The 72,089-nt window shown below is 49.5% G+C and overlaps 1 protein-coding gene across 1 annotated transcript; it reads right to left on the bottom strand.

The window, feature by feature from the left end:
* Window positions 1-34,324: 34,324 nt before the first annotated feature.
* On the bottom strand, window positions 34,325-48,226 carry LOC133345188 (homeobox protein MOX-2-like). The gene is made up of 3 exons (XM_061555732.1): window positions 47,150-48,226; window positions 40,800-40,987; window positions 34,325-37,876 (listed from the first exon to the last, which is right to left on the bottom strand). Exons 1-3 carry the CDS (start codon window positions 47,889-47,891, stop codon window positions 37,661-37,663), a joined length of 1,146 nt encoding a protein of 381 aa, XP_061411716.1. The 5' UTR covers window positions 47,892-48,226; the 3' UTR covers window positions 34,325-37,660.
* Between the last annotated feature and the right edge of the window lie 23,863 nt (window positions 48,227-72,089).

Here is a 72,089-nt window from a genome sequence, read left to right on the forward strand (position 1 = left end):
TGACTCGTAAATACAGGCAAAGCGAGTGGTATACTGGATGTGGCGTGCCGGTTACGGGAATAAATGATGGGTCGCAGACTGGGCTGAAATTCATCCCTGTACGCCGTTGAAGATGAAGAGATGTCATCAGCAGAGTGGAAAGTTATTATATAATGAGCTGTAATTATTATGATTTCACACTAAAATAAGTTTCGCGGAGGCGTGCTGTATTTTTTTCACGCTAGAATCTCCAGTCCCGGGAACATTTACGTCCTCTTTCATTTGAAAACGAGTGTTCAATTATTCATATTCACATACCCGGCTTCTGAAATTAGCACTGGCATTTCATTGTTTCACTTCAATACAGCCACAAAGCGGGTTATACACGACGGACGCAATTCCACTGGCCGCTCATTCATCATTCAACACACACTTACTTCGACGCTTTAACCTTGGGACTCGCTAGATTTCAAAAAAATATATTTCTCTCTCTCTCTCTCTTTGCTTGAAAGTGCTTGTTTCTCTTCAGCGCTCATTAAGCATTATAAAGTGCAGCACCCTGGGCTGCCTGTTTTTAAGACCGAGCCGAAATCCGATCTCACCCTCTCAGTCGCGCCAGAACTTGGCCAATCTCGCGCCCGTGGACGCGTACGTTCCTGGGGGTTCGCGTGCAACGGGGGATGTGCGTGCGTAGGTGGCGGGGGCGTGGGGTGCGCGTGCGTGGGCCAGCGTCGTGGCCCAGTCAGAGTCCTCTGGACCCGCAGCTGGGTTTCCACGCTGGCCTTTCCGTCCGTTCCTTTGGCACCCCCCTTAACGGCTTCCTACTTCCACTCCTAACTGCCAAATGGCCTTAATTCACCGCTCCAGAGAATTCCCAAACCTACATCTCTTCTTCGGGCCAAAAACTTTCTCGCTGACCCCCCTCTCCCTACCCGCAATCCCCTCCCCCCAAAATAAAATTCTTCTCACCAGGCCTCCACCACCAGTTTCCACCCCCCCCCTCTTCCCCAAAAATACTCTACCCTCTTAGAATCCCCATCTATAACCCAACACCCCCCGCCAGCCAGCATCCTCCACCCCACTCCATGTCCTTTCTCTGTTTTGCTGGACACTACTGACCATATGTTTTGCACCGAATGCTTTCTCAATGTCAGCCTCTGATAGGCAGCAGCAGTAACTCTAATCCAGTCACGCATGAGACCACGCAAAGACATGCGAAACTTCAGCGCGGCAGGGAGCAGTGGTGGACTGTTGTTGTCACAGGCTGATGCTTTGGCAGCGATTTTGACTCGCAAACAAGATCTCTGATTGATGAGGGTAGGGCGGCCACCAACGTGCCGTTATTGACTTGTGTGAAATTGAGTTGAAGTAACAAACTCGTCGGTGGTATATATACCACAAATATAGTCAGACACTGGTCGTGTCTTAAATCCTTAAACGGTAGTCTACACCAACTGTAGAATCGGAGCAAGCCAGGAGCAGGGATTCATTTTTTGTTCGATATCTTCAGGAATACTGCGAGGCTGGCTCGGAGTCGTGATTATGCCTATCCATAATAATTGTGTCAATTCATCCAATCACGCACAGGGTGAGTTGTTACACTTGAAAGATGTCAATGCGATATCCTGTTTTTCACAGAAAGCCAATTCACGTTAACAGACTTCAGAATTATTGTTTTCATATTCCACAGTTTCAACAGCAAATGAACAAATATACGCTTCCTTTGTTCATCCGTATTAGACTTGCCATTAGCGAGCACCTGTTAAGGGCAGTATTGTCATCATACTATGCTCCAACGTCTATGCTTCCTGCCTGCACCAACCCGCACTGACCAACGTGGTGAACTCTGGTCAAAAATTCCCCACGACCCGCACAGCGTTGGGAGGCCTTCATCCAGCAGTGGATTGACACAATGGCTATAGATGCCACACGATAGGATGGTGTGGCCAGCGCTACCACGCCCGGCCACCTTTTTATCTCCAGTGCTGATGATTACACACCGTACAAGGCACTCCGTTAAAGTTAGTGCAGAGCACAAGAGAGCACACACACAAACACGATTAAATAACGTAGTAGATACCTCATTTGTATCAATACACTGGTGGATGAAAGCCTGGCATGCCTTGCGACTATGGGGGTTATTTGTCCATACTTCACCACGCTGGTCAGTTCGGGTCGATGAATGGAAAAAAAACCCGTTGCTGTTTCAGATATCACTCGCCACGGGTGTTATAGCCGTCACCGAGATTCTAACTCGGGATGCAAGATTCATAGCACGAGGCGCTCACCATTGCGCCACCGCTCCAGTCCAAACACTCAAGGTCACACACACACACAATAACCTCGTGGCAGAGTACATTGCATAGCTGACTGTGGATCATCAATCAGATTAAATGCTTAGTAGATTCCCTTACAGCCGCCATTCGCAACGAATTAACCGCCGCATTAACCCGTTCACGAAGGGTCCCCGTAAAGGTTCCATCTGGAGTTGCTCATTTGCATTCCTCTCCAGGTTACGGGGAAACTGCGGTTGCCAATTATGTAACAAGTTTGTGTGACCTATCCGCCACTCCAACAACATTAACCCGCGGCTCCCCGTGTGTTTTTTTTAATCGGTAGCAATTACCGTCACGACCCTACGCTTTTTTACGAGCGGCGTCCAATTTAATGTTTTGCGAATTAAGAGCGAGCGTGTAGGATTCCAGCGTGAGGGTTCATTCCCGCAGGTATGGAGGGGCGGAGAGTGGTGGGGGGGGGGGGCAGGTTACTGGGACCTGAAGCCATTGAACGATTTGCGTAACAACGGCATGACCTGAAGCCAGGAGGTGACGGCGGTGACGAGACGGCAGGCCTGCACCTTGGAGAGCTTTGTCAGTTTGTGTTACAAGGTGAAGGTAGACAGTCATATGGTCATGACGATGGTGAGACTGTGAGAGGGGTTCCTTGCAGAGGGGTCCTTGAAGGACGTGTCAACTGTGTTCCAAGGTGAAGATATGATAAATGCACACGGTGGTAGTCGTGGTGGTAGTGGTGTTGGTAATGAGACTGCAAGAGCGGTCCTTGGAGGTCGTGGTGTGAACTTTGCAACAACTGCAGGGTCTAAACACAGGGATCAGCGACCAAAATAGCAAGAAGAGACATTCAAAAAATCTAATTCGGTATAAAACTCAATCTTTCAAGAGACGTGATGCATGTGAATATCTACACACGTACACACATTACTTCACGAAGCAGTCCGTACGGAGCCGCGTGCGTTTCCGGAGCCGCAGGTTGCCGACCCCCTGGTCTGGCAGAAGGATGTGGTGGCAACGCGTGGTTGCATCCACATCAGCCTGCACGATGACCTCTTGCACTTGACGGAAACTATCAGCTGCACACGTGAATGATGTTCCCGATTGCATTATTGAACGACGACTCCAATAGAATGTAGGATTTGCGTAGAGGCTCCACGTGACCGCATTTCGAGACGCTGCAGACACCGAGCGCTGGGTCGTGTTGATTTCGGCCATAGGTAGAGGAGGAGAAGAGGTAAGGGCTCTTGAGCTTGGACGCGAACGGGGCGATTCGACAGCATGGACGGTTGCGGGAAGCGAGTTCCAGTCTGTCGGGCAGCAGATAATTGTTGATTACTATTAGTGGACCCATGGCTGCATTTTCAGTCTATGCTTGGTATATTTATGGGGGGGGGGGGGGGTGCCCGAAGAGAGTTGGCACTTTGAGAACACTCTCTGTGCCTGCTCCTCCTGGTGGTCCTGTCGCTGAGGCCACTATCTCGCCGTGGTGGCGATATGTTTAACTCCTTCGCCTGGTACACAGGAGGTCGTGGATTCGATCCCGACCCTGACGCCTGTATATTTGGAGTTTCCATGTTCTCTCTCTCTCTCCCCGTGGTGGGGTGGATTTTCTCCGGGTCCTCCGGCTTTTCCCTCCGCAAATAGAATCAACATGTGTTTAGAGTATTTGGCTGCTAGAAATTTACACATGATAACAAGCCACTTCGTTGAGCTATCATTTTTGGCCAGGGCTGCTGAACAAGAGCTACATCGCTCAATGGGCCTTGCCTGGAAAAATAAAATACATTTACGCAATCTAACCCAAAAAAAACGTAGTATGGATGCTATCGGTCGCAAAAGCCTAAACTTAAACGGTTTAGTTTTAGTAAAAAAAAAAGTTTTCGTTTTTAGTTTATCTTCTTGCCACAGTCCACGGGGGCGCGTGGAGTTGGAGGGAGACTGGGAGACACCATTCTCTCGGTTAGCTAGCCAGGGTTGGTGGGTCAAGCGAGATTGCCTCGCCTGTCTAAAGACTCCGACCATCCATACGGTCGCCGAGCCGAAGCAGAACGTTCTACCTACATACAGGATAAGGTACACAGGCTTATGCCTCAGCCCATAATCATCATCATCATCTCTCCTTGGTACACAAATTGAGTACCACATAGTACCAAGTCAACAGTGGTTGTTTTAAGGATAGCCTTCGCCACGCCATATTAATGTGGAATTTCCACCACTGGCCCAGAGCTTCCACAGGAGACGAGCACCGCCCCGCCATTCGTGTGGGCAAACGAGACTCGCTCGCAAGTCATCCTCGCAGCCGCCTTGGCAAATGCGTGACAATAAAATGAAATACTCGAGTTCTTGAGCTCGCCTGTAGCCAAAAAAAAAAACATCTTTTATTAAAAAGGGAACAATCGCACAGACGGGTGATTGTTCCAGAATTGGCTCAGACGCGAATTTATTCCACATCATCGAGGGGCTCCGCTCCCCCCACTCCCGACCACCACCAAGTATAATCAAACAACCCCCATGACAACACAGCGTGGTGAAGTATGATCAAACCCACAGCCTTGCATTTGCATATTACTCCAGTGCAGGGGGAGTGGGGGGAAAACCCCACGACCTGCGAATTTAGTTTCCTGCGACCCGCGGCTGCACGAGGTCTACCACATGGACACGAATACATTTAGTCGCACGAATCTGGTGCTAGAGAGAGGTTATAAGCCAGGGATCCAGCAATCTATGTCCCTGCCCCAGAGCCTCCTGCGGTGAAGCCAGTGGCTGAGGTTGGTGTATGCGCTATGTGGGGAGCGGTAGCGTAGTGGTTAGCGCGCTGCACTATGAGCAGAGTTCGATTCCCGCTCGCGGCCCACACCAGTGACAATTATCTGATCGGGTCCTGGGACTCCGCTAGGTCGACTCAGCCTTGAATGGAGTACCCGATGCGATGTGTAAACATCGCCCACCAGAGAGAAAAAGGCGGCCGGGGGTGGTGCCGGCCCCTTCGTGTGCCATGCTCACTAATAGCACCTGCCGCAAAAACATGGTAAGGCTATACGGGAGATCTTTCTCTTTGTGTTAATATGTGGCTGCACACAAACATTTTGGATGAAAAAATCACTTGCATTCAGCAAGTTTAACTGCAGGGGAACTTTGCCGTCACCTCCCTAAGTATTCGAATAGGAGCACTCGGAAATACCGGGACTGTAACAAAAATATCACAATAGTAATACTCACAATAATGATGATAACAAATGTCATAAAATTCAAATTGTGGGACCATGGCACCGGGCTCCATCGTCCCCGTGTTGCCAAGGAACGTGCTGTCATCACACACCAGAGCTGGGCAAGCAGGGAGCTCACTAAGCAGAACACACGATGGCTTCAGTGCTTAGTGGTGGCGGTGAATGGGTGGGTGGTGTAGTTAGTGTTGGTGGTGGCGGTGAATGGGTGGGTGGTGTAGAATGGAGAGTGCAGTGGAAGCTGGTGATGGGCGTCAGTGATTGATGTTGTCAGTAATCGTGTGGGTTTTGACGATGGTGGTGGCAGGGTGGTTTGAGCGAATGCAGTGGTGGTGGTGGTATTGGTACTTATGGTGTGGTGGTGGTTGTTGTTGTTGGTAGTAGAAGGTAGTTGGAGCGAGGGCATCCGTGGGTGGGGGGTGGGTGCCTCAGGATCAGCGAGAGCGGTAGGGAGAGAGGAGCTTTAAGAGTGGACCCTCTATTCCAAAACAAGCAGCTCCCGAAACCCAGGAGAACGCTTCTCATTTCCTGTGCACAGTGATGGAGAGGGTTTCGCTGGGCCACGGTTATATTTGGGGCTGTCAGTGCACGAAACAAATTGCGTGCGTGCACCCTTCCTGGCCATGATGAGCTTCACAGGGCGACGACTCACCTTCGGTGCAGACGAAGCGGATGCTGTCTCTTTCCCCCTTTCCACTCTTCCCCATTCCCCCTGCTGCTGCCGCTGCCGCCGCTCTGCAGAGCCAAACTAGTCTGAACAAAGACGAAAAACCACGTAGATGCATGGATTCTTAAAACGATTAATTTACAACATGTGTTTGCCTTCCCAAATAGTTACTTAGCGCTGTGGAAGTCGACGGGTTACTGTCGGAGCAAAAGGCATTGGGATATTTGTACCGTTTTGGGTCTTCAAGTTCTGGGCAATGGTTCGATATATTTTGCCAGTTATTTATAGTGTAACTCGCTAATAGCTACACAACTGTTTGAAAAAGCGGTATCAATAATTGGATCATCTTTCCAAATGCATTGTGACAACCTCCTTTACAGGCAGATGGACAGAGACAGATGGACGGCGCAAATGTATTAATGCTTCCAACCTTGCTTGGAAAGCAAGTACAGGAAGCTTCCCGATTGCATTGCACGTTTGGCTGTGGATGTGTTTCCATTGACATGTAGCGGTCCTCTATAACGGTCCACACAACATCACCATTCTCTACCCCCTGCATACTGACATCAATCCCTCCACCTACTTGGCGGAAAATGAGGAGACATGATCTGAGATGTGACGAGATGTAATTGGTGCAGGAGAATGAGGTGACAGGGATGAGGGGTAGGGAGGACGGAATGGGAGAGGGGACCGTGGGGATACGAGGGGACGTCGGAGGAGTGATGGGGGGAGGATAGAGCCGTGGATTAAGCAGGGAGATGTGTGTGGAAAGAGTTGTGGATGAAGGAGGCAGCTATATGTGGAGAGAGCTGTGGATGAAGAAGGGAGCTGTGTGTGGAGAGAGCTGTGGATGAAGGAGGGAGCTGTGTGTGATGGAGATGGAGTAAACGAACTGACACCCTTATCTGTCTCTGCGTGTTGGTTCGGAGAATGTTCGCTACAGAAATGTCAGTGGCCGTTGCAAATTGGCGGCTGTTGTGCGCAAAAATCTGAAAAAATTTGAACGCGGTTGCATTTGTGAGCAGAAACCTGAAGTGTCCCATTAAACGTGTCCACTGCAAACATGGTCTCAACTCCGAATCCACGCAGTCTCGCCGTATTTGCAGGGTAAGCATAATTGAGCTGGGCTTATACTTGTGTAATGTAGCTCTCAGAGACACCGTCTTGTTCAGTTATATGTATATTTATTATAAATGAAGTACGCTGACTCACTGATAATAACTTAATGAGCAACCGCGAGTGACTATATTCACTTGGGTAACTTAGGTAACTCTATTCTGAGACAACATAACTCTAGCCTTCCAAGACTACAAGGTGCCCACTCCAGGACGATGAAGACATCCCACTCCCAGGTGACGACGGCGATGGCAGTTCCCCCACAACAGCAGCCCAGCGCCCCGGTTCACGCCGGCTTTTATCTCCCTCACGACCCGGCCACGCCCCTATTCCCAACCCTCTCTCACCGCACCTGGCCCTGTCTGTCTCTGCCCTTATTACAATTTACGACCGTTAGGTCCCGTGCTTTCCCTCACGCGACCCTGTCAAAGCTTGTCGCATCAATCATTATTAGCGACCACTTAGGTCCCACATTACCCTAACGTGACCCCTGTCTGTTCCCGTCACGTTAATTAGTAACCATGGCCACGGGGAGCCGTACTGTCCCTACATCACCCCGTACTGTCCTTACACTTGGATGGGAGAATGTTGCCAAGGCAAGGAGTTGTAGGCGTGGGTTGCGAGGTGCCCTGGACATTGCAGTGCAGCGATGATGTCGGCAGGGTAGTGCAGTGGTAATATGTGTGCCTCACGGCAAAAAGGATCTGAGTTTGAGTCATGACCCAGGCATCTTATCTGTGTGGAGTTTATATGTTCTCGTCCTGTTCTGCATGGGTTTCCTCCGGGTTCTCTGGTTTTATCGCATCGATAAACATATACTATATCAAACATAATAAGTAACTGGTGTCGTTCGAACATCCCAATCCAGAAAAATTGCCTGAAAATTACACATCAAAATAATCGCCCCCTATTGGCAGACTAATGCCCCACGTCACTCGCAAACGAGACCCATCCTGGCCTCTGGTGTTGTCATCTGAAACTTAGGGTTACTTACTGATACTAATTGATTTTGCATGAGGCACCAACTCGCTTTGTTACCTAATGTTTACGCAAATTATGCCTGTCACACGATTTGTTTATCTGATACTTCTCCCAGATATGCATTGCAATCGAAACATAGCCTGCACGGACAATAGCAACTCAATCCAATAGATCGGGATGTCTGATTAAATAAAATCTCAATGCATTATCTTGAAATTCGTAGAGTCTAGATGTATTTATTTATTTATCAATTTCAGTGCTATGACTGCCATACTCATTCTAATAATATATAACTTAATACTAAGATTATTCTTTGGGTCTTTCGATAAAGCCACGATGGATAGAAAAATAAGAAAATTATCACGACGTTTCGATCGCGACACAAGCAATCGTCATCATTGAAAAAATATAACGAGAGAGCTACCGAGGCAGGAGAAAATACAGCGGAAGAGCTGCTGATGCACGAAGTTATAAAGTCTTGAGATGGGCTCAGCCCAAGGGTAAGTGGGCGGGGCTAGAGGTGGAATTTGCATGTAAATGTAAGATCGGTGATGTACCTCTACGACGACGATGAAGTTGTGGAGGTAGCCATTGTATTGTGAGAGATTAGCATGTCAATTCCACCTCTAGCCCCGCGTGATAATTTTATTATGGTTCTATCCATGTGGCTTTAATGAAAGACCCAAAGAATATGAATTCCTGCAATCACAAAAGCTTTTAGTCAAGATTTAATACTAAGAATTAACATTGTTTTGTCAATCCACTGCTGGATGAAGGCCTCCCCCAAACAATGGCGGTGATTGGGGTTGTTAGACCATACTTCACCATGCTGGTTAATGCGGGCTGGTGAAGTGAGGGGAGACCCATGCCCGCTTCAGTTATCACTTTGCCACAGATGTTAGCAATGACTTGAAATGAGACTCAAAAGTCGCCGGGTTCATAGGGCAGTGTGCTAACAACTGCACCACTGCTCCTATTCTTGCACATTATAACATCTATTATAAAAGCCTCGGCGTTATGTTGTCCGTTTGCCCGCCAAATAAATTATAAGCGCGTTTCAAAACGCCTGAATCAAAAAGTTATACAAAGTGGGGGTAAAAAGTTGATCCAACAGGTTTCCAAAAATTCTCGACCCCACCTCCCCTAAAAAAAAATGTCATTCCACCCCCCCCTCCTAAAATAAATTTATTTTGTAGCCATATATGCCTACAAATCCTACATACAATAGAGTCAGTAGTATCTGCATACATTGGGGGGGAGGTGGGGGGGAGCACTCCGCAGGAAGCCCTCCACAGGAGCGAGAAGAGGGCGGCCACATGCTGCCGAAATTCTAGTTCATGAAAATGCGCCAATGTGCCATTGACACGACACAGCCACGACAGTTGCTTGTGCATGGGCATGTGCAACATGTCAGAATGGTCTCTTAACTGTCTATAAAGGACATGTCGTACGAAAGATTCCAACACTGCCCAGGACATTTCACAGTCCATCATCCCCAGCGTCTGAATTGAAAGGTCATTTCTCTAGAGCTGCTTTTTGTGTTCAGTTTGTTGTCCTTCCGCCGCATCTCCGATTAGCACGGTTGGCTACGTACAGTGCGGAAGAAGTTTAACATACACACATACCAAACAGTTCCCGAAATCGCACCTGCGCAGAATTTAGCCACCACCCTGGAGCCTCTCCTTACACGAGAGAGGCTTTCCACACGAAGTGACCACACACACCATATGACGACACATTGAAAATAAAAACAGAAACCGATTCACGTTTTTGTTCGTAGTTTTATATATATACAGGGTGGCCCAAAACTCAGGGCACGTAGGGTTACTATATTTATGTTAACAAATCACATCGGGTCATTTTATTTATTTTCACAAACTGACTGCCAATGACACAAGTTAAATGCACGAATTTTCTTTTGAAATTAATTTAGGACTTCATTTCAACGATTACACGTGTTATCTTTGAATATTCATCGATTATTTGTTGTCCCAATGTATTCAGGGTTCTTGGTCGAGTTTTGTAAACGACAGATGGTCAGGTGACCCCCACAGGAGGAGGAAGAATAAAAATAAATATAAATAATAATGGATACAATATTAACTTAAAAAACGAACAATTCACATTTATTTCATGCCAGTGTTAAATGAAAATAAATTACCCCGTGTGTCCTGACTTTTGGGCTTCCCTGTAGATATATAATCACGCGCGGACGTCCGCACGTATTTACCCGAACAGCACTATACGTGGCCCATCTGTTACAGAGACCGACAGACAACAGTGAATTAGCGCCTGCTCTATAAAAAAAAAACACAGGACATTTACTGGGCAGCCGCTCCACACGGGCGCTTCACTCGGCCCTTTCAAGCCACAGAGCAACGCACCGCATTCTGCAAAAATAGAATTTTGGATCTGGCTCTCGGTGGCAGAAGACAAACTCAAATTTATTGCACCCCTCTAGAGCTCACCGAGCGCTCACTCTCACTCGACTCCCACAAACATCCCTTCCCCTTCGCCCCCCCCCTCCCCCATAACCTAAACCGACCCCCCTACCACCTCCCTACGTCTCCTAGCCCCATGGCCCCAAAAGATAGTTTTAAAAACCACAGAGGAGCTAGCCCCCTTCCTCAGCCTGGGTCTCACAACTCCTGCTTTTAAATAGTTCATTACCACCTCCTTCCTGCGCATTTCCCTACAGGATAGAGAAACTTTAGAAGATTTCCTTACGTAGCCTCTTCCAGGGCTAATCGTTTTTTTTCCTCAACAGCTTGCCTAACAATCCAAAGCCTTGACAATCGTTTGTGCAACGTGTCACTAAATGTAAATACTTGTCAAAGAATACAAAACGGGACTTTAATATAAGCTTGGAAGAAAAACAAAAATCCGTTAATTTCTTGGCAACTAAAAATTGTATCGAGGCCAGCTAAATTTTCAACACTTCTTCCAATGAATACATTCACAGTATATTGCTTCGTTTGATTTTACAGTTTAAAGAATATTTGGCAGGAATAATACAATTTTGGCAACAACAACAAAAAACAATTACATGGTAAACTTAATTTAAAGAAAAGGCCATTTTAACTTATATTTCATAATGGCAAATTTAAATTTTCTCTACTAATGATGGAAAACAAATTATATTATCCTCATCATTTTGTCATTCGAGTCAACATTAGCGAGTAATGTAACGAGGAGCCAGTGTTGAGCAGTACTGATCTCTGTTGTAAATCGTGCACCAAATGTGCAAATTCCAACATTCCTATCAACGAATACTTTACAAAATAAAATGCTTGAGTCGGAGAAAAATGTGCAAGCTTTGCTCGCCTGAATTCTGAAAACACTTTATAAATCCCCACCGCACTATTGCTCATCAGCGTAATTCCATCGCTTATAATAAGCAACGTTGAGGCGTTTAGCCAGGGATCAGAAGCAGCCCTGAGATGCATTGCGTGTTCGAATGCACAGCTATACATCTCCTACACGAAGTGCCTCTATACCTGGTGTGACATTGAGAATGGCACTACAAATCAGCCACCCCAACGGTCAGATCACTTGACTCACTCGATGGAAAGGTTACCAGTAAAATTTCCAGGTTGCAGGATCAGCTTATCCCATCATCCCTGCCAGCGTGAACGAAATGAAAGATAACTTTGTGAGAAATCGACCGTCGAGTTATCGTCCTGTGGATAGACTTATGTATAGGCCTCGCCGTCGAAATGTTGAATTTCCTTCCAGCACTGGCTTCGGGCCACCGATGGAGATGAGTGCCGCCCCAGAGGCCCGCCAGAGCGTGGAAGCACTCACTGAGCAGCCTCGAACACTGAGGAGGAACAGCTCCGTCTGTTCAAATCAAAGCGTATTCGTGCACATTTGAGTCATTTTATCGTTTTACAAATAATCGGAAGTGTTTCTCCGCAGCGGCCATCAAGGGCGCCGTGTGTTGTGCTCTGCACGCTATTTTCACGGCAGCATCTCGTTGACTGTTGAACCATCTCCGATTGGATGGAATCAGGCACGCGTAGCTTGTTTCAGGCTCAAAACTCGTTCACCGCATCCTACCTCAATTTTATCGACAACATATCAAACATGAATATTTTTTTATGCATAATATTCACTCACAATTTTTTCAACGGTTTTACTTAACTTGATTCCTCTGTTTGTCGTGGTCAAATCTTGTAGTAAAAATTTCGCCCACTTCCCGTTGTCCAATCAATTCCACATTTTGCACCCGTACTCAGATCCGATGACAATGCATGCCTGTATCAATTAATCAATTAATTCGCTATTTTAAAGCAATTTACATTTGCTATGGACGCCTTATTATTTATATATATATTTGCGTCGGTCAAAAACGCCGCGGTCTCTAAACTGTGGAATCGGCTCGCACAAAAAGCAGGCGCTGCGTGTCTCAGGCGCCACTGACGTACTTCTCGACCGTGATTCAAACGAAGTTGTTAATATAAGCGTTGTTTTCAAAAAACTTTTTTAAAGGAGTTTATTACGAAATTAAATTATACTTATCCAGACTAAAAGCGAATTGGAACCCCAATAAACGATGATAATATTGATTAAACTTTTAGCCTCCACAATTAATGAGCAATCGTAGAACACATTAAGATACTTAAGAGTAACTGGCGTTTGTCTCCATGTCCCGAACCCACGTGTAAATATTTCTTAAAAGCAATGTAAAAAAAGCCGTTTTGATAGACACACAAGGGCCTATAGTATACACTGTTATTCCATTTGCAAGCAAGCTATGTTTAATTGGAAGGCCATCTACATTTTTCTCCATCCTATGAATTTTCCAAATAATTATTGAATCAAATCAACGGTACTTACTTATTGGAAAGAACAAACATTTTAAAGTGAATTATAAACCCAATAACTCCCTTGGCTGCAAAAATCACGGCCACGTTTGGCCACAGCACAGACGGGGGTGACATCGTGGGGATTTCTGACATCACCTCTGGCCGCCAATAAAACCTCCTGCAACGTACGTGTGCGTATGTATGTTGAACTTCTTTAGCACCGTACATAGCCAACCGTACTAATCGGAGGTGCAATGGACACGGCGCCTGTGAAGGCGTGACTACGGGAGACGCGAGCGCCCACCAGCAATGGACCAGTGGCGTAGATCTCGAGTGCGCAGGCAGTGCAACTGCACTACGGCTCACGGGACCCAGGAGCTTAGGTTCTGGCCAATGACCCCCATCCCCCAGGGCGCCATAGGGCAACTACGCTGCGCCGCTATAATGGACGCACGTATCCTAGCGATCTTGTGTTGCCCCGTCAAGTTGTCAGCGACAAGTTTGTCTTTGTCGCTGCGTCAAGTTTCAAGTTTCATTTATTAGGTATAGCCCTGTGAGCCATTCGGTTCTTGAATCAGGTGCAACCGCAACAAACAAACAAACAAAAACATGAACAAGAAAACATCTTAAAGTGACTATGTACAAACAGAAAATCCAAGAAAAGACAGCAAAATATTGCAGAAAAAGCACCGTACACCAACACTGTGTGCAAAAATCCCGGCGTCAAAATATCGGCGTCAGCCGAGTGCCTCTGCCGCTCATCTGTTGCCATGTCCGTCTCTTTCCCCACACCCCCCGCGTCTCATCTCAACTCCAGATCGAGAGAAAGCAAAGGCGGCTGAGGAGCTCAAAGGTCAGGGCAGTGGCCCGCCGCTGCTGAGACGGTCAGTCATCTCCTTTATTTAACCAGGAGACGAAATGAACACAGCGGCCAATGAAATATTGCCGCTGTGTTTTTGCAAGAGCGACCATGGCTATATAACATTGGCCAATAACACTGTGGCTTTAAAAGGAAATTACTAATATAATAAACCAAGAATGTGTGTGTCCCGCGCGTGACGTCACTCCACATGCCGCATCCCTCATTAATAATCATGAGCGGGTGACGTCACTCCACATGGGGCAACCCCCCCCCCTCATTCATAATCATCAGCGGATGATGTCACTGCACATGGAGTTCCCCCCGTCATCAATATTCATGAGCTGATGACGTCACTCTTGTGGACCCCACCCCCTCATTAATAATCATGAGCGGGTCATTATTTTCGATTTAATATTTCAGAATAACTGCAATATACACCCGTCCTTGGACGAGCTATAGGCTAGTACAAAGCCATAGCCATGGAGTCAACATTGGGGGGGACCATAACCACAATCATATAAACAGAAATTTATTTTAAAGCAATATATTGGGGGGGGGGGGCATTTTGAGCATATTTGAATATTGGGGGGGATGTGTCCCCCCAATAAATATTATAATTACGGCCTTGGACTAGTATATACTAAGTAACGTTTTGGGCAGTGACCTTTCTTCCAAATAAACGAGTTTAAATGAAGACAGTTTAATATAAAAAAAACATCTTCAATGTTTTTTTTTCTTTCATAAAAATTGTGATGCTCTTGAGATCCTGGGTTGGAATTTGGGTTGCATCGCCTCGTTATCTTAACCAGGTGCTCAAGTGCCAGCTTGGTCACCAACAACTGCAGCAAAAAAACAACAACACAATTGGTCTCCATATATGTCGACTGATATTCGTTTGTGTGATCCACTCGATGCCAAACCCCGGCGTCCTTCAACAGCGATGATGAATGTCCTCTGGTTCGGCCTGCTGGGATTTACCCAGGTGTGAAATGTGACGAGCAGAACTCCATTAAAGAGCTTGTGGGAGGAATTCCTACACTGACAAAGTTATTTTAAAAAGTGTCTTTGCCTGTCCCTTTGATTCAGTGGTTTGCTCTGGCCTCTTAGAGCGTTGCGAGCTCGCACCTCCGGGTAGCAAAGTTGGCTACATATGGTGCGAAAGAAGTTCAACATACGTACGTAATCCACAATAGAGGGTTTTTTTTGTGGGTTAGATCGCGTAATTATACATGTGTCGTTAAACCCGATACGTATGTAAGCACATATATATTTAAGAACGATACAGGATGATTTATCCACAAATATGGATGTCGCCTGACGATTCTAGTTGTAATTACTGGTAAAACGTCATTCTCGAATTGTAAATACTGTGGGTTTACTCTACAACACCCCAGGTGTGCTGAACTACTAACGAATTGACACATTTTATTTACGTGACAAACCTTACTAATCTACTCTGTCGGGTGGGTTTAACGACACACTCATACTTACGTGATCTAACCCAAAATACCTCTATTATGAACATATATTATACATAGTTCACGTGGCCTGGGCCAAGAGGTTGTGTTGCTGAACGGGTGTGGACAACAGCCAGCGTGGCAGGCATTTGGGGAGATCTTCTCTCCGATGTGTTTTCGGGTTGTACCGCATGTTGTTCCCAAATGATGTCCGACGTTTCTTTCCTCTATGTGTTGAGAGCTTCTTCAGGAACTGAATAATCAGGTTCCTGTATTTCCTGAAGAAGCTTCCAGCACGTGGAGCAAAACGTCGGACATCGTTCCGGTGAACACGTGGTACAACTCGAAATCACATCGGAGAGCTACGCAGCACAACCACCAACACCTCCCCGGTGATGTTGTAGTTTATCTTCAGTCAAATTTGCCCAATGGGTCCCATCGTTTATATTGCTATGATATCACTAACAACCCAGCAGCATTGTGTAACAGGCCACATTGCTGCAAACACCTTTGAATGTTGAAACTGGTTGAAGGGTTTAGCTGCCTTAACAAGTTCAATAACACTGGTCACACAAAAAAAAACATTTTTTTCTGGCCTAGACTTTTGCAGCTGTTTTAGACTAATTTCAGGGTGCTGATTCCAAATCTGATCTCAGATTTGCTCTATCACATCTCATTTTATGCTATCGGCATACCCCATATTCATTGATTTTACCCGAAATTAACTCTGTCACTTATAATTGCAAGTTGTTGTAAGTCAGTGACTGCTTTAGTGTTAAAATATGGTGCTGAATTTTAGGATAGTGTGTTTATAATATAATTTTATGTAGATATCCACATTTATTTAATATTTTTCTTCTGCAGTTTTTATTGAAAATGCAATATGTGATATCTCAAAAACCTGTTGTGATAGACAAAAACTGATGCCAGATTTGGAATCGGAACCCCAAAATTACCTTACACCCGTTGGAATACCTTATGCCAGAAAAAGTGTGTTGACCAGTGTAATTGCTCCAGCATTGCCTGCAGAAGTTGATATATATATTTTCGATAATCATTGTCAGCCATGAGCTATTCACTTCTGGATGAATGCCTCACCAAGCAGCCGCGCTCCCTCGCGGTGACGTGATGCAATAGTCCACTTTGCTCCCGCGCCTCCGATTAGCGCAGTTGGCTATGTACGGCGCAAAAGAAGTTCGACACACGGGACGTACATACATACTCGAAGCGATCCCCTCAGAGGAAAGGCCTCTCGGGATTCCCTCCTTTGGTTGCCACTTCATCGCCAGTCTCGACCACCGGCTGTCATCCCTTCTGAGTGACGTGCCCTGACCAAGCCCAGTTTCTTTTTTTAACAGCTTGCGATTATACGGCAAAGACAGAAAGGGGAATCCGTCGATCAGAGTTAAAGACGTCATATGTGAACGTTGTCTTCATATGAATGGAAACACGTGTTAGTTCATCGGCCAACTGAATTTCCAGAGCAATATTGTCCAACAGAATGTCTTAAGCAAGCACCTTCCACTTCTCAACAGCAGTGTCAGACTTGTTAAACAAATGCTTCTAGGTTACCAGATGTTATTGGCAACAGCTCTCGATGTACATTCATGGGTCCCTGTCCAAGGAAACATACAATATTATAAACAAACTCATTATGGTCCATGACAGCAAACAATGAATTCACAGTATCCGTGTACGAGTTATCGGGTTATTTAATGACATCCTGACGCCAGACAAATGTCCCCATTCTGTGTCTTGTCATCTCACACACCTGCATTCACAGAAACAATTTCACTACCAAAAAAATAAAATCTCTGAACATTTTGTCTTCACTTCACAGTGATCCTAACCCGAGCAGCATGTGCTTGCTTAATTGGGTACAGATGCCGAGTGTTTGCTCTTGCCTACCTCAAATCTGGCACCGACGGCTTTCACAGGCAAAGTTGATGTGTGGTGTAATGAGCCTGAAGGAGGTGACGGATCTCGTCTCGCAATGAAAATGCGATTTATTTCACAAGACCCGGCACACTCAGGGTTTACATCAACACTCGCCGCCAGCACGTCCTTTGGACGTGACCGTCCATCCGTCCTTCCCTCTCTCGGTCCCTCCATAATCGTCCTCCTGCCAGCCAGCAAAACTTTTTTTCGAATACAATTCGATTAGCACGGCTGGCTACGTACGGCGCTAAAGAAGTTCAACGTACGTACATTCATACCACCAGCAACACCACCTCGTGACACTTGTGCACAGTCTGACCGCGCTAGGCAGGGGCTGCTCACGCTGCCCATCGCGCGGAAGTTGCGCACACGACCTTGACGACGAAGCAGCAGGAGGAAGACGAAAAAAAAATCTCTCGCTGGATGTTTACACAGCCCGCGCACGTGCGCCGCACTTTTCATTTCTGACGGAGCGTGAGTCCGATTCCGCTTCCTTTCGGCCCGAGCAAGCGAGGGCCCACACGGGGCCCACTCGACTCTATCTAACGCTGCTGCTGCTGCAGTAGCAGCGTTAGATAGAGTCATGGGAAACTACTCCGTGGGGGGGGGGGGGGGGGGGGGGGCTGCCCCTGCTGGAGGCCCGGGATAGAATGCCATCCACAGTGGAGCCCCGTTATTTCACCATTTACAGACCCATTGTGGGAAGGGGGGGGGGGGCTCTTTGGCTCTTTTGTTGGAGGTGCTCTGGCAAATTGCCCCCCTTTATGCCGCCCACTCCCCCACAGTCTCACTCTGCAAGGCCCTTGGGATGAGCCCCCCCCCCTCCAAACAATTCTCACGCGTGTGTCACTTACACAGTCACTGCGTACCACCCCTCAACACGACCCTCCCCCCTGCGTATGAAATGGTTTGTACATGGATAGAGACATTTCCCATGAATACCAAATGTTGTAGGTTTGGGCTCAGGGGGGGGCAGGGACATGGCAATACAGCAATAGATTGTTGAATCTATCCGTGTGGAGCTTTGAGGGCTATTTCTTCCTTTAAAGTTGGTATTTTATATGGCTTCTCTGATTCCGGTCTGCATGCCAAAAACGCATGAACAGAATTTGTCAAACGTGTGTATGTAAGTATGTTGACCTTTCGCACCGTGCGTAGCCAACCGAGCTAACCGGAGGCAACAGGACCCTCGTGAAAAATGATTAAGACTCGGTGAGGATTTCCACGTGTAAATCTTAATATTATTATCACTATGTACGCAAACATTAATTGATTCAGATAGCAATTAGTGTGGTTTCATCGATGGTCTCGGGTCTCCTATATTGTGGACATAGGAGCAAATCGCATGTTAATTATTCCCGTGTCAAATGAGAAGGGTTGATTTGACACAGTTTCAGTGAGCGGAAAATAAAATAAAACTCTTTAAACCTTCCAACATTATGCTATTCGCATAAATGTACTTGAATTCGAAGTGACTGAATAAGTGCATGATGGGAAAGCCAACGTCACCGTGTCGCAGTGAAGTACCCATTGGGCTGGGCGCTTAAAAAGCAAATAGCTCTGACAGCGTTGCATACCCAGCATGAATGTAGTGATACCGGCCATGGTGGTAATGATGGAGAGCGGTGGTGCAGCGGTTAGCGTGCTGCCATGCGATAATTGTGATGTTGAATACTGGACGATGACAACGATGATGGCAACAATGAACGACGCTGACGATCATAGCAACAGCGATTGACGATGATGACAAGACAGTGACGATTAGATCATTAACAATTCAGATGACAACGGAAATTTGGCCACCTGTGTTTACGGAGATCACAATCACGACGACAACAACGACAATAACGACGAAGCTGATGACAACGATAACGTCACTCTCATTATGACATTGAGGACACTCTCGCGCACACTGTCCGGAGGTTGGCAAACACATGTTTCCCGGCGTGTGTTGGGGCAGTGTGTGCATGCGGGGAGCGGTTGCGTCGTGGTTAGTTCACTGCGATACGAACCCAGCAAGCCCGAGTTCAATTCCCACTCATGGCCAACAGTGACGAATTTATGAACCGGGCCTGAGCCTCGTCTCGAGGTCGTCGACTCAGCCTTAGAATGAGCACGCGGTACGGTGTGCAAACACCACCGCTGGAGATACAAAGGCGGTCGAGCATGGTGGCGTTGGCCATCCACCCCTCCCCATAGGTGCTCGCTAACAGCACTTGTTCGAACTTTCTGTTAAATGCTACAGCGGTCGTCAAATGCCTTGGACTGTGCGTGTAGCGAGGGGTGAGCTTCCAGGGAGAGTCGTAGCAATCTGAAGCGAGTTCAGATCCGTTTTGCTATCCTAGATGTAGATTTATGCTGCTGGCTGACCTATCGCCTCTCGCAGGATAAATACACGGCTAATGGCCTTATTTTTTGCCACACCCCCCCCCCCCCTTCCAAAGACCGTCGTAAATCAGGTGAGCAGGTTTTCGTTTTATTTTCCCACCGCCCCATTCAAGGGATGCATCTGCCCGGAGGCACACACACACACACACGCGTGCGCGCTATTCCCCACAACAGGCAGACACCACAGCTGAAAAAACCATTACAATTACGCAGCGCGCGTGCTCGTCTTCAAGGCAAAGATGCAGCCCTGCGATATTTTGCTCACGCCGCTGCTAGCGGAAGGGTATCCTCTAAAGGGAAGCCCGTCTGAAGAGTGTTTTTGGCCTACTCTTCCACGCTGGCCCAGACTAAACTAAACTAAACGTTTTTATTTGACCAGGTAAGGCCCACTGAGCTATATAGTTCTTTTTTTAGAAGGGACCTGGGCCACGAATTATAGCGCGTTGATTCTAACGGTGGAGGGAAAAACCGCAGGACCCGGAGAAAAATCCACACGACCACGGGGAGAACATGCAAACTCCAAATATGCGCGGGCGTCAGGGTCGAGATCGAACGTACAACCCTCATGTATAGCAGGCAAGGTCGTTAACGTCTCGCACCCACGGCACCTCCTTCACAAGACGAGGCGTCTTGCGACTACCCACCACTTGCCCCCGCCCCACACAACGACCTACCGCTAGCAAGTCCAGCGTGCTGATCATTACACCACAAGCATCATCTCTACGACATAGTTCATACACACACACACACTGCATATGCATTGTGGATACGTATTATGTGACCAAATCGATCTGAAAGCACCCGGTCTCGTCATATCAGTTCATATATCACTCGCCTCCAATAATGATTGTAAGTTGCAACAGTCTTGGCTCACTCTCGCAGAGAGAGAGAACGACTCAAAGGCGCGAGGAACAACGGACAAGCGGTAAGTCAGCCACGCGGTGAGCCGGCGCCAAATTCCTTCGCAAGCTCTGCGGTCCTCAATATGTATGTGTATATGTTGAACTTCTTTCGCACCATACGTAGCCAACCGTACTAATGGGAGGTACGGGGCAAGGTATTGTCGGCCAACTGATGACTGTTTACATGCGGGAGTCAATAGGAGCACACGGAGAAAGCCCTCGCATGCGAGGGGGCAACACTCGATCCCATATAGATGGAACAGGTGGAGTCCACATCTTGCTGTACCACTTCCTCCTGGGGAACCACGGTATGGCACCTCGATGCCCACAAAATAAGAATTCTACTCTATATGCACCGTAACGCCAGCGCTAACCACTGCGCCACCACTCCCACCGCAAACACACGTGCACACAGCCTACAGCAATCCGCCGCTGCGTTGTGTCAGGAGCAGGTGATGATCAGCAGGTCTTAAAGCGCAGGGTTCCTTCCACAGTATTCTGAGAAATAGGGTGCCTGCAGATGCTTGTGTGTATGTTGAAATTTTTTCGTACCGTACGTAGCCAATCGTGCTAATCGGAGGTGCGTGGGAAGGACAACAGATGTGAGTGTGAGAGATTTTTAAAACGAACCTTCAAACATTAACCACAGTTAATGAAAGGCCGTCTAATTTTCAGACTTGTTATGACTTACTTTTATAAACAGGAACACTTAACCTTTTTGGAGGGAAGATATAGGTTTATTTTAATTTTGCGGCACTAGCTTTTAAGCAAGAAGATGTAAACTAGTTTCAAAGAACGAATTCCGAGCTTTCTTAAATATATATTAGAGAGATTTAAAAAAACCCACTAACAAAACCACTCACTCGTGCGATATACCTCGTATGTCCTATCTCGCAGTCGTTATAATGAATCACAGATCAATTTGCCCGCTTATGTCGTCCAGAACACCCTGAATGTGCCCGATCTCGTCAGACGTTAGAAGCTCGGTTGGCTTGAGCCAGCGACTGCCTGCAAATGCTGGATGCTGTGAGGCTCGGGCTGGGATATTGACAGCAGATGGCAGTTCAGCAATGGATTTCTGAATCCGGTTGTACGGAGATTAGAGTGTTACCCCCCCCCCTCCACCCCATATCGCGACTCATATTTGTTTCCTCCGGTTTCCTCCCAAGCGGAGCCAAACACTCGTGGAAGGAAAATGGTCAAGTATTTTAGTGTAACTGGACCCATCCTCAAAAGGAGTCGTATGACTCATGGGATGAAGATAATATAACTGGAATCGCAAAGTCCATTCAAAGCGCAGAGCGCTAACCACAGTGCCACCACTGCTCGCACTCCCTTTGGCATCGATCTAACAAGTGACCAAAATGACCAACTTGGCTTTACTGGGCAATGGTCCGTTCCCCACATGTGCCACCACGTGTTTATCCAGGTGGCTCTTAACAGCAGCAGCACCGGGAGTGATCTTTACGAGGGCCCTGGCGGAGGATGACAGATGTCAATTAAAATTCCCTCGTGCTAAAGCAGCGTTTATGGAGCGGCATTCAATTAAACCGTTGTATTTTTACAGAAAACAAGATTTGGAGGATCCACCTTGACCACAATGTTTATAGGCCAACAATTTGCCCTTGCAAAGACACACACCTGGTCCCAGTGGCTTTGATTTGGAATTTGTGTCTGGGGAAAGACACTTTCTGTAATCCGTCACGCTTGGTTCAAGAACTGTTACACTTTTAAATAAGCTGCCGCATTCTCTTATGAGAGCAGGGTTTCCCAAACCCCTGTTATCGCGAGGCACCACGCTACATCTTTACGCCTTTACCAATTTACTCTCCATTCAAATGCGAATTAATTCGTGCCACACTGCACCCACCCAATGATTGTTAGCATACTTTCCACGCGACGCCCTAAACAATTGACGCTGTCTGCTTTGATCGATCCGATTCAAATTAAAATTGAGATCTTAGTGTGGTGTGTGCGCTTGCACGTGACACAGACGGCGTGAATTCATAGCGCGTCACGTGGAAAGTTTTTAACCATCATCGGGTGCGTGCAGCGTGGACAGCGTGCTGGAAAGACCTCGCGTGCTGGGTCGGATTGGAGTTTGGGAAACCCTCTATTACTTTGTTAAGTTCTGTCATTGTTAATTGTTCTGTTCCACCATTTCTAATGCGTATGTACACACCAACACAACTAATACGTAATGGGTTGTCATGGCACAGTAACTGATGTAACATTAAATGTACCTTCTAGAAGAGTCAGAAAGATAGAATGTGACATCAATATTTCAATATATGGTAGGTTTTTTTTACTAGAAAAATCCAAGCACAAAAACAATTCGAAAAATCACTGCCCACTGACCTATTAGCTTTACTCACAAAGCAGTCTCAGCCTAAAGTTCTACATCGCTTTCACATCTCGTGCTGAGCACTAAATACTATTAGATCCCATTACCAGCGAACCAAGTAATAAGCTTGGTTGGAGTCTGACGCTAAAGCCGATAGTAAGCCACCGAGACCGTGTGCAAGAGGGGGCACTGCTAGCCACGCAGCATATATGAAAGCAACGAAAATAAGCGGTAGACTGCTGATGCAAGCCTCCGCACACGCATCACACAATGGGGATGACATAATGCGACGGACAAGACATTCCATCTCAATTACGGAGTATTAACAATTACGACGAAACCAGACCCTTAAGAATCCAATACGTCACGGGCGCGCACATTCCTGGCCAATGGTCTGAGGCGACGGGGCCAAGGCAAACACGCGTTTCCACACGCCGGTGAGGAGCACGTGTCAAGACGTCCATCATAGTTCCACCCTGCGCCATAAACCCTCGGTTTATTTGAACGTGTTAGCTCATAGCTCTCACTCTCGCTTGATCGATCTCTCTGGGACTTGGCTCAGCCTCTGAAAGATTTTTGAAGTAAATTCGTTTCAGTTTCTATTTTTTGGGGGAAGGGGGGAAAAACTTCTCAATAAAATCGTTTGCTACCCGACTGCATTAACAAAAATTCGTGCTGTCACCATCGTAGAATCTCATCCAGATCTGGAAGAACGCTGGCGACCAGCGTGGAACAAAGTGGACGTCCAGAATAAACACCTCATTCGAGACCCAAACATCAGAACATCAGCAGGCTGATGATCACATCTCCTTCATGATTTTAAAAATAAAGGCATGACGCAGTGGTGCGATATGGGCCATACCACCACAACTATGGCCCATATCGTAAAGTCACTAAAGTCTGCACTCTTTCAACCGGGGAATAGCAAAACTACACCCAATCTCTCTCCTGAAGCCCCTTCGTCCTGGCTAGCAGGCCTTTCCATTTGGCATTTAGATCCTGAACCATATTGCTGCCATCATAATACCTTGCGTGACGCCAAATCAGTTTTAAAAACCTTACAACGGATAAGCGTATGTTTTTGTATTTTCCACCCGAAACTTAACGTCCGGATATTGTTGCGCCAGATTTTGAATTATATATTTTTAAATAACAGAATGTGTTTATGGTTTTATTGTGTAATTTATTTAAGCACATTCACGAAATCGCTGTGAGTTGAATACGCTTCCTCAAATTCAATATCAAAGAATATATCAACGAACTTTTGTTGAGCACTGTAGAATGCACAGGAGAGCATTATAGAATTTAAAGTAATGTACGAAAAAAGATGAATTGCGGTGGTGAATTTTTCTTCATCTAGCGGTGGTAAGAGTCTGGGTAGTTAAGTACATAATTCAATCTCGATTTTGTATTTTCACGAAAAAAGTTCAGCCCATTGGCCAATTATCCTTCTAGACCCATATTTTACATAACACACAAATGTAATACATTGTATATGCTAAACTATTTTGCATATAAAATGCACACATTTCGCACGCATGCATTGTACTTTATAGTACAGTATTCGGCCACATTGCTGTTGTGTTCATTGCAATTTGTACACACAGGCTGAATGCAAACACTCATCACAAGCCAGCCAATAATGGAGCCTTCCACACTCCCTCATTAATTACCTTAGAATTCGTCCCTTCTGTCTGTCGACTAAAAGATGAAGACCCTCCCCACGCCATGTCGGTCGAAATGGGTTGTTTTTACCATACTTTACCACGCTGGTCGATGTGGATTGGTGAGGAGTAGGCGAGGTAATGGAGGTAGGGGAGTTGGTGATCGCTGTAGGCAGGGAATCAAACTCAAGTCGCCTTGTTCGGAGCCCACCTATCTATTAGCTGTAGTATATGTAGATATAAAAACACAATGTAAAATTTTAAAAATCTACAACTTTAAAAGAGACCTCTTGTGAATCTTTACACCTATACTCTTTGGTTCTTTCGGTAAAGTCACGTAGGTGAAAATCAAATAAAATAAAAATGAAAACAACTCAATTAAATCACGACGTTTCACAGTAATTTTGCTGTGGCAGTTCCACCTGATGACGGAGGCTTGTGTTGCCTCCGAAACGTCGTGATTTAATTTAGTAGTTTTCATTTTTATTTAATTACATTTTCACCTACGTGACTTTACCGAAAGAACCAAAGAGTATGGATCCTTGCAGTCACGAAAACTCCACATCTAGAATCTTTACACCATTCAGTGCGCTGAATAAATGGACTATGGCTTGTGCCGTGTCGGGTTGCGCTGTGGCTTGACGATTGTGTTTAAAACGACTCGGAAAGTGAGAAAAAAACCGCCCCAGGTATTTCACCCGAGTGTTAAACGCTTTGGACACGTGTCCGCCGAGCCTCGCTAACGCACAGCCACGTGCACGCGCCCGCCCGCCCGTGTTGTTCTATCGAGTGGAGCGGTGGTGCAGTGGTTAGCGCACTGGCATCTGGGTTCGATTCCCGGCAATGGTTAATATCACAATCGGGACACCCCCCCCCCCCCACCACATCCAAGTCGACGCAGCCTAAATTGAGTAGTTGGAGCGGTGTGAAATCATACTATAACAATTAATTATAATTGGTTATTTATTCAAGAAAGCCAAGCTAAGTCATTGGACTCTTTTTCAGGAGGTTCCTACATTTTTTTTTATTTTAAAATGCTTTCAGACAATTAATGATGAGTGTTTATTATGACTATTGTTACACATTTGGGAGGAAACCGGAGCACCCGGAGAAAACCCCACATAGAAACAGATGGAGGTTAGTCGACTTGCCAGACTGCCTTCTCCTGGCGAGCCGCGGTGTGACACATCGACAACTATGGGGAAGGAATTGCACAACATTTGTCTGTTCCACCAAACCCTCGGTGCATCAACGGTGCTGAATCACGGGAGTGCATAGCCACCAGACTTACCATCTACACTTCGGGAGCGAAGATGCATGGTCGTGCATAAGCTCCAACCTTTTGTACCACTCTGAACTTAACAGGTGCTCGCTGACGGGCTATGTACGGGATGTATGCTCTTTTTCTGTGGCTATCATATGAAGGAAAAGATTGGTGGATCATGTATAGATATGTTGCCTGCGAGGTGATGGCAAGGGGATGGCATCAATATCGTCTGAGTCTGTGAACCCATCTGCGCGGCAGTTGGATCAACGGGAAAGTACCGCGATTCTCCACTCCGCCTCTGTTCTGAGTACAGCCGTATGAATAGCACCGTCAGTCGATCGACAGATCGCGTGCGGTGGGGTCAAATGTGGATACTTCCACCTCTCTCTTCTTCGACGTATTTTTGCTTATGTTTACACAGTTGCTGAGCGCAGAGCTAAAGGCCCATGGCGTCAAACGGCCAGCAACACACATCACTATCGAGGTTGCAATTGGCAAAAGCGAATACTCTTGACAAAATACCCTCAAGAGGGGCTCTCGAGACCTCCCCCGAGTGGAGGGGGCCCTTCCGATAGCGGTGGCGAGAGGCAAACAGAACTTGCAGGGTCAGCAACTTTATCTCCTGATAAAATAAATCCGTGGTGAGACTCCGCGAGGCTTTCTCGTGTTAAAACATATACACACGCACACAAACGTCACAGTTGCACACCAGACATTTCACTTTGCGGGTACTACTCTAGCGCTCCTAATTTCTGTGTGTGGCCAATGACAACGACTCGCGTGACAACCAGTTGAAATGAGTGAGATTATTCAGACATTTCACTATCATTGGCCACCTGAAAAAAATTGGTGCGATGTCCTTGCTAGCTACCACCTGACGGTCACGTACCCCGCGCCTCCGATTAGCACGGTTGGCTGTGTACGGTGCTAAAGAAGTTTAACGTACGGACTGCATCGCGCGCTTTCACATGCGCCTCGGCGGCCGTCTGGAACGCTCTTCTTTCCGATATAATTGGAAGCCACTGGAGCTATGCACTTTTAAATCTCTACTGAAAACTAATTTAGTCATAACATTTTGAGGTGTTTAGTTCGTTGTTCTTCCCCCTGGCACCTCCGATTAGCACTTTGGGGCTATGTACGCGTGCGAAATAAAGTTCAACATATACACATACACGCGGCTCTGGTGGTACCGCGTTCTGCTCTGGTCCGCGCACTCTGCACGCCCATTCCAGAGGCGCGAGCTCCATTTAAGAGCACCTCGTAGTGCGCGTGAAATAATGACCACCACGTGGCCTCCACGCTGCCATCATCACAGTTTTATTAAAGGTCGGGGGTGGAGGGGGGGGGTCAGCGCAGGTCACGACTAAGGGCCGCGGCGGCGGTGAGCCCAGGTAAGAGGCGAGGTTCCCTGCTGGCGGAGTTATGCAAAGGCTCGGATCGCTCATCCCTCGGCGGCACAGAGGTGGGGCATTCTCTCACCCTGAATAACCCACTCGCATGACGGCTCTCGCATGGCAACAGAGATCACAGCCAAAAGCACGCGCAGCCGCCACAGCCAAATCTACACAGCCACAGTTGGCAAGCTACGGTTATCAGCAGTATCGGCAGCAGTAGCTGCTGCTACGATACTTCACCACCAAAATTAACACCATCGTTGCGACCTCCACCGTGATCAAAGACAAAGACTCCCTCCAGTGGCGATGTTTACACACCGCACCAGGTACTAATTTCAGGCTGAGTCGACCTAGAGGAGGCCCATGACCAGTTGAGTTAAACACCACTGGTGGTGGCCGTAAGCGGGACTCGAACTCGGGTCGCCCGTGTTCGCAGCGCAGCGTGCTAACCATTGCACCACCGCTCCTCACAGGCGTTAGCACACACGTACACACGTGCACAAAATCCCGATCTTAATTTTACATCAGTGGTCGCCACGTGACCACGGGTGATATCGATGTGCGTGCAATTGAGAAGACTGGTAAACATGCACTCTGTGAAGGGCCATTGCGCGAAACGTCACCCATTATATTGTTTCTTTTAAGGCCACGGCATCGTTGACGAAGGCGTAAGGTTCTTTTTTTTATGGCGTTGTTAATAGTGCCTGTGCACCACTGCTAACGCAGCATCACCAAATACACTGTTTAAACGTGGAAAGAGTGGTAAACGTTGGAAGTCGCTGTTACTGGAGTGTGATAAACCGCGCCTTATATGCTGCACTGATAGGATGAATCTTACGAAGTCGAAAATCACGTCTCCGTACAACGTTTTGGGAAGATCCGAAAAAATAACCGTTTCCTATCAGTCCTATCATTTCGTCAATTGCGCCATGTTCCCGTTTCCTCCTGGATCGTGACTCCGTGTTGCATGTATGTCTACGTTGAACTTCTCTCACAACGTAGTAGCAAACGGTGCTCATCGGAGGTGCGGGTGAAGGACCACAAACTAAACACACAAAAGCAGTTCTAAAGATTTTTTATTTTTTAATCTATAAAATTAATTTTCAATATGGATGCGTTTACCGCATCGCCCGCGTTATAACAGACGAACATGTTTTCCCTCCATTTGCAATCCGCAGAGCGCGGTATTCGGCGACGAATTGGCGATGCATTCCTCGAGCAGTGGATCGATCACGGCTGACGGCGATGAGGACAACGATGGGTGTGACTCACGCACACAAGTAAAATGAAAACGCGCTGACATTGCTGTTCTGTGGTTTGAAGGGAGTGGGCCAGGCGCGTGTTGCGTCCGAATGCGCCGCTTGCGGCTGAAAGCAGGTGTCTGGTTAATGTACCGCGTGGATTTTATTGCGCAAGAACCTTTTTTTTGCGTGTTCCTCGGGACCTCCTTCCTAGCGCCTGCCAGCTCCGTGGACCTTCGCGTAATTAATAAAGAAACTAACTAACGGGTTGCTCCCTAGCTTAACCACTCATCCCTACCGAAGTTGCCACTTCAATAGCTTTCAAGCAGAACCCGGTGGGCAAAGTGTTGTTGTTTTCCATGAGACCACTTGCCGGCACCACCCGAGGTGGCATAGCTTAAGCGGTTATAATGTCGCTATGCGGCCAGTAACAGTCAAATAAAAACGTGATGAGCCATTTGAAATGAGTACATGTTTATCAAAGAAATCGCTGTAATTAACCATTTAAATAAATCGATGCGACAGCACCAACTAAAGTGTTGGTGCTTTAGGTTCCACTCAATTCTACTCTGATCCATGGGCTAACTGGAGATGCTGAACAGCGAACACTGCAGATGCCCCCTCCCCCGCCATTCCCCCCAAGCCCACATTCCCCCCTTACCCCGCCCCTTCCTCTAACCTCGGACCCCAAACCTCATTCTTCACGGTGGAACCAGAAGCTTTTGAGAGGACATCAAAGGCATTCGCCTCGTGTCGACACCGCGACCCCCCTTCCTCCGCGCGGGTCACGTCCGTGGCCTCTTCACAAATCAAGGAATCGGTTCGCCACCAGACTTGGGGTTAAGGGTTGCCACCTGCCCGAATTCACGCGCCGCGGTCTGGAGTCGAACTTAGTGTGCGTCACCATCACCCCACCCGCCGCGCTTCAATAAATCCTGCGGTAAGACATCTGTTTGAAAGGCTCACGGCCCGTAGGACTCAAACAGTTATTTTACATAGACGTAGTAAGACTGCGGTTTATTCCGTAATCTCGTCAGCTCTGCTCTTGAACACCGACCTAAATCGTGCCGCATGTCTGGACATGCATGGTCTTCTGCAGGACAGACTCAAGACGTTTCTCCACTATCGATCCTGCGCTGGGATGTTTGGCCAATTGCCTCTTTTTTTTTATAAGGAGCGGTTTGGCTTCTCGTGGGAGAGACTACCGGAGTAGCAGGAGAAAAACTCACCTCGCATCCGAGAAGGACGGGACTCAAATACCCGCTCGTATAAGACCAGCAATACTCGTGGACGTCCACACGCCAAATAACACACAATCTTGATTTTAAGCTTTCGTGACTGCAGGAATCCATACTCTTTGGTTCTTTCGGTAAAGTCACGGAGTTAGAAATAGAATAAAATGAAACAAATCACGACGTTTCCAACACACCGGTGTGCTGTACTAGTGACGATTTTACATGTTCTGTTTACGTGACAACCCTTACTAGTTGGCTGTGTCGGGTGGTGACGGGTTTAACGACACATTTATATATTTACGCGGTCTAACCCAACAAACCTCTGTTATGCACAAAATAAGTTACCGACTCCAACAGAAACGCATTACACCACATGCATACACATCACTCTAAATGTGCCCGATCTCATCGTATCTCCGAAGCCAAGCAGACTTGAGCCTGGGTTAACACATGGGATGGGTGACAACCAGGGCTTGCCAGGTGTTGCAGGCGCAGGGGCTGCTAGACGTGGCCGGGGGATGTCAGTGATGAGTGTTACCTCCACGTGTGTGCAGTGGGGTTTCTCCGGCCTCCTCTTCAATAGAATTGACCAAACATCCCAAAGTAGCGGGACCCTCCTAAAAAAAGATAAGGTGTCTCGGAAAGGCCTTCCTGGCTAAATAAATGACTTCACAATTACGATGTTAGTTAATATCTGTCCCACGTGTGCTTGGAAAACCAATACGAATCACGTGCACGCGTTTGACACGTGCTCATTGGGAGAGCTGTCATTGGAGAGCTGAGTGGAGTTCTAAATAACGCACGAACAAACATCCTTGTTATTTTATTTCAACCTATCGACGTGACTTTACCGAAAGACCCAAAGAATATGAATTCCTGCAGTCACGAAAGCTTTAAGTCAAGACCAAACATCCTTGTGAAAGACCCAACGCAGAAGATCTTTTGGGTTTGATCTTCCACGAAACTCATGGTCCACCCGAAATCGCATCCGCACAAACCGTGGCAGATGCGGAAACCTGATGCACAAATGGAAGATAAAATAAAATAGAAACTCTCCATTGTGCGACTGTGGTCATCCGGAAGAGGCCGTACAACGTAAGACGACGCAATACCCCTGTCCATAACTGCGCCGGAGACATCACAGCGATGATAACACTCCGCTGCTGCTGACGCGGATGTCTGGGATTGACCACCAGAATGTGAGATTGTCGTCGTTGCTCTGCCACCTACATCAGCAGCCCTGCGAAAGGAGAAAATCGGGAGAACCTAAGGCCGCCGTCATATCGGTGGCGGTTGTGAAACGGTGGCACAGCGAACTTTTCGATTTGAGTTCGATTCCCGGCCATAGCTCACACCAGTAGCAAGTGACATCTGAACCCGTTCTGGTCTCCCTCCCTCCTACTGTTTGTTGTTCTAACGTTCTGATCCTAACCCTGCTGGACATCTGTGAAAAAGAGCTTCATGGCTCGTCGGATTTCTCGAGGATGAATACATATTCTGATATTTCACCATCGCCGGTGCTGACCAGCGTGGTGAAGTATGTTCAATCAACCTCCGTGACTGACACAACGTGCACCGAGAAGGCCTTCATACAGCAGTGGATTGACAAAGGGACTGTCAACGAATCGTCAGTCGGGTGGCAGTCGCCGTTGCCTCGTGCGTTTATCCCCAATGAAGCAATTCGCGGGTAATTTTATTTGGCGGTCGGGTTCCTGGTGACATGATCTGGGGAGAGATGGTGGAGTGAGGTGCGGATGGGAAGGGAATTGGGAAGGATGGGGTGTGAGATGGGGGGAGAGTTGTTATGGAGGGGGGGAGTGGGAGGGGGTCGGTGAAATTGGGGGAGAGCGAGAAAAGAGAGCTGTGGTTAAAGAGCCCCCCACCCCATAACCCCGATCAGCTGCCCACGGGAGATCGGATTTCGCCCGCCCGCCCGCTCCGCTCTGCTCTATCGTTTCACCGTCAGCGCCTCCGTGTCAAGCGCGTCGGATTTTCCACGCGAGTTGCATTTACAGAAACGACAAATCATCCTGACGGATGCATTCATCATCTACCGCAGTCGGTCATGACCGTCTATATATGTGTGTAGTATTGTGTATAGACTGTTGGGGCAAGTGCTGTTGGCGAGCACCTGCGAGAGCCCAAAGGGCACACGGCCGCCTTTGTCTCTCCATTGCTGATATTTACACACGGCATCAGGTATCCATTTAAGGCTGGGTCGACCTAGAGGAGTGTGGTGCAGTCAGCACCACACTCACACACAAACTCACCACACGCTCGTGCACTCTTATACACTCACCTTGATACACACACACAGAGATCCTCAAAATAATCGACACTGGTGTTGGCCGCGCGCTAGTCATTACACCCACCCCCCCCCGCACACACACACACAAAGATCGCCCGTATAGCCTTAACAGACTGGTGGGGCAAGTGCTGTTAGTGAGCACCTATGAAGGCCGGCACGGTACACGAGGGGGTGAATGGCCAGCACTACGCCCGGTCGCCTTTGTCTCCCTAGTGGCGATGTTTACACACCGCACCAGGTACTCATTTGAGGCTGAGTCGACCTAGGGGAGGCCGAGGACAGGTACAAATAATCGTCACTGGTGTTGAGCGAGAATGGAACTCGTAGCGCAGCGCACTAACCATTACACCACTGCTCCCACAAGCACATTCACACAACAACAACCGCCATTCGACATTAAGTGGCGGTGACGTCACCACGACGCATGTGCCAGGCTATGTGCACGTTGAGGCCACGATAAGTGTCGAACGCCCGCTGGTAGGAGGTCACGGGGCAGACCCAGATGCCACGGGTCGACTGAGATGACTGGCAGATGCACCACCTGTGCCCCCTACTGTGTCAACTTGCTGTGCTTTATCCGCCCGGCGCTCCGCTCGTTGTTGTGAGCGTCGTTCCTCCGCCATCCGTTGTTGTTGGAGGGCGACTGCCTCCAACTGCCCAGCAGCGTACTTCACGAGCCTCCTCCACAGAGGCCGATCTTGACACCGCTGGTCCCAGTCATCGGCAAGTCCACTCAGCTCCACATCCTCTTGTACCACATCACTCCATCTCTTTTATAGCCCGTGTCCACTCTCTCCACAACTGCCCCACAATCACACGCACAAATACACACACACACAAATCTTCGCGCACTCCTTCACGTAAATATTTATTCAACCCGAAAAACTGTCCGCCCCTTCAGGATGTCCACCCCTACCAGCGGAGCTCTTCATCATCACCAACGACCACTCAAACTTACAGACCACAAATTACGGTCAATTATCACCCCCCCCCCACCCCTCTCACGTTCTCAACATTCAGCTCGCAACAACAGCGCGCGTCCACCCAGGACCACTTTGTACACGTGCAGCCGTCAGTGTGGGGGAGCGGTGGGAGAGTGATTATCGCACTGCGCTATGAACCCGGATGTCCGAGTTCATTTCCCAACCGTGGCATTAGCCTCCGTGTACAAATGATAACCGAATAGGTTTAGTCGCCCGTCCGCTCCGCCTCACCAACCCCCGCTTGACCTGCGTGGTGAAGTATGCTCACTCAGACCACGCGCGTGGAGAGGCTTTCCTCTACAGCAGTCCGTGCCCCTGCCCTGCGATGACTTTCTCTGCCCTTCCACGGATTTCCCCGACCTTCCTTAGCCTTCCTTCCCTGAGAAGGCTGACGTTTCGGGCAATGACCCTTCTTCAGAGGAGAGAAATAGCAACGATTGGCTATGCACTTTGAGATCGTACTTTGCATTGTGAGGCCAAAATAAAACTGGGAAATGTTTTAAGTTAATGAAGGAACAATTTGAATACTGAATTTACAGTTTGTTTATTGTTACTTGAATATCTGTTGTATATTCGCGTACAAAACACTGGAAACTCGCCGAGATGGTCAATCGCAAATATTGTTACTAAATGTATGTAGGAAGCAGTGAATATGATTAAGAGCACTTTTCAAATCTGTTATTTGAATTAAAAAAGTAATTACAAAGTAAAGAATTCCAATTTATACAAGGTTACGTGATAATATACCGTAATGTGTGTGCATATGCGTGGTTTTAATTTAGTATACGGCGGAGGATTAGGGATGTTTTATCCAGCAGTGGATCGAGCATGGCTGCGGCTGATGATGATGGCCTAAATATAGACACACACACACACGACGTACCCAGCTAAACAGTCCAGGGGGGTTCAAATTGTTTTCGTCCCAAGAGGACTAAGTCGGAAATATGTTTTCTCAACTCTGGTTTTACTGCATCCACCACATCCAGAAGATGAATATATTTATAGCAATTAATATAGAAAAAAAAATTAACATACAGAATTACTACTTATTACATTCAGTTCCCGAACTGAAGATAAGAAGCTCCCAGGACGCGGAGCGAAACGTCGGACATTGCGTAATGCCGGTCAACAAAACCTACGCGACAATCAGTGAACTTCCATTCACTTCGATGAACCCACCAAAACGCCTTTGTGTTGTTGTAAATAGGACCACGCATGTGCACGTAGCGACACGTGAAGAGTAAAGGACACACACGAGGGTAGCCGCGGGGCTAAGATAATCAACTCGTGTTTATTCTACACAGCAGCAGCGGCGGCATCAGCAGCAGCAGCAGCAGCGTGGTTCCACGGACGCGTGTCAGTCCGCACGCCAGAACTCAGACGGGCTAATCCCCTCCCTACACACGTAACACTGGTCCGTACTTTAATATATATTAAAGCAACGCAATGTCATGAAACAATTAAGCACGCTCACCATTGAGACGCTATTAAGAACAAGAGAGGAAACACACACACGCGCGCGCGCACACACGTCAAGCCCTTTACACTGTAAACATTGTGATCATCCTGAGTAAACACTTTAACGGTGGCACGCGCGCAACGCCGTAGTGTGTCGGATGTCCTCTGTGCGTATGGGTGCCAGACAAAGGCGCAGCCCTGCAATGTCTCGCCCGCCGTCACCGCCGGCGGCGATTCCCCTCTCGGAGGCTGCTTGTGGCCAATTCCTCCACGCTGGCCAGACGTCTCGGAAGAGGTGGATGTACACACACTTTACCCCACCCATGTATACCCGCTGGGTGGACAGAGCGCACGGGAGGAAAGAGCGGGCTGCGGTCGACGGAAGAACCTACTGCCACAAAACGGCAACCCCTTTGCACTGTGCTAAACACGACACCACGGCGAGCGTCGCGTATTGTGTATGACACGTGTGTATATTTAGCGAAGCGATACAAACTCTTGAGTAATTAGATTGTTTAAAATAATGATTAACTCGCGTGCAGCAAATTCACGCTCGCCGATTATGTGCCGACCAACATCAATATCGGGATTGAACCAGACCCCAGTCCTCGTGACCCACCACTGCGCTCCTGTTAATGGTTACCAATGATTCTGTTATCAAATATAGTGGGGGTGGGGGGATGCTAGTAAGACGCTGCACGCGCCTGATGATTGGTTAACAAGTCCCACGTGAAGTAACCGGAGCTGAGTGAAATTTAAAAGAAACGCAGCACACTCGCCAATGACACTCTGCGGCATTAAAAGGGAAAATGTTTATAATAGGGCGACGTTTCCAGCAAAGGCCCTTTAAATAGCACGTAAAATATTTAAATAGTTACGTGCTATTTACGTGCCCTTCATAGCACGTGAATATTTACGTGCTATGAAGGGATATTGCCCAAAACGTCGCCTATTGCATATTATTCCTTACAAAAGGCAGTGTTCTTTTGGACAACACTATGTTGCGTGTTTTGTTGTTGTTGCTGTTGCTGCTATTGTTGTTATCTGTGCCCGTGCACCATTGGCAAAAGCAGCATCACCAAAAAGTTCGCTTGATATCAAGAGCGCTCTCTCTCTGTCTCTCTCCACGTCACATGGGGCGCGCGCTCTTCACACCCCCCCCCCCCAACCGTCGTCGGGGGCGCTTCCGATGATGGCTGAGCAGCAGCAGCAGCAACAACAACAGCAGCAGCAACAACAACAGCAGCAGCAGCACAGTCCTCCGACCACAAGCTCGGACTCTCGTGCTTTTGTCTTTGCAAGGGGTGGGGGTGTTGGGGGGTCGGACTTCTCAGAGGTGCTGCTCACAGCTCCCTGTCGCCCCGAGGCCTCCTTGGTTTAACTGTCTGACCTGGGCTCTACGGTGGCGAGATGTTAACTATCTCGCCTGGTCGACAGGAGGTCGTGGGTTCGATGCGGATATCTGACGCCTGCTGTATATTTGGAGTGTGCGTGTTCTCCCCGTGGTAACGTAGATATTTCTTCAGCTCCTCCGGTTTTATTCTCCATATTTAGAAACATGCGTTGAGATAACAGTATTTGGCTCCTGTAAAAATGCCACCATGATAAGCCACGCTGTTGATCTATGATTAGTGGCCAGGTCGCTTCGAAAAAAAGAGCTCGAAAGCTCAGTGGGCCTTAGCTGTTATCTCCACTCCTTCAGGTACTGCCCGTCGACAGGCAGTGCAAGAGAGTGGATGCAAAGGCAAAGACCACCCAGCATCGTCTTAACATATTCTTTGGGGCAAGTGCTGTTTGCGAGTCGCACCTATGAAGGCGAGCGGCTCGGCACATGCGGGGGGTGGGTGGCCAGCACCACGCCTGGCGGCCTTTGTCTCCCCAGTGGCGATGTTTACACACCGCACCGCGTACTTGTTTAAGGCTGAGTCGACCTCGAGGAAGCCCAGGCCTTGTTCATATATTCGTCACTGGTGTCGGCCGTGAGCGTGAATCGAGCTCGGTTAGACTGGTTCAGAGCGCAGTGTGCTAACCGCTACGCCGCCGCTCCACATACACACACACGCACACAATCACACACACACACATACGCACACACACCACACTCGCCCTGCACTGCGGTCACTCAACATTGTCCTCCAAGCACATTCATGAAATTTGCCGAGCGTGATTTTGTTATCAACATATTTATAAATGTATACGGTGTGAACGCGATCATCACGACGCTGAGTTTCACTTCGCTCTATGCAATTTAGCTTCGTGTTCCCATCTCTCTGTCTCGTGTTCACCTTCTGCAGCGCTCACGCGTCACCGTGGCGTGCGCGATGAACACCACCACCACCACCACCACGTGACTTTTCTTTCGTGTTGTGCGCGGTGCTTTTAGCGCCACAGCGCGTGGATTTGTAGCGTTTGTTTTCATTTGTTTGCTGGTGACTTTGCGTATTTCATATCGGAATCGCCTCCAGTGCTGTTGCAGCTGGCGGCAATAAAAGTTGTTTACAAGTCTGTCTCTCTCTCTCTCTCAGTCCGTAACGGCAACGATACCATTGGGTTATCTCGGGGAAAGCCTCCCTGTGTCTCGCGAGTCTTTTGGAGGAGAAGGAGGAGGCGCGGGACTGCGTGGGATGGTTTGGGCGAGCTCCTTCTCAACGGGTGGTGTTTCTTCGCAAGAAAACGAACGCTCGACTATCCCGGGAAATAACCTCCCCCCCCCCCCATCACGAGTGCAAAGGTCCGCACAGATGGGTTCATCAATCCACTCGCTTTAATACTGCACTGCCATTTCCTGACCACCTCCCTAATTCAGCAGCACGTGCGGAATTTTTGCACATCTCTATTTGATCCACCGACCTTCAACTCCACGGCGCTGGTTCATGAGGCGTGCACCGCCATCTCCGACCCGTTCTCTATAACTCCCCCTTTGTCTTGTGTGTGTGTGTGTGTCTCAACATATCTCCCATTGATGCTGGGTGTCTCTCTCGGTCTCAGCGTCTTTGTTTCTTCCTCGTGTGTTTCAGTCGTGTCGCAGTGAATCTCCCGATGACTCCCGCTCTCCATCTCTTCTTGTTCTTCACGGATGCCGGAGAACCGAGACACGCGTGCGGACTCGCTGCTCTCGTCGGGAGTCAGAAGAAAGGAGGCGCCGCGTTCTCAGTCGGAGTCGTCGTCGCCGCTCTCGGGGGGGCTGCTGCCCTCGGCGGAGCGCCCTGCCCCCCTGTCGCGGCTGCCCCGGGGCCCGGGCAGCTCCGCGGGCAGCAGCTGCTCTTTCCGCACGTGCGCCAACTCCGTGTCGCGCACCGAGGCTCCCTGCTGCCCGCCCTTCACGCGCTTCCATTTCATGCGCCGGTTCTGGAACCAAACCTTCACCTGCGGGAGATCCAATGGGCGAATCATCACGATCGAGATGTCACCGCCATGGCCAAAGCCGTGGGATTGATGCCGCCACCACCACCTGACACCTCGCTACCAATGCGTTCTGCACATGGGGGGGGGGGGGGTGGCTGTTCACGGGGAATAAAAAAACAGGCCCTTTGTAAGGCCCTCTTGCGTGTGATGTCTAGAGCAATTTGCCCCTCTCCCCACATCTCCCCGTCCGTGCGGCCCTGACCCCCTAGCTGCTACACACGAGACACGCGGCTTCAACATTTCAAGTTGTGCCCTACCAGTGTCCCACCATCTCATCTCAGGTCTTCGCCTTCCTCGCTGGACTCGTGGAAACCGCTCCAACGCTTGTCTCAATAACCGGCCCTTCCGCCTTCCACCCAGCGCAACCATTACTCCCCGACTCGTGCGGAACAACGCTCGCCTGCCCGTGGACTCTCGTCCACTACGGCACTTCTCCATCCTGTCTCGCCTTGACATTTCTAGCAGCCATCTCTGACAGCTGTACTCAAATTCATACCAAGAGCTTATTTTCTAACTGATAGGCATTTTATTTTCATCAACTAAGGTAGACCCTCGAGATTCTCATAGCGTTTCATTACAGAAAAAAAATACGTGGGGATCCGTCTATTTAGAGAACCGATTACAATAACAGAGAAAATGTATGGAGATAAATACATTGTAATTCTCAGCCTGTCTCCCGCCGATATCAGTATATACTAATAGGGGTTTTCCCCCTTTTTTCTGGCAACAAAACTGACACCTTTTGCAAGGAATCATGTTCACATTAACCACAATACTTGCAGTAAAAAATGCAAAAAATAAAAGGTGTCAGTTTTGTTGCCAGAAAAAAAGGGGAAAAACCCGATTAGTATATTTTGGTACTGGCAAAGTAGGCCTCATGATGATCTCAGTATACTTCGTACATCTTTGTATGCGTGGATGTTGAACTTCTTTCGCACCGCTGTAATGCACAGGGCCATCGCTGTCACAGTATTCAAACAGTTATTGGGAGGGAAGTAATGGGACCACTAGAAATAATTAAGGTGTCTATAAATTAATCGTATTTTGTCGTTTTTCTCCAAATGCATCCTGATCGTACTAGCAGCGGCACGTCACGAGGCGAATAATCAACTCTGAACTCCCGCAGTGAGCAGTGTAACACAATGTGTGAGGGAATGGGCGGCAGAAGGAAATAAACTAAACTTAACAGCTAACTTTTTGTTTAACCAGGTCAGACCCACTGAGCTATGTAGCTCTTTTTTCAGAAGCGACCTGGCCGCAAATGACAGTTCAACGAAGTGGCCTATTATCACGTGGAAATGTATAGCAGCCAAATACTCTAAACGCACGTTGATTCAAAATGTGGAATCGAAAGACCCGGAGAAAAATCCACGCGACCACGGGGAGAACATGCAAACTCCAGATATACCGGCGTCATGGTCGGGATCGAACCCACGACCTCCTGTATACCAGGCGAGATAGTTAACATCTCGCCACCGTAGAGCCCAGGTCAGCCAGAGAAACCAAGGGGCCTCAGGGCGACAGAGAGCCGTGAGTAGCACCTCCGAGATCTCACACCTGTATAACATTAGCGAGCTACGTCCGAGATAACTTTAAGTGACTTTTTGTGTGCCTTACTCTGACATTTCGAATTCTCCGAGCGAGAATTGACCGAATAAAACGTTCCACGGGTAGAACAGCACGGGAAGGGGTGTGGGGTCAAGAGGACAATGCAGAGGTGGAGCAATGAAGCCGGTTCGTACGGCATGTGTCACGCGTGTGTTGTGGCATCACGGGGTTGGGGAGTGGGGGGGGGGGGGGTTTGAGGAAATCGCTGACAGAGGCGGCTCTCCACTTGAGGACGAATTGTGGCAGATTCGTGCTTTCATTGCAATGAGTTCCGGTCGAACAGTGTTCATGCCAGCCGGTGGCAGGACATTACTGTTATTCTGTCCATTCGTCCAATTTCCTCATGGTTTATTGGCTGTTATTGTACTTTTGCATTGATTTATGAATACAGAACCAGGCAGCTCAGTCGCCAGACTACAATTAATAAATAATAGCTGCGAATTATGATGGTTGTTAACGTAATGACAGCATCACATTATTCATTAACGAAATAGCATTCACATTATACGCCTCTACGTGCACAATTTGACAAAATATGTAACAACGCCAATGATAATTTGCAGCCCTCTATAGATCCACTGCTGGATGAAGGCCAAGCCGTGGTGGCCATGGTGGTTGTTTGACCACGCGTCATTACGCTGGTCAGAGCGGGCTTGGTGAAGGGATGGCAAAGGAGGGGTTCAGATATCACTCGGCACTGATTTTCGCCACGCTCTGAAATCGAACTCAGGTGGCTGATATTTTAGCGCAGTGTGCGTGCGAACCACTGCGCCATCGCTCTGGAACACGGAACGTCTGTTTCTAATTTTGACGGAAAAAAACTGCCGGTGTTGCCATCACTCAACGTGGAAAATCGCAGTGGCCGTGATTTTCTTTCTGCCATCTCGTATCGAACGTGAAACACGCACACTGCATATGAGGGTCTCGCCACGCCCCTAAAGGGTCCTGGGAGTTATTCGACCATACTTCACCACGCTGGTCAATACGGGTGGAAGGCGAGGAGCATAGGTTGGTACTAACTCTTTCAATAGCCGGCGCGCGTGGGTGTGTGTACGTGGATCTTGGCGGGGACCCACACCCACCACGGACATACACCCACTCACGCACCCCGCACATTCACGCGCACGTGGGTGGGTGTGCGCGTACGTGGGTATCGGCACGAACCCACACCACCCACGCACCTTACACCACGCACGCGCCTTACACATTCACGCACACCCAGCCGCCACGCACGCGCTCGCGGGCGGGCGGGCGAGGAGGTTGTCTCGGCACGCACCTGCCGCTCGGTGAGGTCGAGGTTGACCGCGATCTCGTATCGGCGCAGCCTCGTCAGGTAGTTGTGATGCGCGAACTCGGCCTCCAGCTCGCGGATCTGCTCCTTGGTGAAGGCCGTGCGCTCCTTGCGGGGTCGGGACCCCGACGCTTCGCTGCGAGGGCACGGCTCCGACTCTTCGGGGCTGGCGTCTGCGCGCCGCGCGCGAGTTCACGACGTTCACAGGTGGACGCATTGCGCGCTGACGCCGCGTCGACGGTGGTGCACAAAAGCACGCTTGATGACGTTTCGGGCAATGGCCCTTCTTCATAGCACATGAAGAAGGGCCACATAGGGGGACATTTCCAGCAGTGGATTAACAGAGGGCTGTTGCACGGTTTAAGAGCCGGAGCTGATTGAACAGCGAATATACGAACACTTGTCCAGGGAGGACACGCGGATACATCGACGCATGCGTTCATATGCAATGAAGAAGGCAAAGATCCCCCGTATATCTTTGAACAGACTGTTATAAGACAAGTGCTGTTAGCGAACACGTATGAAGGCCGGCACGGCACACGTAGGGGGTGGGTGGTCAACACCACGCCCGGCCGCCTTTGTCTTCCCAGTGCTGATATTTACACACCGCACGAGGTACTCATTTAAGGCTGATTCGACCTATTGGAGGCCCAGGACCGGTTCATATATTCGCAACTGTTATATTGGTCACCAGGTTTGTAGTACATTGTGCTAACTACTACGCAACATCTCCTCAACAAGTATACAAAATACCAATGCATACAGACACATGTATACACATTCATACAGACGCAGATGTACACGCACGCATTCATGAATTTACACAAAGACGAACACACGCAGCCGCGCAGACAGGATACCCATACTCGGGTGTGTGCGTGTGTATATGTTGTATATATACGTACATAATTCGTTTACAAATGGAAAAAAATAATAACCCTAAATAACACGTGTGCTATGAACAAGGGTCACTGCCCGAAACGTCGCCGATGATGTTTCCCTTTAAGTCAGAATTCTTGACGACCATGTTGAGTTGTTGTTGTTATCTGTGCATCACTGCCAACGCACCAGCAGCATCACCAAATAAAGTGTCTACAAAAGAGTTTGGAAAATCGAGAGGACGACTGTAAGACTGTATCTCTCTTCAAACATTAATACCTAAAAAAACATTTTTTTCCATGCACGTGTTTTAATTTCAATTGAAATGAATTGCACCGACTGAGTTGGAATAATGAAAACGTGTTGAAACTCGCACACGTGGAGCGATGTATCGTCGTGGATCGAAAGACGGTGACCGAGACACTTCGTGCGCCCTGCCTGGCTTCTACGAATGAGACCGCGGCATTGTCCGTAAATACAAATAAATAAATACGCACACAGATAGAGCATTCAAACACGCCAAGCTTCAACGCAGGACAAAATTATATCGCGCAATATTCGTCATCAGCACCGGCGTATGATGTCATCACGGAAGAGAGGGACAAGGCACGGGGGATATCAATGAAGGGGTCAATGCACAATTATACGATCGATCGGTCTCATCGACTCACGAACGGATCTCAGGAACGGAATCCGTTCGTAAGTTGGGGACTGCCCCGTACTCTGTCTGCTTATGAAGAAGGGCTCTTTCCGGAAACATCAGCCTTATTACGTACGGTATATGTATCGAATTTGAAAAGAAGAAGCCCATGACTCGTTCGGAAATCGCTCACAATTGATGTTCGCCGCGACTCGGAATATAACTAAGTTTACTGGAGTGATATTGCAATGCGCTAACCACAGCCCCACCGCTCTATGCAAGTATTCTTTACACCGGCACATTGTATAACATTGAGTAGGCACAGGACGTGCCTACTGTTGCAGATGATGTTACGGGGTCGTTAACGTCTGCATTAAAGTCTAAGTGGTGTGCTGCTCGGCTCCTGTTTACAGCGACGAGCCAGTGGCGGAAATTCCACACTCCTATGGCGGGGGCGAACACGGGTTTTAACGTGTGTGGTTATTATGCTATAATCGACGTGTATTTGACAGCAGACGGCAGATGCTTGCGTAGACGCGTCTCGAGGATTGTCGGCCGTTGCAGGGTACACACACGCATTTAGCTGATAAAGTGGTGCAGGGCAGGGCCATGCGAGGCAGTCAGTGGCACCTCAACCGTTGTCGTGCAAGCATCTCGCGGACAAAGACAAAGATCCCCCCGTATAGCCTTAATAGACTGTTGGGGCAAATGCTGCCGTGAGCGAGCACCTATGAAGACCGGCATGACACACGAGGGGGTGTGTGGCCAGCGCCACGCCCAGCCGCCTTTGTATCGCCAGGGGCGATGTTTACACATCGCACCAAGTACTCATTTGATGCTGAGTCGACCTAGGGGAGGTCCAGGACCGGTTCAGATAACCGTCACTGGTGTTGGCCTTGACTTAAAGCTTTCGTGGCTGCAGGAATTAATATTCTTTGGGTCTTTCGGTACAGTCACGTCGATAGGTTCAAAGAAAAGAACAAAAACTACGACGTTTCGATCGCAACACAAGCGGTCATCATCAGGAAAAGGGGGTTAGCTTCTAAAGGCAAACTGTTTGTAAAGATTTAAAATGGGCGTAGCCCAAATGTCAGAAGCATGGGTAGGGCAGCTAATTTTAATGTAAGTGATGGGCAGCGGGCCGCGATTGGCGGTGGGTTTCCACCAATTAAAGGGCTGCCTGGTAAAAATTTGCATGTTAAGAGTGGCCTCCACGGCGAGTGCGCTGAGGTGGCTATGATAATGTGAGAGATTAGCATGTTAATGTAAGATGGCAGAGCCATTGCCACGTCGAGGTACGGTGCGCAAAGGTGGCTGTGTTGGTGTGAGAAATTGAACGTGTTAATGTAAAATCAGAGAGCCAAGAATAACAACTAACATCGGAAGGTGGCAGGATGGGAACATCACAGCCAGTTATGACTTAAACTGGTTGATAATGTCCTTCCTTGATGTGGTCATCTGGCCACATGGCCGACCAGCTCTGAACCAATTCCTCAACCATCCATATATACAGACACAGACACAATTTCAACCGAGAAGATGGGTACAAACTTAGCAATCATTGGAAGGACGTTATCAACCAGTTTAAGACATAACTGGCTGTGATGTTCCCATCCTGCCACCTTCCGATGTTAGTTGTTATTTTCAGCTCACCGATTTTACATTGACAGGCTACATTTCTCACACCAACACAGCCACCTTCGCGCGCCGACCTCGAAGTGGCGGTGGCTCTGCCATCTTACATTAACACGCTAATCTCTCACATTAACACGCTAATCTCTCACATTAACACGCTAATCTCTCACATTAACACGCTAATCTCTCACATTAACATAGCCGCCTCAGCGCATTCGCCGTGGAGGCCGCTCACCGATCTTACATTAACATGCTAATTTGTACCTGGCAGCCCTTTAATTGGTGGAAACCCACCGCCAATCGAGGTCGCTGCCCATCACTTACATTAACATTAGCTGCCCCACCCATGCTGCTGACATTTGGGCTACGCCCATTTTAAACCTTTATAAACAGTTTGCCTTTAGAAGATAACCCCCTTATCCTGATGATGACCACTTGAGTTGCGATCAAAAGGTCGTAGTTGTTTGTTATTTTCTTTGAACCTATCTACGTGACTTTACCGAAAGATCCAAAGAATATGGTGTTGGCCGTGAGTGGAAATCGAACTCGTTTCGCCGGGTTCGTAAGCGCAACGCTCTAACCGCTACACAATCGCCCCCCACTCAGTGGCACACACACACACATATACACCCGCCTTCACACTCAACCACGTGTTTATAAGGCAACTGCAAAACACTGACAATCATGCTATATTAGAAACAAAAACGTTTTGCTGGCTCGCTGGCAGGACGGCACCTGCGAATGGAGGGACGGATGGACACTCACTTCCAAAAGACGTGAAGGCTGCTAATACAGTACAATCATAACAATTGGTATAATGCACATCCCTTGGTCAATCCACGACTGGGTGAAGACTTTCCGCACAATTTCCCACGCCTTGTTGGTCATGAGGCGTTTTTTTTGCCATACTTCACCACGTTGGTCAGCGCGCGTTGGTGAAGGTGGAGGTGGGCAGTAGACATCAATCAGTCGCCACTGACATCAGCAATGGGCCAGAATCAAACTCAGGTCACCGGTTTCCCGCAATTGAAAGGATAATGGCGACCCAAATATTATTTCCCAGACGAATGCATCATTATCCTAAAAACAAATGTCATTAAAATCCATCATAAAAAGCTGATAATGACGTCATTTTAACGGATAGTTTATAACATTTGAGTTGGTGGCCTAAATTATGAAAAGGCCGCACATGCAGTTATTTCGAGCTGGTGGTCTGGATAAGGCTGATAGTTTTTTGGCATGCAATGCTATACACTCATTGCACCGTGTACCCCTCTGCGCCGCACTCGATGCAGCACATTTCGAGACCGCTACTGTGACATCCATCGAAATCCGTCGTCAACGCCAATGTGTGCTCATAATATCTCGATATCTACATCGGATCAAACCTCGCGACCGTCTCGCGACTCGTGTTTGGGCCACCCCTAACTTCTGCATCCTTCCGCTCCTCCCGCTGTGAAAACATCGACGCTGCTCCGTGCAGCTGTGTTGAAGCCCTACGTCCCCTCCTCCTCTCCCTCTCCGCATCTCTCTTGACCCTCTGCTCGCGTTACTCCGTTCCTTTTCCATCGTTTTTCCCAATCTTCATCTGCTCTCTCGCTTCCCTTTGCCGTTCCTTTCCCAGACAATAACATCATTGACCCTCCTGTAAACCCCTTCCCGTATGGGGTGCCACGGCTGGAAAGTTGCGAGTAGCAATCTTTGCACAAATGGCACGGACATACGTGTGAAAGAACTTCACGGCTCATGGGATTTCTCCAGGATAAATACAGATTCTGATTCACACACGCACATAGACATGTCTACATACATCCACAGTATGTACCCACAACGGATATATGCATCGACATATGCCTACACATATACGCAAACGTAAAAATACACATATACACACGCAGACACATATCTTCACACAAATACATAAAGACACGTACGTACGTGCATAGATACATACACTCACAAATATAGTATATATATACAAATACACACATCCGAGGTTTGTGTCTCATTCGCTCCGAACGTGGTTTTATATATATATAGGACTTGATTTCTAGAAGATAGAACGAAAACATTACAAGGTCGCACTCGATGAAACAAAAAGTGCACGCCACAAATGAACCACAATAGCTTGCTGATCTCGTCAAGGAGCATAAACCATCGCGCCATCTCCGGTCATGATTCTCGCAGCTGCGGCTTTTGACGAACCATCGGAAAAAGACGGTGGTCACCGCATCGCGCGGCGCTTTCAGATGCGCTTCTGCGACCGTCTGGAACGCTCTTCCTTCCGATATTAGGAAGCCACTGGAGCTACGCACTTTTAATATAGATTGAAAACGAGTTACTTTAGAACTGATTTTTTTGTGTTTAGTTTGTTGTCCTTCCCCCGCACCTCTGATTAGCACGGCGTGGCCACGTACGGTGCGAAAGAAGTTCAACACACATACAAACTCGCCTCGTTGTACAGGACTTGATTGATTCAAATAGAGGCACTCGGGCAATTACATCTCCTGCGTAGCAAATAGAGAGGACAGAGAGATTGAGTGGATAGTGAGAGTTGGAGACTGCTCTCTATTCCAATTTTATATTGGCATATGAATAATTGTAAATTGAATATTACATTTTTACTTTTAAGGCAGTGGTATATATAATCGTTTCCATGTTGTTTTTGCTCGTGCACCAGTACCAACGCAAGTACAGAGTTGCAGAGAACTTTATTAAAAGAGAGGAACTCGCCTCGTTGTATAGTACTTGGTTGATAGAAGAGAGGGACTCACCCAGTTGTATAGTACTTGGTTGATACAAGAGAGGGACTCACCCAGTTGTATAAGTACTTGGTTGATAGAAGAGAGGGACTCACCCAGTTGTATAAGTACTTGGTTGATAGAAGAGAGGGACTCACCCAGTTGTATAAGTACTTGGTTGATAGAAGAGAGGGACTCACCCAGTTGTATAAGTACTTGGTTGATACAAGAGAGGGACTCACCCAGTTGTATAAGTACTTGGTTGATACAAGAGAGGGACTCACCCAGTTGTATAAGTACTTGGTTGATACAAGAGAGGGACTCACCCAGTTGTATAAGTACTTGGTTGATACAAGAGAGGGACTCACCCAGTTGTATAAGTACTTGGTTGATACAAGAGAGGGACTCACATAGATGGTTGATAGAAGAGAGGAACTCACCGCGGAAAGAAGATTCCACCACGGGCTTCCTCCTGCCGGCAGTCTTCTTCCCGCACTCAGACGCGTTCGGCTGCTGTTGCTGTTGCTGCTGCGGCTGCTGTTGCTGCTGCTGTTGCTGCTGTTGCTGTGGCTCCAGGCTGCAGGCAGCCAGGCGCGGGGAGGTCTCCCCCGCTGAGGCTGCGCTCGTCGGAGAGGAGACCGGCTGCTCAGCGGCAGGGGCGACCGCGTGCAGAGTGGACGCAGCGGCGAAGTGCGACGACACTTGACGATGCTGATGCTGCTGCTGCTGATGTTGCTGCTGATGATGTTGCTGCTGCTGATGATGATGCCACACGGACAATTGCTGCTGCTGCTGCTGTTGTTGTTGCGGATGATGGCTGTGATGGTGTTGTTGGTGGTGGGTTTCTTGTTGGTGCTGCTGCTGGTGGTGATGGTGCTGGCTGCTGACGCTGCTGCTGTTGCTGCTGCTGCTCTGATGATGATGGTGGTGGTGGAGTTGGTGGTGATGGTGGTGGTTGCTGTGGTGGTGGTGATTGTGTCCGTTCGTCCGGGCCGTGAGCCCTGCGCCCTCGCTGGCTACAAACCCCGACGACACGAGGCACGAGGCGGCGATGTCGGGGAAGGGCACTCGCTCTAGGGCTCCGCGGCCGTGCAGGGCCACGGGTGGGAAGTGATGAAGCCCTGGCGGTGGCGGGACACCGCTGTGCGACTGGTTCATGTAGCTGAACACGGCGTGATCCATGGCCGATCTCTTCCAGCAAACGAAACCAACAATAAGGACCAAACCAAACAGAAAAAAACAAACGTAAAATATATATATATCTATGAAACCGCAACAGAATCACTCTTCTCCGTTGCGTCTCCAGTACCCCCACGCTGAACAATCCTCCAAGCGAGCAATCATTCGAGATTCTTGACAACAACACCAGCAAAAGCCACACACCTTCTAAGATAAAGGGCACTCAGTCACTCGCTCTATATAGACAGAGTCGCACGCGCACGTGGACGCTGCTGCCTCTGCTGCCAATACTGCGCTTCTATGTGGAGCGGTGGCAGCAAGCCGCTGCAGGAAGGAACCCCACGTCAATGAGAGTGATCCTCTCCCCTGCCCTTCCCTCCTTCAAGGCGCCTGCGTAGGAGGAACAGGAGGAGGAGGAGGGAATGCGATCCTCCTGTTATAAATAGAGAGTAACGAGAGAGGGGCGGTCTACGGGCTAACAGCACCACCACCATCATCATCACCACACGCGTCTTTTCCAAGCCGCGCTGTGGAGCAGGGAGATGCAAATAAGCCCCGAACGAGACACATTCCTGATTCACAATTGTTGTCGTTGTTGGGGTCAAATTGTGTCAATAATTTGTGTCGTGAAACCCTCCTCCACCCGCCACAGCCAACGAATTAAGGTGTCACAAACGTGGCCAAATTGTATGACTGCTTCAGCGGCACCCGCCGTTCGTGTCGTTGTTGGAGAGTTGTCTCACGACACTGAAATGGGTAACGGCGCTTCGCTGAGCTGACGGTTACAGCCAAAATGAATCACCTCTCAATCGTAATATCGGTCGCGAAAGCCGACCGCGTGTTGAAAAAAAATAGACGGATTCTCTACGAGGAACAGACTCGCGGGTTATATGCAAAGTAGAGCGCGGGGCGGGCCAGATATAATTATAGGGGTTAGTGGTGTGGGGGGAGAAGTGGGGGGGGGGGGCACCCTGCTTTGAGTCGAGCACGTGGGTGCTTCCACGTGCTCGAGCAAGGGCGCTTGATTAGCAAACGCGTTGTGCATGGGAGCCGTGGCGCAACGGTTAGCGCGCTGCGCTACGAACCCGGCAGAGCCCAGTTCACGGCCAACACCAGTGACGATTATCTGAACACGTTCCTGGGCTTCTCCTAGGTCGACTGAGCCTCAAATGAGTACCTGGTGCGCTGTGTAAACATCGCTACTCGGGAGATTAAGACGGCCGGGCGTGGTTCTGGCCACCCACTCGCTCGTGTGCCGTGTCGGCCTTCATCGGTGCCCGCTTAACAGCACTTGCCCCAACAACCTGGTAAGGCTGTACGGGGGATATTTGTCTTTGACGTGTGTATTTATACTCGAGTGTGTGTACACGTGTATGTGTGTATCAATACCTCACGTGTAGGCAGTGGCGTCGCTAGGATATTTTGCGCCCGGGGACGAACTATAAAATTGGCGCCCCCCCCCCCCCCCCGTTTAATCACAAAATGTAATTACATGACATGTAGGCTGTGTGTGGCGGGATAAATAAACTTTTAGGTTGAGGTGTAGATCTGTGCAGTAGTTTCAGGCTGCCGCGCCCGCCGCAATAAGTTATAATGTAACGTTGTAAGCCTCAGTTTAACACGTAGGCTTGTAAGCCTCATTTTGGCGCCCCTTTACCTTGGCGCCCGGGGACATATGTACCCCCCTGCCCCCCCCCCCCCCTAGCTACGCGTCTGCGTGTAGGATGCACACAGAGAACGTGTATCCACACCCGTATGTGTTGTGTACGCGTGTATGTGTGCATTCAAGCCCTTGCGCCTACACGTGTGTGTATGTGTGTGTATCTCGAGTTCTTACGCGTCTGTGTAGCCACACCCGTGCGTTAACGTGTGTCACACCGATGCGCGTATGTGCATACACGTGTCGGCTACGTACGGAGCGAAAGAAGTTCAACATACATTTACATACGTGTGTGTGGAATTATAGCCATATCCGTGCGTATATATATATATACATACGGGTGTGTTTGTAACCCGTGTGTGCACACCGACCAGTTGATGTGTACGTTTCGTCGCACGTGTGCGTATACTCACCCGTGCACGTGTAATGTTTCCATCCGTAGCTTGTGTGTGTGTGTTTATGAGTAGGGGAGCGGTCGTGTAGCGGTTAGCGCGCTGCGCTATGAACCCGGCGACCCGGGTTCGATTCCCGCTCACGGCCAACACCAGTGACGATTATCTGAACCGGTCCTGGGCCTCCCCTAGGTCGACTCATCCTCAAATGAGTACCTGGTGCGGTGTGGAGACATAGCCACTGGGGAGACAAAGGCGGTCGGGCGTGGTGCTGGCCACCCACCCCCTCGTGTACCGTTCCGGCCTTCATAGGTGCTCGCTAACAGCACTTGCCCCTATAGTCTGTTAAGGCTACACGGGGGATCTTTGTGTTTATGAGTATGCGCTACGAATGCGGCAACCCGAGTTCGACTCCCACTCAGGGCCCACAACAGCCTTAAGATCGGTTACCGTGTGTGTCTGTGTTTATGAGTATGCGAGTTCAACTTCCACTCAGGACCCACAACAGCCTTGTGTGTAAAAATCACCACTCGGGGAGACAAAGGCGGCCTGGCGTGGTGCTCGCCATACTCCTGTGCTGTGTTGTACCTTCATAGGTGCTCGCTATCAGCACTGGCCCCAGCAGCTTGTTGAGGCTCTCGGAGGGTTTCGGCAACCCCAGTTAAGATTCCCCTCTCGAAACAAATAATCGTGGCAAAATATCTGAGCCCTGCCTGGGCCTCACTTTAGTCGACTCAGCCTCAAATGATGGTCCGGTGCGAGGTGTAAACATCGGCACTGGGGAGACAAATGCTGTGGCTCTAGCCACACCAATCCGTGTTGTACATCTTTCATCGGTGGTCGCTATCAGCACTTGCCCCAACAACCTGGTAAGGATATATATATGGGGATCTTTGGCGTTGTCTGTATGTACGTATATGTGTGTATGTATCTTAATTTTGGAGCTTTCGTGACTGCAGGAATTATTCTTTGGTTCTTTCGACCGGAGCGGTGGTGTAGCGGTTAGCGCTACGCTGCGCTACGAACCCGGCGACCCGAGATCGATTCCCGCTCACGGCCAACACCGGTGACGGTTATCTGAACCGGTCCTGGACCTCCCCTAGGTCGACTCAGCCTCAAATGAGCACCTGGCGCGGTGTGTAAACATCGCCACTTGGGGAGACAAAGGCGGCCGGGCATGGTGCTGGTCACCCACCCCCCCTTTGTGTGCCGTGCAGGCCTTCATAGGTACTGCTCGCTAACAGCACTTGTCCCAACAGTCTGTTAAGACTATACGGAGGATCTTTATCTTTGTATATATATGTGTGTGTTGGGGGTGGGGGGGGGGAACTCGTGCTGTGGCGAGTCACCTGCTGTTGTCTATCAGTCGTGGCCGGGCGGCTCCAGACCAATTATTGTCGGTATTTTTTTTTTATGAGGGTGCGGTAGAGAAAGCGTGGAAAAGAAGAGTCGACGCAGAGGCGCTTCTCTCGCGCCAACCCCTTTCCAAGCGAAATCCTCGGCAGCGGTTTCATTCGATTGTCTCGCGACTCGTGCGAAGCAAGCCCCGCGCCAATCCACTGCTGGATTGAAGGTCCACCTCCCCAACGCCGTCGCTCGTGTCGGGAAGCACGCGTATTCGCGCGCGTGCTTCTCTTGCCTGTGAGCCGGTATAATAGTAGGGGCTTTTCCCCTTTTTTCCTGGCAACAAAACTGAAACCCTTTTTACAAGGATTAATGTCTGCATTAACCAAAATGCAAACAAAAATCACACTATGATAATACATGCATTGTCCTTGAAACTGATTGGTCCACACCAAGGGACGGCTTTCTTTTGAGCCTCGACCCAATTGGTGCTCGAGCAGAGGACGCCAAAAGGCGTACAGCTCAAAGACAATTCCACTATCAAAGTAATGAGGGCTCCTTATTAAAAGGTTTCAGTTTTGTTGCCTGAAAAAAGGACAAAAACCCTATTATTATATTTTGGTACAGGCAAAGAAGGTCTAATGATGTGAGCCGGTAGTGTAGCGGTCTGTGTATAGCTGCACTACTTCAAAATTCGGGGAACCGAGTTTGATTCCTCCTCACGGCCAATGCCAGTGACGCACCGGTGCTGGGCCTTCTCTAGGTCGACTCAGCCTCAAATGAGTACATGGTGCGGTGTGTAAACATCGCCACTAGGCAATCCAAAGGCGGCCGGGGGTGGTGCTGGCCCACCCACCCATCTCGTGTGCCGTGCCGTTCTTCATAGGTGCTCGCTAACAGCACTTGTCCCAACAGTCTGTTAAGGCTATACTGGAGATTTTTGTCGGTGTCATGTGTGAACATGTGTCTCTTGGGGTCATATACGTGTGCGTGTGTGTACGTGTGTAGATATGCATATGAAGATTTGTCTCTCGGCCATGTAAATGTGTGATGTACTGATGTGTGTGTGTGTACGAGTGAAAGCGTGTATGTATGGATAGCGGTCGTGTAATGCTTAGCGCACTGGGCCATGAACCCAGATATCTTAGATCGAGTCTGCTCACTACCAACACCAGTTTGGTTAATATGTGGACATGTCCTAGACCTCCCCTAGGTTGACGACTCAGCTCGTAAGTAAGTCTTTGGTTTTGTGTATAAAACATCAGTACTTGGGGAGACAAAGGCGGTCGGGCAATGTCCCCCACCCTCTCCACCTGCGCCGTTCCGACAACTATAAGTGCTCACTAACAGCACTTGCCCCAACACTCTGTTGAGGCTATACGGGGGACCTACTGGACATACCTTTGAAAAGAGCTTAATAACTCATATGATTCTATCCAATCTAAATAAAGGACAAAGATTTTGATTCTGACTTATGTCTTCGTGCGCAACGTCCGACGTTAGCGGCCCTTGCGCACATCCCAACACGGAGGAGCCACTCTTCTTCAAAGCGGCATCACGCCCCCCCCCCCCCCCCATCGCGAGGCCGGCCTGTCGCTAATCGGGAATTTCGTGCGTAATCCCGCTCTCCGGGATGACTCGGAGCGTGCCTGGAAGTTGACCGAGCCAGGCGAGGAAAGAGGACACCTCCTCGAGGAAGATCCGTGCAAAAGCCTCCTCTAGCCGGTGGGGGTGGGGTGGGGAGGGCACGTAAACGAGTTGGTTCCGCACGGGATCCGTGCGCGCGACTTGGATTTCTGCGGCGGTTACACAGAAAACAGCCTCACCGGGAATGCTGTCTGTCACGCAACATATCTATGTCTGTCTGTGTGTGTGGCGAAGTAAACATAGCCTGTTGGCTTTCAGACCAAACTCTGGCAGAGACCCAGAAGGCCGAACCGGACCGGAGTATGTGCTTGCTTAAACAAATGCTTCTTGGTTATATTTGTATGGAAAGCCAATATGTCGGTTGGAATTCTCTCGCACCGTACGTAGCCAACCGTGCTAATCGGAGGTGCGGGGGAAGAACAACAAACTAAACACAAGAAGCAGTTCTAAAGAAATGAGTTGTCAATCTAGACTTCACCAAACGTCACAACTATTGTTTAATTCACATGCATGTGGAGAGACAGCCGAAGATGCGGCACAGAAACGCATCATGAGTTTGCGTGGTGAAGTATGGTCGAATTAAACCCCATCACGACCCGCACGGCGTGGAGAGGCCGTAATCCAGCAGCGGATTGATAGAGGGCTGTACGTGTGCACGTGACCATAAGGTTAAAAAAAAATTTTCAATAACGAAGCTTCAAACTCGTGCCAGACAGCCCACGTGGGACGCACGGGTTTGTATCCATATAAGATCAAATATACTCGCAGCTTTGCACCCGTGACACAGGGGAGTACAGAAGAGTCAATTATTTAATTAATGGAAATAGAAGAAGGAACGGGAAAAGGAAGATAAATCATGGAAAATTAGTGGGAAATGAATGGAGAAACGGGAGAAGAGTGCCAGGAGAGATGAGGATAGAGAGGACGAGGCTGTACAAGGACCTCGACACCGCACGGAGCAGCGTCTGTTTTCGCAGCGGGTGGGAGGTGAGGAGGGATTCAGAGTGGAGGTGGCCACGCATAAGTCACCTGGTTTACGGGAGGCTTGAGTTGATTTAGATGTTTCGTATTCCCACGACGCGTGCGTACGTGGCCTGCATCATCATCATCATCCTCTAAATACAGCCACGGATATGTTGACGGATATTTGTTCCGAATTTCGCTCGTGACTCGAAAACCAAAAGTAGTAGCACAGGGATGCGCCAAAACACCATAAATCAACACACACACACAACACGATTCACAAAATGTACACATTCCTCTTTTAAGATCGCGGGAACCTGACGGGTAAAACGAGAAAATGCATTGCGCGGAGATGACTAAAGACTCGGGGAACTCATCTACCGCGCCGCACTATGTAACACGATTTTTGTTCCTGGGTAGTACGTGTTATTTTCTAAATGCTTATGCCTCAAAAGTATAGAAAATGGATATTATTCCCCACAAACTTTGCTTTTGTGACCAGGACTTTACGTGAAGGAATGACACAAATGCACACCGCGTTTTCTCATTGAAAATAGGTACATTTCAAAATAGCACTGTCCTGGTCACAAAAGCAAAGTTTGTGCGGAAAAATAATAATATCCATTTTCTGTACTTTTGAGGCATAAACAATTGGAAAATAACACCTAGTACCCAGGAACAAAAAAATCCATTTTTTTTTATTACACAGTATATAATCAATCGACGGATGAGCCTGAGCCAGGCTACGAGAACACGTGTCGCCCGCGCTTTGGACGAAGGCGAAAGTGTAGAGCGGGGATCGCTCCCCACCCACCGACGCATCCGTCCGTAACGAACCGTCGCGCCAACTGCAGCCGACGCGCCCGCGGTGTCGAGATGACACCGAATTAAGGCGCCGCCGGAGCTCTGTGCGTGATGTCTAATTTACAACGCCGGCGAGAATGTTGGCAGAGGTTGAAAGGCGGCCCTGGTGCCGTGCCCCTCCCACCCCCCTCCTCTTCCACCGTGGCCTTTAAACGGGATCTGCTGGGGCAGCCGCCGCGTGAAGGCGGGAGTGTTTTTAGTGCCCTCACTCCATTTAGATGATGTTTATTTTTGCCCAGGGCACGCCATGCTCATGCCTGCCTCTTCAGACGAGAACACACTCACCTCGCCTCCCTCCCTCCATGAAGAAAAACCCCAACCGACATCAGCCGTGACCAATCTACTGCTGGATGAATGCCTCCCTCCTCCACAATCCGCGGCCAACTTTCGAGATTATGCGGTTTGCTACTCCGCCTGGCACCTGCACACGGGCTGATTATCACCGCTCCATCGCTCCAACCCAAAACCATCCATGATGAGCACAGTTGCTTTTGTGTGTCCGATTTCTATTCGCTTTAATGCTCCTAATCTATTCTGTTTGTTTCAGTTTTGTAATATTGGTGAAGCCCAGATAACTTTTGCGAAATGAGACTAAACCTGGTCTCTTGAGTTGTTAAACAAAACAAACCTGAGCGAACCGAATAGTATTTATAGAACTATTCGGGTTATGCGAACGGGCTTATCCCATCGCTCCATCTCCGCGGCGGTCGCCCTCTCAGGCACGTTATTATTGCATTTGGCTGCCATTCAGCCACACGTATCGTTCATCGTCCATCACCCCTTGCAGCCATGACAGGTCCAGCCCAAACCGACTTATAAAAACAACCACGTGTACGGACATAAAGAGGAGGCATGAGCGTGCGTGAAAAATGAAACCCCGAGTGTAAACATTCAACACAAAAACAACTCAACAACACTTTGACGCATGTATACCACTCAGAGACTCTATAAACTTGTATTCGTAGCACCTGCTTGGGTATACATGTGTGCACATGTGTAGTGACTTAACTCGTAGATGCTAAGACTTGGAGGCTCTTCTTTTAATTAACCGAGCACCCTTTGCACAATACGCACCCTACGCTGGTACACACTCTTCTGTCGCTCGTTTATACACAACTCTACGTGGATTGCTCGCCGATACACAACGCGAGCCGTCTAACACCGACGGCGCTAAACCGAGACAGACAACTACCGTCGAGCAGTGCAATGTCGAGTGAAGACGACAGCGACGATGGCGACGATCTTCAACAGCACGAGGGGGATCTCACTCCAAACGACAGCCCCGAGCTCCCGCTCAGATCCCCCTTTTATGGTCCAAGCGTGGGCTCGCTCCGCCCCGGCCACGCCCCCTCTCTAGAACCTACTAGCGGGTTGCCGGGCTTCTCCCACGTGCCCCTTCTGTAACATTTCCCTCAGACATCTCCCTTCTGGTATATCACGTGGCCTGCTGACGTCAGGGCTGCTGTAAGCTGCAGATCCCCTTCCCCGCCAGCAGCCAGCGCTATGCTGCTACACAACTAATTCTATGTCACTACACACGTGAGAGCCTCTCCACGCCATGCGACTCGTGGGAGTCATCTGTCCAAATTTCAACACGCTGGCCAGTGCGTGTTGGCAAAAGCCGAGGAACATAGAAGTACAGCACAACAATGGACTTGGCTGCACTGCCCTCTGTTGCTCACAACCCAAGGCCAGGCTCAATGCTACAGAGCTCAAGCTTGTGAGACGGTGACGCGCGTCTCAATCCACTGCTGGATGAGACCCCACCCGACGCTGTGCATGTCGTGGGGCGCGGGGGCAATCTCGCCACGCTCTCACCACGCTAATCAGTGCGAGTTGGTGAAGGCGGGAAGCAGGGACGTGGGAGCATAGAAGCGGAACACAACAGTTGCGTGTTTTTAGTGAAAAATCGGCAGGAATTGATATTCTTTCGTAATTTGTACTCATATGCATACATTTATTTTAGTGACTTGCTTACCCATCATATACATTGCACTCTTATCGGTTTTTGTGTTGTTTGTTGTTGTAACTTTCTGACCCGCCCCTACTGGACACCCGTGAAAAACAGAGCTTCATAGCTCGTCGGATTCCCCCAGTGTCAATAAAGATTATGTTACTTCTGTTGACTTTGCTTTTTCACCCGCTCTCTACTCAACCGCACGATTTGCCTGCCACCAAATCACCCGGGAATGCGCCCGATCTCATCCGACCTCGCAAAGTCGAGCTGGGAACGAGCCCGGGGCAGTGTCAGGATAAGCGACCGCCATGCACAACAACGGGCTACTGCGACAAATACAAGTTGCCATTCAGGGGGTGCTGGTCAAGCCAAATAACGGCGTCAGGGGCAGTGGAGTGTATCAATGTGTATAGCGGAGCGTATGAAATAATCACATTACATGATATGATATCGATCACAGGCTCATATATGAAGCGATCCAATAAGTCTGCTTGGTTCTTTCGGTAAAGTCACGTCGAAGGGAAATAATAAAAATAAAACATAATTAAATAATAAAAAATAAACATAATAAAATATAATGTTTTATTTTTATTATTTTATTATTTCCCTTCTACGTGACTTTACCGAAAGAACCAAGAAGATGAATCCCTGCAGTCACGAAAGCTTTAAATCGAAATTCGATTCAATAAGATTAACCTCCATTACCCGTGCGAGTATATTTGTCGGCCGTCACAGAGAGGCCATGTGTTTTATATACGGGCCTAACTCGTATACATTTTACAAAACGCTGACGGACACTTGCATGTGCTGTAGTTAAAGCACGGTTTACCGTACGTTCTAAAGTATCGGTGCACTTAAGGGCCGCGTGAGTTGGTTCGAACCGGGGGAGTGGCCCGCTCTGCAGAGCGTTGCGTACTCGCTAGGAGGTGAAGGCGCAGCCCTGCAAGTGCTTGTTCACGCCACTTGCTGGGACAAGGGCCTCCACTACAGCGAGATGTATAGAGCCCCCCCCCCCCCCCATCTCGTCGAGCAGATGCTTTGGCCTACTCTTCCACACTCGCCAGACGTTTTGGAAGAGGTGGCGGAGTACCCACACTTTACCCCACTGCGCGCGACCTGCCTGCACCGATCAACTGCCTGTGGTGGCGACCCCTTATACCACTGTGGGTGAAACTTCAGACACGTGCCCAATGTTTCAGCTTCGCCGCGCCGCGCCCGGAGATCGAACTGGCGACCCTCACGCTTGCTACACCAGGGGTCGGCAACCAACCTGAGCCGCATGCGGCTCTTTCAGGACTGCTTCGCGACGTTATTTATTAAGGACCGACGTCTCGCATTCACCAGAGTGAATTGCGGCTCTTCTTATTTTGCACTCAACGAAGCCACGAGAAACGCAGGCGATCACGCGCCCCCCCCCACTCCCTTGTGACACATTTGCTTAAAATGCATCCGAAAGGACGGACCCAACGCCTCCCCGTGGGGTGAGCGCGCGAGTGGCTGTGGGTGGAATTTGAAGAGGAGTTGCGGGGAGGGGTTGCGATGGGAGCAGGGGTTAACCTCCAAACCTGTAGCGTGACCTCGCTTAAAGGTGGCGGGTGGGGGGGACAAACACAAACTCAGATTGGGGGCACGACACAGTCAATGTTAAACAAACTTTCAACAAAACGTTGAACGCTAAGCAGACAGTTTTCATATCGCGTGAAGCTTGCGACACACAGAAGGAGGATATCGCAGCGCAGCGGGTCAGTCGGCGTTCGCCGAGGCTGGCGAGCTTGGAATAAGACCCGCCACCGGGGTTAAACATTGTACCAACTTAACGCTTTCGTGACTGCAGTAATTCATATTCTTGGGTCTTTCTGGTAAAGTAACGTAGGTAGGTTGAAAGAAAATAAATTTTTTGTATTTTTTGTTATTTTCTTTGAACCTATCTCCGTGACTTTAGCGAAAGACGCAAGAATATTGTGCGACCAAACTTTACGAATTTAGAAGGGGGCCTGAGCATTTCGCAGGGAGTGGTGGTGGTGGGGGGTGTTCTCAGGCCCATCCAGCTCCTCTCTACTCCCCGCAAACGACGCTACGAGGGCAGAGGTGGTGGCAAGAGGGATGGAGGCGCTGGGGGGGTGATGGAAGGGACGAAAGGTGTGGGTTGGCAGGCGCTATGAGCCGGCCACTCGACGCATTCCGTATCAAATTCGCGGACGCACGTGGAGCGCCGCGCCACCGCACGTGCGGCTGGAGCGGTGATGGGAGCGACCATCTGGACGAGACGGGATGGGAGCCGGGGAGGGGTGGGTTTCATTTTAGCTCACCTCCTACCCACATTCCTTCCTTGTCCTTCTCAGCATTCTCACGCCAACATCAGCATCGTTAGTCCATCAAATCCTCGACAGAACCTTCGCACAGGTGCCGTGTACACACCAACGCTAACACCTTTCGGCACGCCGACACACACACAGACACATGCATACACGTAAACATAATGTTTATAATAATTGTTTTTTTACCCTTCTATCTGGCAACAAAACTGACACCTTTTTACAAGGAGTCATGTTTGCATAGACCGCAATACCTGCAGTCATAATACAAACAAAAGACATTATACAACAAAAGACAATACAAACAAAATACATAATACAAACAAAATACATTATGACTGCAGGTATTGCGGTCTATGCAAACATGACTCCTTGTAAAAAGGTGTCAGTTTTGTTGCCAGATAGAAGGGTAAAAAAACAATTATCATATTTTTACTGGCAAATGAGGTTCCCATAGTGTAGATACTGTTTATATTTCGATTTAAAGCTTTCGTGACTGCAGGGATTCATCTTCTTGGTTCTTTCGGTAAAGTCACGTGACTTTACCGAAAGAACCAAGAAGATACTGTTTATACGAAAACAAATGCCCTTATTTGATGTCAATCGTGGCCGACAGTCGAACAACAGCGCCACCGCTCCCAACATACACACACGACCAAATATTGTATCTCCCATTTATAGCCTTAACAGACCGTTGGGGCAAGTGTTGTTAGCGAGCACCTATGAAGGCCGGCACAGCACATTAGGAGGTGAGTGGCCAGCATATAAACACACACAACAACAAGCACACCCATACGTAGAACGCACAGGCACACGGGCCGACACGCGCAGAGTCAGACACGTGCGGCGTGGAGGCATGTGCTCACCCAGGTGGTTCGTTAGAGTCTCTTTAAGTTGAGCTGCAACGCGATGATTTATTGCAGCAGACCCCTTTACGAAGCACGTGTTGGTAATTAGCTGCGGGTCATTCCACTCTGGGCAAGGGGGGGGGGGCAGGAAAGGGGGCGGGGGGGCTGCTGTGGAGTTGATGGAGCATGAGGGCTACACGCCTTTCTCCCCACACTCTCTCGGGGGTGACGTAATGGCGAGCGGCTTGCGTTCCGTGTGGACCTCTGGGTTAGATCCACGTTTCCTACATCTCTCAACTGACTTCCTCACTCGTGACGTGGAGGGTACAATAATAATTTGCAGTCACTTTATCGACCCACTGCTGGGTTGGGGGCCTCGCCACGCCGCGTTATGGCCTTGGCGGTCGTTGTGTGACCCTACGTGTGTTTGTGTACGGCGATTTGATGAAGATGAATTATAATGAGGCCGATTTATAACGCGCGCAAATTTCGTGAAGCGTCAGCATGACCGGTCCAGATAGCTATCACTCGCCACTGAACGTTAGCCTCGGCCAGGAATTGAATTCAAGTCGCCGGGTTCATAATGCAGTGAGTGCTCTTACCACGACAATGTGGGGCTATATTTGTGAAAAATATGTAACATTGTAGCTCTTTCGGAACACACTAGTCACTCAAGAAATAACGGCTTATCGCTCCCACTCATACATGGTGGCAAGTGCTCATAACATTATTGTTCAATTTTTTTTTCTTCTGTAGATCACAAATATGAATGAGAGCAAGGTCAACGTTGTAGCTTATGATTTTTTATTTTTTTTATTTTATACTGTGCGAAAATCGTTCTGGGAAGAAGACATTGACTCCAAACGTCTACGTATGATGGAAATACATCAGAAGTGTGTCCATAAAAAATCGGACAGTTTCACTGTGGGCACTGCCCATGGTAGACACTGCCCGTAGTGGACACTGCTCGTGGTGGACACTGCCTGTGGTGGACACTGCCCGTAGTGGACACTGCTCGTGGTGGACACGGCCTATGGTGGACACTGCCCGTAGTGGACACTGCCCGTAGTGGACACGGCCTATGGTGGACACTGCCTGTGGTGGACACTGCTCGTGGTGGACACGGCCTATGGTGGACACTGCCTGTGGTGGACACTGCCCGTAGTGGACACTGCTCGTGGTGGACACGGCCTATGGTGGACACTGCCTGTGGTGGACACTGCTCGTGGTGGACACGGCATATGGTGGACACGGCCTATGGTGGACACTGCCTGTGGTGGACACTGCCCGTAGTGGACACTGCCCGTGGTGGACACTATTCGTGGTGGACACTGCCCGTGGTGGACACTGCTCGTGGTGGACACTGCTCGTGGTGGACACGGCCTATGGTGGACACTGCTCGTGGTGGACACTGCTCGTGGTGGACACTGATAGCTTTTGCCATCCCAGGTGGTAACCTACCACCCTGCTTGGCACGAGTGCCAGACGTGTGTGACGCGCGTGTCGGGCCACTGTGTCGCGCGTGGAACGCCCGTTGGCCACGTGATCCGCGCTGCAACTCCGTACAACCAACATTGAACGGGCGCGTTCGAGGGGAGCGCAGTCCCACGGGAGACTTGAGAAGAAACGTCGATGCGGGGGGGCTCCTTCGACAACAGCCGCTTTCGCTTCCCGGGTAAACCCCAGCCGCGCTCCGTTTGCAGCGCTAAAATCAAAACACGCGGCGGCGGCGGCGTCTCTCACGAGGGAGCGAGGACCTCCTGTGCGGTGTCCGGTTCCCCCACACCTGCACAGCAGCAGCAGCAGCGGCAGCACGCGCTGGAGTCGTTACCGTATTCTCTGGATTATAAGACGCCGAGAAAAAATTGTCAACAGGCGCCGGTGTCGATCCCGTTATGTAAATCCGGTCAAAGACAAAATGCTAAGATGCCCCCCACCCATACCGTATAAGATGTAGCCTTTAACGGACCGATGGGACAAGTGCTGTTAGCGAGCGGCAGCACGGCACACGAGGCTGTGAGGGGCCAGCACCACCTCCGCCCAGTGGCGATGTTTAGGCATCGCATCGGGTACTCATTTGAAGGCTGAGTCGACCTAGGGGAGGCGCGGGTTCGTAGCGCAGCCTACTAACCGCGACACGAGCCCCACCGCAGCGCAAAGATCACACTCGCACACACTCAGGACACGCTTACATATACAAACACGCGTATAAAGTGCAGTATTTAGCTTAACGCCTCGGCTTATGAAACACGAAAATAAACACATTATTCGGAAAAAGCCCCAGACAAATGTTTACTGGGAAATTGATCCTCCGGGGTGGTTTTTTTTCCATAAAGAACTGCCAAAAGTATAGCTGGTTTAAAAAAATATATATGTATCGTATTTTTATATTTTATTTCTCGAGTCCTTTTTTTTGCGTGTAACAAAGGTCTTGAAAGATCCGGGAGGTTTGTGTCTGTGCGGATACGAAATCCACACCAGTGCAATAAAATGTTCCGCGGTTCAAACGCATTCTTGGCGATGTGCATCATCGCTCAATGCCCACTTGCGTGTCGCCAATTAAACGCACTCGGCCAATACAAGAAGGTGCCGAACAGCAAAGGCGCAGTCCTGCAATCGCTCGCTCACGCCACTGCTGGCGGGCAGAAGGGGCCTCCACTGGAAGGTGATCTGAAAGATGCCCTCTACCGTCTAGTTTTTGGCCTACTCTTTCACGCTCGCCAGATGTCTCGGAAGAGGTGGGCGTTACCCACGCTTTAGCCCAAAGCCACGCAACCTGTCCATTGAGGGACTGAACCGTAGTTGTGTACCCGGCACGCTTTCGGCCTCTCGGTTGCACGCCCCACGTGATGACCATTCATTGCACGACAACTGAATCATCATCATCATCAATATATACTGTATATATGTATACTGCATGCGCGCTTACACACGCGCGGCTGAGATCGAAGTCAGTGTGTTGACTGACTGATCTTCTATTTGCCATTAATAACAATAAGGCATCCATTATTTACCCACGAAAGCCTCACTCAGTGGGTCTTAAGGAGGGTTGTTTGGTCAATTGTATCCATGAGTGGATTGGCATGTCTGGGAGAAAATCGGGAGTATCCGACAGGGAAACACTCAAAGCTTCGCACAGATAGAGTCAATAATCCAATGTTGTACCGCTATCTCCTGGCAACCTCGCAGCCCAAGCCCATCTAAGTACTAGCCAGGCTCAAAGCCTGCTTAGCTTCTGATATCTGATACGATTGAGTGCTTCACATGCTGCCGTGCTAATATCACTCCTCGTCCTCCTCCTCCTCGTTGTTTCTCCCCCAGGAGTAACGGCCTTCTTCAAACCAAATGCTGGGCGCCTATGACAACAATTAACATGACCTGCATTAGCAGCTGTTTCGTCCGTAGAACCACCAGGCCACTCGAATTCGAATCCCGGCCACGGCCAACGCACCACCCTTCCCCGACCGCCTTCAGCAACGAGCACCGAGTTCGATTCCCCGGCGGCGGCTAGCATCGCCGACGAGCAACGCCTGAAACGATCGTTGCGTCCCTCATTTGCTAACCCGCACTCACCAGCGTGGTGAAGTATGGTAGAAACAAACCCCATGCCCGACACGGCGCGTGGAGGTCTTCATCTATCAGTGGCTTGGCAGGGGGCTGTGAGCAATTCATTACATTTATGCAGCGGAGGAGCGATGGCGCAGTGGTCAGTGCACTGCCCGATGGATTCGATTCCCGGCCACGGTTAACATCAGTGACGAGTGATATCTGAATCGTGACTGCCCCAACCCAACCAAACTAAAGAGACCGGCGTGGTACAGTAGAGTCAAACAACCAGCTACTTCATGCAGCAGTGAATTAATAAAAAAAATAGCTGTAAACGTATTATATTATCACAGAGAGATAGAGAGCGGTGCCACGGTGGCGAGATGTTAACTACCTCGCCTGGTATGCAGGAGGTCGATCCCGTCCCTGACCCCTGTATGCTTGGAGTTTACATTTCTCTCTCCCCGTGGTCGCGTAGACTTTTCTCCAGCTCTTTCGGTTTCTCCCACTACATTTAGTCAACATGTGTTAAGAGTATTTGGCTGACAGAGATTTCCACACGATAAGCCACTTCGTTGAGCTATCATTTGTGGCCAGGTCGCTTCTGAAAAACGAGCTATATAGCTCAGTGGGCCTTACCTGGTAAACATTTTTTTTTTTTTACCAAAAAAAGTTTAGTGTAGCTAAATATCGAGCGAGAGGTGTTCGCCTCTAATACGGCACGCAAAGTCCAACGCCGTAAAAGTTGCAGGCACACACACATCACTGCATCGCGCAAAAATGTTCCTTCAGTCGGAGACAATCGGCGGCCCTTGGCGGCCTTCGGGGCACGCGGCGCGGGGCGTGCGGCTCATTACGGCTCCGCGGGAGGTCGCGCGCTTTGAGGGCGAAGCCTCAAAGAGCGGCGCATAAACACGTCGCGAATGAGTGAGGGCCTCGCCACCGCGCCGCGCAAAGGAACGCGATGCCGTTCCCATTAGCGCTGCAGCACCAGCGCCTAGCGCTCATCCACACACACACACAACCACCCCCTCTCTCTCCCCCTGTCCGTCTAGCCAGCAGGTCCTCTCCTATACCTCCTCAATTCCCTACTACCTACTCCACGTTTTACTCAAATTTGCTGGATACCCTCTCACCTATTTCTGACCCCCCCCACCACCCACCACCCATTGCCGGCACGCTTTGTCTCCCTCCCCTAATTCCCCTACAACACCCCCCCCTCCTCCTGAACAAGCCCCCCACCCCCACCCACAATTCACTCCACTATTTACTCCACTTCCACTTTAACCTCCCCATCAACCGTTCCCGGTCCCGATCAATCCCGCTTGTCTCCTCCTTCAACAATAATTTTGACTCCACTTATTGGCGCCTCACCCTACAGATACCCCCCCCCCCCACCACAACCCCCCCGCCCCCCCCCCCCCCCAAAAGAAGATGATTTCGCGTCTTAAAACTTCCGTGACTGCAGGAATTCATATTCTTGGTTCTTTCGGTAAAGTCACGTAAATAGAAAATAAAAATAACATTTAAAATTAAATGAAATTAAAAATTAAAGCAACACAAGCGATGGAATCGTCGTGGGTTTTTTGCTTTCAATTTTTATTTAAAAAAAATTATATCTTCGTGACTTTATTGAAAGAACCAAGAATATAATTCCGCGTTCTCTTTTGAGGCTCTCCAAGGCGGTGGTGGTGGGATCCGTGAGGCGGCAGGGGGCCTCTGGGCCCTGGGCCGTTACTCAACGCCACACGGCGGCGAGACCGCCTCGTGCTGCAACGGCTGTAAATGTCGGAATTTCAAACGGAGCGTGTCCAAAAGCGATGTTACGAGAAATTGAGTAATCTTTTTATTTTCGGCTTCTTTGCAATGCCAACTGGGGGGGGGGGGGGGGGGGGGAAATGGGGAAATCGCGGTGGTGGGGCGCGGGGGGTGTTTAATGTTGCTTGCTTTTTTATATAAAATTTTAAAAATATATATTGATTTATAGTCGTTGGGCATTCCACTGCTGCAGGTTGAAGGCCTCCTCACGCCGCATGTGTTAGGGGGGTTGTTTTAACCTATTCCAATAATCTGGGACAATGCCTATGAGTGACATTATTATTCGTTCAATATTTAGTTACACGCCGCCACCCCATAATTAGTGCTAATTACCAGGCTCCTGACAATGGAACTACCCGCCAACCACAGCCAGGAGACTCGATTGTCACGAATTAACAGTCGCGATTTGATTCAAGAATCGATTTTTGTCTCTATTTTAAGTGTCCCGTTCGTATTGTTGTCTGCCTCCTTTGCTTGTGTCTCGTTAGTCCTATTCGCTAGTTAGTTTCAAGGCATACAATTTGCATACGTCGTTAATAAACTATTCTTAAACACATAAGCGTGAGATTGAAATGGTAAATCGATAAATGAATAAAACTACGAACTATTTTTTTTATTTTACCAGATACGGCCCGCTGAGATATTTAGCTCTTTTTTCAGAATCGACTTGGCCACAAATGATAGCTCAACAAAACGAATGTTTCTGAATGTGGAGGGAAAATCTATATGACCACGGGAGAGAGACACGCATTATGTATTAGTGGCGTGCATGTAGTGGTCATTGACAATCGTAATCATGATCAACATTAACGTAATAATGATCTCAATATTATCATGACACTACTTTTTTACCCAGGAAGAGCCTTATCGAGTCTCAAGGCTTCTGTTCAGAAGAATCATGCTAAGTTTTCACAGTAGAGGACGAGATTTAGCTCAGTGTAATCCCAAATGAGTAACTTGCGGATAAATGTTTTGTTTAAGCATTGGGATGTTTGGCGAAAAAAATGGGAATTTTAGGAGTTATGTCCCCGCGGAATATATGATTTCTCGCAGATATGAGCACGTGGGGATTTGTGGAGTTTTACTTTATAGAAAATGTGACATACGTACACGATTCCAGAGTTATGGGAAAGTGATTTTGCGATTAATGTCATATCGTGGAAATGTATATTGTATCGTGGGAAACAAATAGTATATCGTGGCAACCATAGGCATAAGCGTGGGTTACAGACAGGGTGGTTCCACGTCGACTCAGTTCCGAGCGCCTCGTGTGTGGAACGGAAAGACGCTGAGTGTATTTCTTTCGCTCTGTGTAGTATCAACAGGGAGATGAATTATGTTTGTAGTGGGTCAGAAACCAGGGGAGACACTAGTTGAGACAACACAATATTTATTACTCTTTTCCTACAGGGTCCCTAACACAAAGGGGTAGCAGCCCCTTTACCCGATACCTGGGTAGGTACGGTCTCCGGGCTACACTGCCCTTACACTGGCAATCCTGCTAATGTTGACCCGACCCTGCCCGGGTCGTCGGGCCCTGACCACTCGCCTCCCTGAGCTCTGGCCCTTAGAAGGACGATGGAGCTTGGGGTCCAGGTCCTAGCTTCAGCCCAGGTCTTCGGAGTGAAGGAGACTGACTCTACCGTTTAGAGGTCCGCCTTATATACAGGTCCAGGGCTTGCTCCGCCCCGGCCCACCTTCCTTCCAGAACCTTCCACCAGGTCCCGGAAGGGTGACGTCATCCCCCAATCCCCCCTCCCGGGGTTTGTGGATTGTGTCCCAGGATTTGTTATCCCAGAGATCACCCTGGGCCCCTTTGGCCCTAGTTTTTTTACATAGGCATAGCCACTCTTTCGCCCCCTGTTGACCCAATAGTGATGTTACCCGCTGACAACATGGGGAGTGCAGAATAATACCTCTACATCACCCCCCCCCCCCCTTCGTAGCACCCAGCCGTCCCGGCTGTAACAAAATATTCAATAAAAGGCAGAAATAACAACAGAACGCGTGTGCCTCATAAAAAAAAACAATATAACATGAACCCGACATAAATACCCCAACCCCCTGTACAAATGTTGTGTCTATAACTAACCACATGGAGACGTCTGCTGGAGGCAACGCGTTTATTATAACAACTCTGTTAATCGCAACTGTAACACGAAGGGGTATGGCCCCTTCAACCCGATAGCCTAAGGGAGGTACACACTCCCTTCTAGCGCGTCCTACACACTCCGGGCTACTCTACACACCGGTCCCTTGCCACGGCAGCTAAGGGAAGACTGGACCGACCCGTTCCAGGCAGGGTACGGGGCTCACCCCTGGTCCGCTACACCCCTGATCTAACCAGAGCCTCGGGGAGGGTCCCCGGGTGCTGGTCCAGTCTTTAGGTCTTCAGATGTCTTCAAGCTTGAGTTGGCGAACACTGCTGGACCCGTTCAGAGAGTCGGCTTTTTATCCCCAGGTTGGGCTTACTCCTCCCCTCATGACCCCCCCTCCAGAACCTTCTGGAAGGTCTTAGAGGGTCTTAAATCTTAAGGGGTCTTAGGAAAGGGGTGGGGGAGCCCATCCCCCTCAACTGCCAGCCCCTGGGGGGTCTGGGGTGTCAACCTCCGGTCACGGGCCCCCCAGGGGGGAGGGGGTTTTACCTTCGGTCAATCCCTACACACCTTGCTCTCTCTCGGCTGCCCCCTGTCGGCCCGTGAGCGTGCTGGCAGGTAAGCTGCTTACAGCGCCTTGTTATGGCGCAACACAAATACACACTATATACATGCATACAACAGATCGCGCGCTAGCACCCCCCACGACCCGTGATGAACACAGCCGGCTCGTGGAAAGAAAACAACCATCCCGCGACATGGCATCACAAGGGGCATAACACAAGGCGAGCCAGTGGTCCCGAAGCAGGTGAGTCGAGTAGTGTGCATGCGCGGGGAATACAGAGCGATCTTAAGAGAGCCGCAAGGTCTTTGAGCATGTGCGCCTAGCTGGTACGTCGTAGGGAACAGGGGTCCGAGAAGGTGGTGCGGGCTAGACGGGCTCCCTGGAGGACACGTCAGGCAGGACGCGTGGCTGACCATTGGCAGGTGTGGATATTGTGGACGGCAACAGCGCGATCCATCTGAGGGTTAGGCAGCACTGGCTCGTCGGACACGTCACAAGTCCGGCCCCCGCGGTGTGTAAGTGGCATAGGAGTGTGCGGCGCGATGAAAGGCTTCAGACGTAAGGGGCGAACGAACCAGCATCGTCTACCCCATTTAACCTTGACGCATTGGGGACGGACGAACCTGGACAATGTCGACGGGACCCCTCCAGGACTTAAGCAATTTAGGTGATGTGGACAAGGCACCTGGGGACAGTGAAGCTATGCTCTATCCCCTGTGGTCCACGCGTGCGTGGCCGACTTAGGGTTATGCAGCCGCTCATTAGCCTTCTGTCGGGACCCCGAATTGACGATGGAGGCCTCCCGCGCCTCAGCCAATCTCCTGATGTTGAACCGCAAGTGGTCTGAGATTTTGGATTTCGACGAGGGCGAGTCAACATGTAGCCAAACATCCACAGGGGGGTCGGCGTCCCGACCATACATCAAGAAATACGGCGAGAAGCTGGTAGCGGTGTGAAGAGCCAGTCTTATACGCGGCCAACCAGCAGGTACTTGTTACCCCTAGGAGTGGTAGGAAAGGGCCCCAAAATATCCAAAGCCACCAACTCATTAACGCGAGACACCGTGATGGATTGTAATGGCGGGCAGGATGGCCTAGCCAGTAGCTTCCACCGTGCACACTGTGTGCAGCTTTTGAGGAGGTCGGACACATCACACAGCATGCCGGGCCAGAAGAAATGGAGTTGAAGCAACCCGAGGGTTTTGTGAACACCGAGGTATAACAAGCGCTCATGTGCTGCCCAAACAGCTCTACCCCGCAAGGCAGAGTGCACAACAATCCTGCTGTGGCACGAGTCACTGTCCCACTGCAGAAGAAGACCCTTCAGGAAGACAAAAGGTGCACGTCTGTCCCCGACCACAGCCGCGTTACGCCCGCAGTGCTGCAAGGCAAGTAGGGACGCATCTTCCATTTGAAGGCGACCCCATTCAGCCGTGGTCAGGTCTAACAGGTCATCACGACCTGCTGGGTCAGCGGGCTCCACTCCGCGGTCCGGGTCATGAGCAGACCCGTCGGCAGCCGCCACCAGGGGAGGAACTGAGGCAGCGACCGGGGGTGTGCAGAGACCCGACCCCAGAAAACACACGCACTTGTTGTCAGGAGGGAGCCGCGACAACGCATTGGCGTTTGTATGGTGGGTACCCTTACGGTAAGTGACGGTGAAATCAAAATCCTGGAGGACCCGATGGCTGGTCAACACGCAGGGCATACTGTAATGCTGAGTGATCGGATCGCACGGTGAAGTGGCGCCCATATAAATACGGCCGGTATTGTTGAATAAAAAAAGACAATAGCCAATAACTCGTGACGAGTCACGAAGTAGCGTTGTTCCGCAGAGGACAGCACCCTGCTCCCGTATGTAACAGCTCGTTCGACGCCATCAATAGCCTGGGAGAGCACTACACCTAGACCGGTGTTAGTGGCGTCGGTGTCCAGAAGGAACGGTCTGGAAAAATGGGGAAAGCTCAATAAAGGTGCTTTCACCAGGGCATTACGCAGCGTCAAACGCAGACTGCTCACCCTCACCCCAGTGAAATATCATGCCCTTTGCTGTCAGGGTATAGAGGGGCTTCAGCGACGAACCGACGATAGTAAGAGGCAAAACCGATGAAGCTGTGGACCTCCTCCACCGAGGTGGGAGTCGGCCACGAGCTAACACTCCTGGTTTTTTCAGGATCGGTGGAGATGCCCGAGCGGCTGACGATATTCCCCAGATACTGTACCGACTCCCGCAAACGGTGGCACTTCTGCAGTTTGAACTTTAAGTTTGCGGCGCACATTTTTAGGAAGACAGCCCACAATCGATCCAGGCGTTCGTCGAACGTGCGGACTGAAGACGATGATATCGTCCAAATAAATTAGACACGAAACCCACTGGAGCCCAGCTAGGACTAGCTCCATGAGTCGCTGGAACGTCGCTGGGGCCGAGTGGAGGTCCATGGACAACCTATTGAATTTTAATAGTCCCTGAGGAGTCTGTAAGGCCTTCTTAGGTTTTTACGCGTCGTCGAGGGGAAGTTGCTAAAACCCCGACAACAGGTCCAGCATGGAGAAATATTGAGCCCATGCCAGAGCATCCAATGACTCATCCATATGCAGGAGCGGGTAAGCGTCGACCATAGAAATCTTGCAATTAGAGCACCCCAAGGGCTGGTCGATAATATCCGCGGCCAGCATGTCATCAACAGCCAATTTGACATGCTCCTTTTCAGCCGGGCTAAGCCGAAACGGGTTCTGGCGGATGGGAGCAGTGTCACCGATGTCAATATGGTGGCATAACAAATCAGTGCATCCGATATCAAATTTACCCTTACTGAAAATGTCGCCATATTCTAGCAGAAGCGGGCACAGCTTTTCCTGCTGCGGTTCAGACAAGTTTCCAGCCCCTGAGCATAACGTGTCTAACCACCCATCATCCAGGTCTGAGCGCGGTTGGGACATCGGAGCGGTGCCGACATGGCCAACGACGGGGTCATGCAGGAGGGCTCCAAAGTCGAAGCGCAGGCAGTGACAGCGGAGTCACGGTGGAGCAGTAAGTGCCCGTTGATGGCTTTTGCGGCGCGCAGGGAGGACATGTCGTCGTTGTCCGCCGCTTGGACGACGAAGCGGAGTTCGCGGGCCAACGCCAACAGCTTCTGGAGGACGAGGGCGTCGATGGCCTCGTCGTCCATACGAGGAAAAGCAGCTCTTGCCATGGCAAGGCGCTGCGAAAAGCGAGTGGCGACTCCGACTTCACCCAACGCCATTCCTCAAAGCGATAGCGACTGGCCGATGGGGGCCTGTAAATGTTCGACATGTGTCGGAGCGCCGAGGGCAGAATCGACCGGTCCGCCTTGGGAATGGTGATAAAGGCCCCGAAAGCGTCATCATCCAAGGCGGTTGGGAGCGCGCGCAGCGCCTCTGCCTCAGTCCATGCCGCCATCTCTTGATGTGCAAGGAACCGCCTGAGGAACCCCGCCCAGTCGCCTCCAGATGCCACAAACTCCTTGAGGATGGGCAGGCGCTGCTGAAAAGACGGTGCGCGTCCCGTGTTTAGCAGTCCGGCGTCCAACAGCTCCCTACCGGTCATTGGTGTAATGGCGTCCTCTGCAAGCCGGTTGCCCGGCTAATGACGCAGCGGCTGCCGGTTGGTCAGCCCCGTGCATGTCCGCTGCTGATGACGTGGCATTCTCTGGTTGGTCTGGGCTCCCCACGTCATGTAGCCGACTTCCGGTTCCCGCGGAAACTCTGCCGTCAATGGTGGCATTTAAAAATTGTGCGGCCAGGCCACCGGCGGGAACGACCATTGATGGCGTCCCTCCTCCATCCACCACCTCCACTGCTGCCCCCCGCGATTTATCTCCTCCAGAATGGAGGCCGCGGCATGGAGCAGTTCAGCGAGGCGGGAATGCGCAGCTCGGAGCGCACTTCCCGGCACCGGCTAGCTGTCCGCCAGCTGGGGCGGCAGCTGGGCGGGTGGTAGGGCTCCGCTCTCCTCCGCAGCAAACGCCAGGGCAGCAGCTGAGCCGTCGACGTCTTCGCCCGGGCACAAGCTTTGATTTCTACTCCTGGTTTCCATAATTTGGCCACTTCTGACACCAGTTGTAGTGGGTCAGAAACCAGGGGCCTCACTGAGCTCTGGCCCTTAGAAGGATGACGGAGCTTGGGGTCCAGGGTCCTAGCTTTAGCCCAGGTCTTTGGTCTTCAGA

This window comes from Lethenteron reissneri, chromosome 21 (genome assembly GCF_015708825.2).
Source record: "Lethenteron reissneri isolate LAM-NWPU_2019-01 chromosome 21, ASM1570882v1, whole genome shotgun sequence".
Lineage (NCBI taxonomy): Eukaryota > Metazoa > Chordata > Hyperoartia > Petromyzontiformes > Petromyzontidae > Lethenteron > Lethenteron reissneri.

Coding starts and splice junctions, on each gene's coding strand:
- LOC133345188 (XM_061555732.1), bottom strand. CDS start 47,891: ATGGATCACGCCGTGTTCAGCTACATGAACCAGTCGCACAGCGGTGTC. Junction 40,988..47,149: donor GGTGGAATCTTCTTTCCGCG/GTGAGTTCCTCT, acceptor CGCGGCGCGCAG/ACGCCAGCCCCGAAGAGTCG. Junction 37,877..40,799: donor TCGACCTCACCGAGCGGCAG/GTGCGTGCCGAG, acceptor GATCTCCCGCAG/GTGAAGGTTTGGTTCCAGAA.